The sequence below is a fragment of the Zootoca vivipara genome, chromosome 2, assembly GCF_963506605.1.
Source record: "Zootoca vivipara chromosome 2, rZooViv1.1, whole genome shotgun sequence".
Classification (NCBI taxonomy): domain Eukaryota; kingdom Metazoa; phylum Chordata; class Lepidosauria; order Squamata; family Lacertidae; genus Zootoca; species Zootoca vivipara.
This window is the reverse complement of record NC_083277.1, coordinates 103,230,190-103,302,278: the sequence shown is the minus strand read 5'-3', so window position 1 is coordinate 103,302,278 and position 72,089 is coordinate 103,230,190. Positions and strand designations below refer to the sequence as shown.

Sequence of the window (72,089 nt, the reverse complement as noted above, 5' to 3'; positions counted from 1 at the left end):
TTTTTTTTTTTTTTTTAAAAAAGCATTGGCTTACAAAGTAGCAGAGCTGTGGGAAAAGACAAATATTTTTGGAATGCAGCTTTCAGAATGAATTTTAAAGGCTTGGATGTGCTGTTTCTCTACAAGCACAGGTGGGGGTGCTATAAAACAAGCACAAGGAAAAGCTACTTCCAAGAGACCCATAGAAGAAATAGAAAAGGCATTGCAAATGGAAAAGAATGAAAAAAAAAATCTTCGAGAAAAGGATTGTGTCATTTAAGATAATTGCTTTCCCCCAGTGCCCTTCACAGATTGCTGCACAAGTTGCCTTTTACAGCCATTTCTGCCATCCACACAAATAAAAGGGGACTATAAGATGAGTGAAATTAGTGGAGCGTGGCTTTTGTGTGTGTTAAGAAAGCATCTCATCTATTTTTCCTTCCTCCAAGCTGCTAGTCCTGTGTCAGTAAGTGAGGAGTCAGAGGACTGCTGGGGGAAATGTTCCATTTAAAAACAGAAAAGAGTTGTGGGTGTTTGAGTTGACATTAGACCTTTTGTAAAAACACGGCCAGGCAATTTGGGAAATCTGGCTTCATGCAACCGAGGGCAAGGCATTGAAGGTTTTCAGAAGATGATACAGTGGACTCTAAATATGACAGTTCATTCATGATCAGACAACACTGTATGAAGCAGGGGCATTTATTAGTGGGTGGGCCAAGGTGTACGAGTCTTGGGTCTTGTTGGAAGTGTTGGGGTGCAACGTGGCTTGTATTGCTCTGAGAGGAAAGGAGAGTTAGAGAGGGGAACCTCCAAGCTTCCTAAACTGTTTCACTGTCCTTTGTCTGGGCTGATCTTCCTTCTGATGTTCGATTGAGACCTCTTAGGGTTGCTGACCTCATTTCCTGCTCCTCCCTTCCTGTTCATTCCACCTGTTCATTCCCTTCCTGTTCATTTCAGAAACAGACTGGAAAGAGAAGTTGCTGAATTGCAACTCATTACCAAGCTTAAAACCATGGAGAGACCTGGTCTGAATAAGGACACTGGATTCTTATCTCATTAAACATAACAAAGCTTTCTTTAGCACCTCAGCTCTTGCTTTTTCCTGCAAGACCAATTGCAGTCGTTAACAGTCGTTAACAGTCATCAACAAGTTTACCACTCCTATCAGCCAATCACCCATTCCCACCAGCCTTCTGAGTAATACCCCTCCCCACCCTCTGACTATACCTAAGGGTCTGGTGACTTCTATTTCAGTGTATCTGAAGAAGTGTGCATGCACACGAATGCTCATACCTATGACAAAATTAGTTGGTCTCTAAGGTGCTACTGGAAGGATTTTATTTTGTTTTGACTGTTCATTCCACCATGAGAGAAGAATCATCTGGCTTTTCTTTGCACCTCCACCTTTGTTAGATGCAGCTAGGAACTCTTTACTATCAAGCATGCATTTCCTATAATATACTTAGTTTTCATATTTTGAGACTGAAAGTCACAGTGTGGTTGCTTCCAAGGTACTTCAGTGCAAAAGTTCAGGCTTCTGCTGATGCATATGAATTCCATATGCTATCAGGTATTTTGCAGTGGTCCTCTCAGCTCATAACCCCCCCCTTTTAAAACTTTGCTTACAGTGTGGCAGGGAAGGCTGTAAAACCCAGTCCTGGTGAAAACCAGCCACCTACCCTATTCGTTTTGCTCAGAGGTCCAAATTTCCACATGCAAATTTGTGTGTGGGCTTATACCCTACTTACAAATTCCCAGCAATGAGTCTGGTATGAAGAAGGCCTGGTGATAGTACACACAACTATGGACAACCCCATTGTTTCCCAGGGACCATCACACACACACACACACACACACACACACACACACACACACCACCCAATTGGCATTGTTCCAAGTCATTGTAAATGGTCACTTAATTGGAGTGTCATTGTTGTCTACCATTGCTGCTGTCACCAGATGAGTCCACCAGGGAGGGCCACCATGGTAGGAGGGGGCCGATCAGTCAGCATCTTTTACCAAATACCTCCTCAAAACTGGAGTTAGCCCTAAGATGAGCCATGACTATTTCTCTCAGTGGGAGGAATCTGGTGAGGATCTCCCCACCACCACCAAAAAAATGTAGAAATCAGTGAAGGGCAACTCATGGTCTGTGGACCAGATCTTTCATATTGCCAATGAATTTGGGTTGAAAGGTATTTAAAATATTGTCTCGTAAGAAAACAGCAGAACCATGCTTTCAAGTTGGAATAAATAGTGGTGTTCTCTATTGGTCCTGACCCCAGAGTCCGTTAGCAATCAAGTCTGAGAGCCAGAGGCTGCAGAGTCTCTAAGAAGCCAGACCAGGTGCAGGGCTCCACGTCTGCTGCTGGACATTAGGAGATCATTGACACTGAGCCTGAGACAGACAGACAGGAGTCCCCAGAAGAACATCACATTGCCTGGGCAGAGACTTTAAGAAAGTTCGGTCTGTTCCCAACCATTGTTGGAGCAATTTGCTTAGAGCTGTCCATGGTCCTGAACCTTTTGACCTGCCTTGCCACTTGGGTTCTTTACATCAGGCCTGAACAGGATATTACACCCTGCTTTTGGATTATGCATGGAATGTGGCACAATCCCATTAAAGGTTTATTCATAAAGAAACTGGAGCAACACTGATTTGAGAAGGAGTTATGTCATGCATGTAGATTTAACCACACAATGAAGGAAGGAACAGAGGAAGATGCCTTCTAGTGAGTCAGATGATTGGTCCATTTAACTCAGTATTGGCTACACCAGGCATCCCCAAACTGCGGCCCTCCAGATGTTTTGGCCTACAACTCCCATGATCCCTACCTAAGAGGACCAGTGGTCAGGGATTATGGGAATTGTAGTCCAAAACATCTGGAGGGCCAAAGTTTGGGGATGCCTGGGCTACACTGACTGGCAGTCTTTACCAGCCCTACCTAGGGATGGCAAGGATTGAGAGCAGATGCTTACCACTGACCCTATGGACCTCTAGTAGATGCTCCCACACTCCTCAAAGTAGCATCACCAGTTCTAGAGAAAAGAGCCTTCCAGAGAAAGAGCAGGGCGTAAGTGCAAGCATATTCTGAAGGTCAAAAAGCCCTTGTTGCCATACCCTTCCTGTTGGAAAAGCACTAAGAGCTCAGTCTCTCCCCCTCTCTCCCTCTCCCTTTTAATGGTGTCAAATCATTTGGTTTTTAATTGCTTATCCCCATTTTCCTCCGAAGACTACTAAGGAACCCTTGGTTCATAAATGTCACCTCTTGGCAATATAGCAAAACAATCTTTTGAAGAATGGGTAGGAGTCGGGACTTTGCAATCTATTGAGATCATGAATATTTTATCTAAAACCTTTGCTGCAGACTGACAGCACAGCTGGAGCACAGGAAAGGCGAGTAATCTCCTTATTCAGAAGTCTGCCAAGGCTTCGGAATTTCCATTACGTCATAATTCTGAGAATCCCTAGAAAGTCCAGCTTGTTGGCAAGTCACAGTAGTAGCTCCAACTAAACATGGCTATGATACTGCAGATCAACTGGGGAGGTAGGAAATAGAGGCATGTGACTGTAGTGTGTGTAAGGAGTAATGGTGGGGCTGTCAAGTCCTATTTTCATTATAGCTAAATATTTTGAATAAATAAATTTAAGTGTGGTTCTAAATGTGCTTTATCTTGAACCTTGTATATATCCATATTTAAAACTGCCATTAATATTACCTTGACTTAGAAAAATTGGCAAGATCAAACGGTTTTGTAGTACGATGGAGAGTTCTGTCTATTTGCGACTGGGGAAAATGCAGAGGTCACAGTCCAAAATGAGTGACAGCTTTCCTTCTGAAAAAAAAATGTTGGCTAACATAAGTTGCAGAAAACAGCTTCTTCAAATGGACAAGCCCAGCATTTTAGATTACTCAGTCTGCCTTGACCTAGTTTCTCTGGCCTCGTTTTTCTCTCTTGATACAAACAAGATTCTGTTGCATTTTTAATTGCAATAAATGTGTTTACATGAAAAGAATACAGCTGTCAGGGGAGAAGGTGACCTACTTTCTTCTTGCAAAAAAAGTGTATATCTTATTTAAAAAATCATATTGTTGTGAGTTGGCAGTCTTGATCGTGGTGAATGGGTGGGTGTCTGATGTGTGCTAGGACTTTCAAACAGAAGAATCTAAATGTCCTCTTAGACTGGAGATGTTCTGTTCATGGACAGGAATCCAGCCTTCAGATGACAAGACCTCCCGGAGCTAAGAGAAGGGTTTGGCATCTGTACACTGCAACTGTGTTGGAGAAGCAGGAAGATTGCAATCTGAATTTGAGAAAGATAGTATGAGTTTTCACTCTGGAGGTTGCAGAAAGTGAGGTGTGGTGTACATTAGTCTCTGTAAACATAGGAGCCAACTCCTAGGGCCCGGGGTCTCTTCAAACCTCCCCAATAAAATATTTGAGGGCCCCTCCCAAAGTTCTGGGTGTTGCCATTCAAATGGTATGCGTGTACTGGATCTTGTGATGCAGGGCAAAGTGATGCAGGGCAAAGTTTCCCTGGCCCCTCCCCAATATTTTATTTGTGTTGGCACCTTTGTATGTAAATAAAGCAAATGCTACAAAGGAACCCTAAATCTCCAGTTTTCTATCATCCAAAAGAAAGCCAAGCTCTTTAGCATTGCCCTTGAATCTCAGAGAAATAGGGAGCACTTAATAATTATATTAATTTCCCTCACTTTCATTCCTCCAGTTGTCTAATTATACTGCATTGCTTTTTGTTCTTTGGAGTCATACAAGGAACGGTGATATATGTCACAATGACTCATATAGTGTGACCACACTTAATTCTACATTTTGCATTACCATGGCACCCTTAGAAGCTGAGGGTTTGACTTCCCAGTGCAGACAAGAAGCATGTTGGGTGGTATGTAATTTGCATAATTTCACAAGGGTTTCACCAAATTAGCTGTGCCCTACTTAAAAATGCCTCTTTCTATTTATCTAGATAATGAATAATAATATGGAATATGCTATTGTTCTGCATAAACATGGCTGATGTTTTGTGGAAACACACGCCAGCTAGCTCCTTTCAGTCTGTGTATTGATCACATTTGCAGTAAATCACACTGTTTTAAAGCCCTGACAAGTGCTTCTCATCATTCTTTCATAGGTCTCCTTAATGTAGACAAACAAATATTTAACTTGCGTTTACTTACATGTTATTGCCTAAATTGGAATCGTAAAAGCTAAATTGAAAGGAGTAAGGCACCCCTCTTTCTAACCATAAATATTAATCAAGGTATCATGGAAAAAGCAACCATATTTCTAGACTGTTTCTTGGGGACTTTGACAAGGCATGGATTAGTTTTTGAAACGATCACAGGAAATGTACCTCTGTGTAGAAATGTTATGCAGAGACTGTAAAATTCCCCCCGATGGATTAATGAACAGTGTGCTACTTGGGGTTTATTCATAGATTCATTCTAGAAAAGTGGATGATCAGCCTCACATGAAATTAAGCTCGTATAAATGATATGCCATGTTTTTATGATTATGGATGCTGTATTTAATTTGAGTTAACAAATACTTTTGTAGGGAGTGCTTTAGAAATATAGTTTGCATCTTTCAGTGCCCATGAGGATAATGTGAAACAAAATGTATTGGGCATGTTATATCTTTTAAAGATTCCAATATATGTTAGCACCATTCGGGGGCTTTTAAAAAAAAATTCTTCTTTTCTTGCCCTTATTCCAGGGTAAACACATAGGCTGTTGCAGCAAAAATGCACACGCACACATTTAGCAAAATGCTATGGAAGCAGAGCAGCAGTGTTGTCAAGATGTGTTAAAAGCACATTAACTTAGTGTTAGTGTGAGGGGATATCTGTTCCACTCGTGGAACACAGTGTTGGATATAACCCAACATGATTATTCACACATCACAGTTCACTCCCCTGGGATTATCTTCAGGAAAAGCAATTCCACTTTCAAGTGAATTCCCTAAAGTTTTAACAAACTAAGGCTGCGACCCTAACCCCAGTTACCTGGGGGTAATCCACACTCAATTCAATGGGGCTTACTTATGAATTGTTGTTTAGTCGTTTAGTCGTGTCCGACTCTTCGTGACCCCATGGACCATAGCACGCCAGGCACTCCTGTCTTGCACTGCCTCCCGCAGTTTGGTCAAACTCATGTTCGTAGCTTCGAGAACACTGTCCAACCATCTCGTCCTCTGTCGTCCCCTTCTCCTAGTGCCCTCAATCTTTCCCAACATCAGGGTCTTTTCCAAGGATTCTTCTCTTCTCATGAGGTGGCCAAAATATTGGAGCCTCAGCTTCATGATCTGTCCTTCCAGTGAGCACTCAGGGCTGATTTCCTTAAGAATGGATAGGTTTGATCTTCTTGCAGTCCATGGGACTCTCAAGAGTCTCCTCCAGCACCATACTTATGAATAGATATGGTTATGATCACCCTATAACTCTCGCAAATACTTAGGTTTGATATTTAGCCAAGATAGTGAGGTAGGATGTTTTTCTCATCAGTCTTCCTTGTTTTCTTGCCATTTTTATCCTAGCCTTTGCTTCAGCATTGATAAAATGCCCTCAAAATATATATACTGCTGTAACCATTTTGTACCACTGGTGAATTGGCACCCTGTTCCAATGCCTTTCCTGTAAATGACTGTGTACGGAGAAAGTTGCAGTGTAGGCTACATTTTCTCCTTTAAGACTGTGGCGTAGAACAAAATATATGGGAAATAGTATGGGAACAAGAAGTGTGTGCGTATTAAGGAACTATCATACGAAGAAAAATGAACTTACATTACAGGAAAGACCAGTTAGAAATGAGCTACCATAATGTGGTGGGGTAAAGGACAGGAGCATGAATCCTACAGGGAATTACTCATCATGTAGATTCTGAAGGTAAAATGGGATAAGCTCCCAACCCCTGTGAATACTGATTTTGGAGGAAGGATGGAATCATAGATCATAATTGGAAGGCTCATCTAGTCCAACCCTCTGCAATGCAGGAACATGCCACTGTTCCTTACGGGGATCGAACCTCCAACCTTGGTGCTGTGTCAGCACCACACTCTAACCAACTGAGCTATTTGAGTTATGAACTGGATTACATTATGAGAAATTCACTAAGTATCTATTTGCCTTTAAAAACACATTGTTTCCCCCTGCTTTAGGGACATAGCACAACTTTCTCCTCCATTAGAGAGGCATCAGTGGCACATCAGCATTCATTCTTCCAATACAAGTCCTTATCTAAGACTTGCTTGCATGTCTACAAGCAAGCAACACACACACACACACACACACACACACAGAGAGAGAGAGAGAGAGAGAGAGAGAGAGAGAGAGAGAGAGAGAGAGAGAGAGAGAGAGATGGAGGAATAAAGACTGCCATGCATAATAGGCCTGGAAACAAGAATGAGTGAGGGCAAAAACCATACTTAATGTCTAGAAACACAACAAACAGCAGGACCACATTGTCCAGTTTGGGGCAAACAAAATAAAATTTTGCTCCTCTTTATTGAAAGTTAGACCTCATTTCCATACACAGCTCCACCATTTCGGTGGACATTTCATTAGTATGAACCTGACTGCTATGGTCCATGGGGTCATGAAGAGTCGGACACGACTGCTATGGTCCATGGGGTCACGAAGAGTCGGACACGACTAAACGACTAAACAACAACAACAAGCAACACTTGTCCATTCTTAATAAGCTGCAGGTTATGGCAAAATCCTGAAATAACCTAAATAAAGCATTGTGGTCACAAGGGTATAGCTTGGCAGATTGCTCAGCTGAAAAATGAGTCAACAAACCAGATCTGAAAAAAGGTGAATTCATCGAAAGGACATGGGCAAAGATTATTACCAAGGTCTTTACTTGCCCCCGTTTCCACTGGGACCATCTCCGTGCACAGGGGTCCAAGAGAGCAGTGATGAGGAGAGGGTGCTTGTTTGGCTTGCATCTTCTTACAGACATCTGCCACTGCAGACATGCTGGTCCAAGATAAGCACAGACAACTGTATGAAGGAAATGTGGAATAGCTGATGGGATAGGTTGGTAATTCCTGAGAATTTTGGGTTTTTGAGGCCAAGCAGTTTCACATGGGAACATGGGATTTCAGTTGTTGTAATGTAGCAGAACATGCCTCACTGAAACCAAATGAGCAAGTTTGCTGTGACTTTAAGACCCATTGATTTCAATGGGAATGACAGAGCTGTCTTCATTTCAACAATTCGTTATGCTTTCCTGTTATTTCATGGGTTGTTCCCCCCCCCCAACCTAACTAACAAACTGAGCAATAGAACAATTGACCTTACTCCCTTGTTTCCACAACAAAAAGGATTTTATCTGGTACCTTTGCAATAATTTACTTTAGCCTGGGGTGGATGTTGCATGAGAAGGAAAAAAAATCCAAGTGTGTATCTCTGCCACTCCAGACACACTCGCCTTCTCTGTTAGAGCATTGAATGCTAGAAAAAAAATTGTTTTGAAAACTTTCAAAATAAGATTAGTATTTTTTTTAAAAAAAAATGACAGTGTGGAAAGCCATGGCACGTAGCATTAGCCTGAGAAGAGCATTCATCACAAAACTCCAATTCATCATGAGACTTCTCGGCTTCTTTTCAAACTGTGGGCTTATCTGTCTCCCCCACATGCTATTTCTTCACTCCTTCCTGATATTCTGAACAGCTTCATGGTGTCATGAACTCCATATGTCATCCAAATGGTTAGAATTCATTTTTGTCTCTGTGCATGTGTAAAAGAGAGAGAGAGAGAGAGAGAGAGAGAGAGAGAGAGAGAGAGAGAGAGAGAGAGAGATGTGTCAGTTGCAAGTGACTTTCAGCTTGATGCAATATTTAGTAGCTCCAAAGAACATAGAAAACCTTTACAGTGAAAATCCCAAGCCATTGTTTTCCTTGACCCAAGTAGCAAACCAAACTGCTGGGCACGTATATTTTTGAGAGGCATATTGCTAAGATATTAACATATTTATAGATTCAACAGAGTAGATTGAAACTCTGTTTCAATAATATTTTCTAACACGTGTCTTACATTTCAATAATAATAATAGTATTTGGGTATATTTAGCCACCATACTGGCTATTTTGAGCATAGAATCCAAAGGGATCTCTTGCAACATCTTGTTTTCATGTTTTTACTTCCAATGATGAATTTGGTGGTGTGTGTGTGTGTGGGGGGGGATTATGGTGTTTCAGAACACCCAGAGACCATCTTATTTGGCAGTTATCAGAAGTGAGAGTATTGATTGTACTGAAATTAGGTAGATCCATGTTCATTCATTCCCACTCATTCATGAAGTCCACTTGGTGACCTTGGGAAAGTCCTTTAACCCAGGCATGTCAAACCTGCGGCCCTCCAGATGTTTTGGACTACAATTCCCATCTTCCCCAACCACTGGTCCTGCTAGCTAGGGATCATGGGAGTTGTAGGCCAAAACATCTGGAGGGCCGCAGGTTTGACATGCCTGCAACCTATCTACAGAGGATAAAATAGGGTGGGGTAGAAGGGGAACCATTTTCACCACCCTGAGCTCCTTGGAGGAAAGGTGGAATATACATTTAACAAACAAAAAATATTGTGCACCCTACTAAGCCACAGTCGTCTTTTTTAGTATAATTTTATATATTGAAGAGCTGAACTCTGATGTATGGGACTAAATCATGGTGAACTGGATCAAATTAGGGTTGTTGTCTTTAAAATTGCTTCTATTAAAGATTTTCTTCGGTTACAAAAGGTACATACTCTTCGTTCAGTTTCAGTTTTAGAGTCCTTTCTACAGTTCAGTTATATTTGATGTGAGACACTAGAGCAGGGCTTTCTGAGGTGGGGAGAGAAGTGGGGTAGTAAACTTTCATTCTTTTACATTGTGTATGTGCAAGGCTTTTGTGTCAGTGTCACGTGGGTAAGTTCTATTTCTATTCATTTATTACCGGTAGGTGGTTTTTGTTGTTGTTGTTGTGAGAGAGATTTGGGGGCCCAGAGCCCAATTGGTTTCCTTCAGTTGACTGTAGTGTGTTTTGTTTGCGGGTTGCTAGGACAAGTTATGCTTTTGGTGGGTTCTTGTTGTTGTCTTGTGTATATAATAAAGGGAAGCCACACTGGGATGAAAGCATCCTCTTTCAATTGTCCCCATGCTAGTGGATCAAGCTAGGTTTGAATTAACTCTTAAACTCTTGAGTGGGGAACCTGTGGTCCTCCAGATGTTTCTCAACTCCAATACCGTCAGCTAACTTGCCAAATATAACAGAAGCTGGAATCCAACAACATCTGGAGGGCCACCCCTATCTTAAATGAAGGCTGGTAAATAAAAGTACTAGTACTGAGGTACAAGAACTTCCTGGTGCCTGATTAAAATGTTCCATCATAGGTATAAAATTTATTTAAGAGTTTTCTGCTTAATCCTTGAACATTCCTAAAAATACCCCAATACCCAATAAGCATGTGTTATCTGTGGAAGAAGTAGAATAGCTTCAAGGAGATAATGCCAAAAGCATTTACACACATTAGAAGGCCCAAAATCACACTCTGGATTTTAAAACAAAGCGAATTCCAAAATGATTTCCACCTGTATATCGATGGAGCCCTATATAGCTCCTGTTTCTTCAGTCTGGGCTGGAGTGACTTGACCTTTCAGTTTATATGCAAGCGCTTGACTTGAAATGAAGATAACAGCTAGAACTGGCATATTGCATTGCCATACCAGGAACTGCAAGTACATGCCTTTCCACATAATTAAGTTGCCAAATGAACACTGGTGGCCTTTTCTTAACATGAAGAGAGGGAGATATGTAGGGGGAGTATAGCTCCACATACCAGAGAGGAAGAAGTAGCATAAGTAAGTTACCTTCCTTCCTTCTCATGGCTTGAACCCCATTTTTTTTAATAAAAAAATTAAGTTAGAAGTGTGTTTTACACTAGGGTTCCAATCCGTCTAGGACAGGGGTCAGCAAGATCCACTGTCCCTCAGACCTTGTGGGGGGCTAGACTGTATTTTGAAAATAAAAATGAACGAATTCCTATGCCCCACAAATAACCCAGAGATGCATTTTAAATAAAAGCACACGTTCTACTCATGTAAAAACATGCTGATTCCCGGACCGTCCGCGGGCCGGATTTAGAAGGCGATTGGGCCAGATCCGGCCCCCGGGCCTTAGGTTGCCTCCCCATGGTCGAGGAGCACTGTGCATGCTCCTAGCAGGAAGCTTCTGCATTAAGAGCTGGGTGGGCAGACATGTATTGTGCACAGTGTTCCACTCACCAGTTCAGTAGCCAGGGATGTGTGCATAGAGCTCCTTTCTAAAAGGTAAAATCTGGCTTTTTGGAGGAATGGGGGCGGTGGCAATTTAGTCCCCCTGCTCACCCTTCCCCACCAAAAATCTGATCAGTGAGATTTTAGCTTTGGGGGAGGGGGGGCTCCATTTTGCGCATGGGTTTAGATATTGTAAGACAGAATAATTAATTTCTTATTTCAATTCCACAATCTGAGATGGGAAACTGGAATCCTGGAAGTAAAATTGGTGGGTATTTCATTATTACATACAGATACAAATTAACACCAGCAACTGACACATCTAGTGAGGAAGGAAATACAACATGTAAGATCAAAAAGTATACCAGCTCCAATATGTATATTTCATAGAATCATAGAGTTGGAAGAGACCACAAGGGCCATCCAGTCCAACCCCCTGCCAAGCAGGAAACACCATCAAAGCATTCTTGACATATGCCTGGCAAGTCTCTGCTTAAAGACCTCCAAAGAAGGAGACTCCACCACACTCCTTGGTAGCAAATTCCACTGTCAAACAGCTCTTACTGTCAGGAAGTTCTTCCTAATGTTTAGGTGGAATCTTCTTTCTTGTAGTTTGAATCCATTGCTCCGTGTCCGCTTCTCTGGAGCAGCAGAAAACAACCTTTCTCCCTCCTCTATATGACATCCTTTTATATATTTGAACATGGCTATCATATCACCCCTTAACCTTCTCTTCTCCAGGCTAAACATACCCAGCTCCCTAAGCCGTTCCTCATAAGGCATCGTTTCCAGGCCTTTGACCATTTTGGTTGCCCTCCTCTGAACACGTTCCAGCTTGTCAATATCCTCCTTGAACTGTGGTGCCCAGTCCGTGGGGGGCTCCATTTTGCGCATGAGTTTAGATATTGTAAGACCATGACCGTATTTGTTCACGGTCCTGTGTTATTCAATGAGAACAGTCATCCCAGCTGCAACGGCCTGAGTGTTTTCGGAATCTTTGTCATTGTTTTATTTTTTTACCATAATTAATTTTTACAAATATGTTGCAAACAGACTGAAAGTCTGGATTTTGTTTACTTCTTTTTGATTACAACTCAAGATAACTTCAGAGTGGAAACAAAAACTGGCATGTACATAGAATTTTGTACACTTACGTTTTTCAGAGCAGCCAATCAGCTTACTGTATTCTGTACATTTGATTGCAGTTCTCTGAACAATCTAGCCATAATATACACATGGTACAACATACAGATATGAACTTTTCTTTTCTGTATACTTTATTTACAGGGAAAGCTGAATGCCAACATGACCCAATCAATCCCCTGAGGTGCCAGTGATAATACAAGCACTTCCATTGCAATGGGTTTCCCAAAGAAAGGAAAATAGCAAAATAAACTAAAGCCGATTGATGGAATGAAGCCTTTGGGCTTGGTTTTTGCAGGGCATAAATTATCATATCCGCTATTCACTCAGTTCTAAGACCACGTATTATGAGCCAAATTATATTTGGATCCATTATTACTTCAGAGCCTATATTTTCAGTCTGATATCAGAAGAATAGATTGTGTTTACAGGTGCACACACCAGGCACCTTATTTCAATGTGTTGACCTGCAATGTCAGAGGGTTTGTCATGAAGTTATCAAATTGGATTGAGGACTAGCCTCACCAGAATGGAAAGGGATCACTGGTGAGGGCTAATTGTCTGGTTCCTAATGAAAACCCCCAACCTCATTTCATAATGAAATACTGCCAAGAGGAAGTACTTTTAGTTAATTCTAAAATTCTACCTTCCAGCTTGAAGACAATGGCACATTCTGCAGTTTTCTAACGATCATTCACTAGGAATGTACATTTACATCTTATTCTGGTAATGTTTTACAATGAACATATTCTAATCCGCAAACCTTTTGTTGCTTATCACAGGTTGCCTTTACGAAAACCCTACAAGTATCTTTCTGGTCTCAAGCTTCCGCTGGGTACAATCCTGTATCTTTTCCACACTCTCTCACGACTCCAAGAGATCTGGGCATATGGACCAGCTGCAGGATCAAAACCTCCACTGTAGTTTTCTGGATATGCATATGTGCATCGCTGTGGGAACCCGTTTTATCTCTAGGTAAGAATTGATATTATTCACTAATTGTATAAATAGAGAGGGATTGTCCTGTAAGAGTGGGCTTTTTATTATTATTTTTAAAAAAGTACATTTTGAGGACATAACAGCCTCCACCAGGTTTTCATTCCTAAAAGGCGAAGGAGTTACTTTCGATTCAACATGGAGAGGACGACATCTGGTCATAATCTGGACATTTCAGTAGAGCAGGGTAACTACTGTTCATCTGGAGAGATGCATCGCTGGAGATGTCGGAAGGGCTGCGTCCACGAACCCAGGCATCCGGGTGGAGGAACTGGCCAGAGTAGTCAGAGCAGTTGCTAAGCCGTGGGCGGTAGAAGCCGGGATGAGGCCTGTACATCTCCTCTGCGGTATATCTCTTCATGAACAGGTAGACAGACATGACACCTGCACTCTGGAAAGGAGAGCAAAAACAAAAGCATTTGTTCAAGTTGGAAGGACTGGGGTTGCCGTTCTAATGTTCTGATAGGATGTGACATGCTGATGAGCCAGGCAGGCAAACCAACCATGAAATATCCCCCCTCTGGACCTTGTGGGATGCTGATGCCACTGCCTTTGAGAGAGGTCTGTAGCTCCATGGTACAGAAACTGCTTTGCAGGTAGAAGGGTCTATATTCAATCTCTGGCTATTCCCGGTAAGGCTGGGAATGACCCCTGTTAGGAACCCTGGAGAGCATAGACAAGACTTGGCTAGATGGTCCAATAGTCTGACTCAATATTATTATTATTATTATTATTATTATTATTATTATTATTATTATTTATTATGATAGCTCAGTTGGTTAGAGTATGGTGCTGATAACACCAAGGTCGCAAGTTCATTCCCCATATGGGACACCTGCATATTCTTGCATTGCAGGGGGTTGGACTACGGTAGTCCAGGCATAGGCAAACTCGGCCCTCCAGATGTTTTGGGACTACAACTCTCATCATCCCTGACCACTGGTCCTAGGGATGAAGGGAGTTGTAGTCCCAAAACATCTGGAGGGCTGAGTTTGCCTATGCCTGGACTAGAATGATCCCAGCTCCACAAATCTATGGCTCCCCTCCTTTTTCCCTGATGGGACTCAAGGCACCAGTGATATAAGGTAGCTTCCTTATTATCATATGATGTGCCTCTGAGGGTAGGAGTGTGTTTTGGTTGTGAGGCTGCTGGGGGATTTGACATGCAGAATTTTTGCATGCATTAATACTTCAGAAATATCACTCTCAGCTGGAGTTGTTATAACTGAACATCTTGTCCCAACATATTATTTCAGTCTGTAGTGCAGGCGGATTTTCTTGGGCTGGTAAGTCAAATGGTCTTCATCTTCTATCTGGGAATGTGCAATCCTCCCCTTTGACTATATGTTGTGGCCAGTACACATTTGACAACAGTGAAAGGACATCACAGCATGCTCTGCGGGGAACATAGTCTGAAGTGGCTCTTTCCTCCACTCTGTCCCCCCACTACCAGAGCACTCAAGCCACTCTTATGAAGCAAAACTGCTTCAAAGAGGAGTTGGCAGAAACCACTGGGACAACAGTGCCAATGGAACCAAGAGTCTTGGAGTTGGTGAAAGGAAAGCACATGTTTTGCTTGCTGTTATCCTGATGTTACTTAAGCCATTGTGCAGAATTATATGCAACACAGGACTTCACAGGAACAGGATTTCTGCTGCTGTGTTCTTTGCATAATGCTAATGATTCTTAGCATAAATAAGGAGGCCTAGCTCACACGATTTCTCTGTGTTTCTGCTTGTGACTTGAAGGTGGTAAGCCTACAGCCCAGAAATGTGCTGGGAGACCACATCCTCCAGCTGTCATTTGCACCAGGCAGTAGAGGAATGTATGGAGTTTGGGCTAAAAGGGGAACAAAATGGGATGCTCTAAAGAGACATGGTTAATTGATTATGGGGATGCTGATGCCTGCCTGCATGAGCAAATGAACCCTTCTGTACATTGAATGTCCCTTCCCAGTGAAAGGGACAACCTATTCCAGCATTTTGCCACCAACTACTTTGTGATTTAAATGTAATTTAAAGAAGCAATGAATTTATAACTGGAAGAAAAGCAATCTATGAAAAACCAAGCCTGTTCGTATTGCAACCTGACAAACGCATTCTTTCATGTGTCCCCTAACAGATAGGTACTTCCGATTTCTAAATGCATGAAGGTACAGCAAGGTCAAAGGGATGCTTGCAGTTCCACAGCCCACTCAAGTTTACAGGTAAGGCATTCTTGGTTTTTTGGGGTGGGTTAGAATCCAAGCAAGTGACAGTGTAGGCACGAAGGGAAAATCACTTTTAAGCAGAGGGAACAACTGATCTGTTATTTCCTACATGTGCAAACACATGGGAGGCTGGTCCATTAGGGCACTACCCCATTGAGCTTGGCATTCCCTCACCTGTGAACTTCCTTACAACCGGTCTAGGAGGTGGCGCTGGCTGCCAGCTTCCTTCTCCGTGTTGCTTTTGTAAAACTCAACAGGGGGAGAGGATGGTAGGAAACCAGAATTTATTGGTTCTGTCAATGACTGGTGCTGGCTCCGTAAGAAAAGCCCATCTAATATAGCATTCTGTTCTCACAGAGGTCAACCAGATGTCTCTGGAAAACCCACAAGCAGGACATAAGTGCAGCGGCATGACCAGGCACCCCCACGACGGCTCCTTCACCACAGCCTGGTTCCGGCATGCAAAGGAGCTGCACCAGGTTTGACCCAGGAGTGGAGTGTGGGAGGTGAGTTGGTGGTAGCAGCTTCCTCACCCCTATCCATGCCCGGACTGTGGCATGCAGGGGGTTCCCTGTGTCCTATGTGCCCACCCCAGGCAGTGTGGGCAGCGCAAGGGGGCATCACCCTGGGCAGATTTTGAAAGGGCACAAGGTACCACCACAAGCTCCCTCACTTGCCAAGCCGCACTGAGCCTTCAGGGCTGGGGCTGCAGTGGTGCTTCCTTCTGTTCGAGGCTGGTGAAGGTACGCCCACCTCTGGGCCAGCTGAGAGGAAGGGTGGGGAGAGTGCTGCCACTGCCCACCAATGAGAGGCATGCCCCTCCTTTGGGAACAGGGCGCCTCAGGTCTCATCGCAGGTGGTTTGAGCCTCTTTCTCCCTCCCCTCGCCACCGGCTCAGACCACCATGGCTCAGCTGGCAGCCCCCCTCCACCCTCATGACTCCTTTGAGGTCCGCCTTCGCTGGCATGGAGGGGTGGGCGAGGTACCTCACTGCCCCCCCCACTCACCCCAGTGCAAAGATCCTGTTAGGCTCAATGCATTTGACTGCCTTCGCTTTTGGGGGCCTCTTTCCACCTGGGCGAAGTCCGCAAGGCGGAGCTGGGCCTGGCAGCATCAGAGAGCCACTGGTGCCTTGGCAGGGCAGGAGTCTAATGGAGCCCACACCCTGTCACCAGCAGGAGGTGGGGGCTCCTTTAAACTTCTCTCTCCCTTGAGGGGGTATGCAGCCACCTTCCCCCCCCCCCGGGAACAGTGTGACAAACCCGCACCTCCCCAGCTGAGCAGCTCGGGTGCAAGCAGGAGCCAGACTCTCTCAACTCGGTAGCACTTTCATGGAGCCCCTGACAGCTCCCTAAAACCTTTTGACTGAGGCACACTCCTCAGCCAAGCAGAGGGAGGAACTTGCTCTATTGTGCCCCAGGGCGCCGTGGCAACGCCCTCCTGCCGGCCCGGCACCCTGCGCCACTGAGACTACCCCTAGAGCCGGGCCTGATTGTGCCTCCCTGATGCAGCTTGCTTCTTCCTCTGCTGCTATGAGGGGCAGGCCGTGATGACGGTTTCTCTCAGCGGTATGTCGCTGATGAAACTGCCACTGCTCCCGAGTCCTCTGCCTCCAGTGCCCCGCTGCAGCTGGTTTGTCCCTCAGTGAGAGGCGGTTTCATCAGTGATATACCGCTGAGTGAAGCCATCATAGCAGTCGGCCCCTCATAATAGTCCTGGCTGATATATAGCCAAGGCCTACTGCACATGGATGTCTGGGGGGTAGAACCAGCAACATGGCCCCACTTCACCTTCGGAGGGGCTGTTGAATGAGGGTCATACATCATTTACTAAATTCTACTGCAAGTCAGATCAGCGGCGGAACCTGTCTCCATGCTGGAGTGACAGCAGTCCTGAGCAGTATGGCTCTTGCGCCTTCTTTACACAACCTTCCCTGGTTCCAAGCCATGCACCCCTTGATCCTAGCCTCACGTAAGGCTGGGATCCGGGGACGGCAGTACAAGAAGGATGCATGAACCGCCTGCTGCCTGGCCAGCTGACGTGGCACTTGGAGGTGCTCCTATGCCAGCACGGCTTGGCCCAGTGCTTCTCTCTCTGACAGCATTGGTTCCTCTGACACCAGGAGAGGAGCGCTGGTCCAGACCATGCTGGGGGTGCCTGCTTCTGACTACACCCCAAAACTGATGATGAGCATCAACTATTGACACATCAAGAAAAAATTCTGAGAATAATCTCTATCAAAATACACAGAGAATCTTTAGGAACACTTCAGCACAGGGCTTTCTAATGATCTCACAGCCAACCTTTTACCTCTGTCAGGAGAAAAGAGATGGCGGAAAAAGCAAACGACCATCCATATCTATACGTGAAGTAAGTCTCTGAGTCCTTGGTTCTGTTGAGCATCTCATCGTTGATGCTGGAAATGTACAGAACGAGCCCCACAACCAGAGATAAACCTGGGGTGGAGAAAAGTTTATGATTAGAAAAAAATATACACACGCACAGGATAAGACTCCAAAGCACCCATTCAGTTTCCTCAAGGATGGGGGTTGGGGAAGGCGACCATTGGCAATGTTGCCTAGGGGAGTCCAATAACAGTAGGAGGGCCACAACAATGCATGTTTGCTAGATAGGCACATGATTCCCACTGTGCCTGTTAGGGGGAGGCCGTAGCCATAGATATAATCTCACCTGGACAGGGCACTTCCTCTTTGCTCTCTCATCATCATTCCAGCAACGTGAGAACATATGCTAAGTCTGAGCCCAGGGCAGTCTCGAGCAGGTCTGCCGCCCTGGCAGAGATCGCTCCGGCGCCCCCGCCCTTGCAGGGGTCTACCTAGAGCCGGCCCTGTCTGAGCCATCCATTTTAAACTAGACTAAAGCATGTATTTGTAACCAGATCACCATTGTAAGCCTGCCTGAACAAAGCTGCTGTATCTGTTACTCTTCAACAAGTATTCTGAGTGAGTAAATGTTATTTTTACCTTTTACAAGATTGTCTGTGTGGTTATTGTTTTAAGGGTGAGATGCCAGGAGAATCCAGTATGTATGCCTTAAAGCACCCTGGATTACTTAAATTAAAAGGCTAAAACTAGCCTTTTTTAAGATGCAAAGGGATGCACTCTGCTGTACTCACAAAAGTGAGGAAGGAAGATTAATATCTAAGAAACATATCCCCTCTCAGCTTCCCTACACTCCATTCCTGGTCTAAGATGAAACGTGCAACCTGAGGTAACAATCTTGGCCATTACCCCTGAGGTTGCGTCCGCAGTCACTCACTGAGAAATGAGTGCCCTATGCTGAATTAAACAACATATTTCTGTTCTCAGACATGGTTCTTCTGAACTACAAGCTCTTGATACGAGAGAAAGCTTTTAAGATCTCCCTTCACAGCTGCTGGCTTAACACTCGCTTAATGCTATGAATAAACCATCAGCTTCTCCTCTCAAATGGAAACATAATGGCTGGTTATTTCTAAGTTCTAGTTCTCCCCTGATAACTCCAGCCACCATGAGATGAAAGAATTGTGCCAGATTTCAAAAAGACGTGTCTGGAGCTGCAGCAGAATGTTCAAACACCACAGAAGATTTTGCGTGTGTGTGTTTGTACATGCACACACCTCATTTTATCAGGTTCAGTTAGCAAACACTAGATTCCAACTGTCCTTTGAAATCTAAGCCTGAGCACTTTTCGGAAACATGGTAAAACCAGCCTGATTGAGCCGGGTTTGCAGGTTTGGGCTTAAGTTCGGAAAGGATGGTGAAATTACATTGATTCCCAGGGCACGTTTCTATATGTTTACTCTGAAGTAAGCCCCACTGTGTTCAATGCAGCCTTGATTGCCCATTTTGTCTTTATAAGCTGCCATGAACCTTCAAGGTGGAGGGGGCTCCAAACACAAGAAAGGAAGTAAATAAACAAAGGGGCCTATCAACAATGCTGGGAAATGGGGCTATGAGACAGAGTGTACTGCATCATCGCCTTTCAGAAGCATCTTCTGCAGTGTGTCCATTCCAGCAGTCGTGCTACTGTCTGGAATATCTGGCACGGCTGCCGCAGGGCCATGGGAGAAAGTGGATCTCCATGGAATGGCTGCAAACCTTTGGGAAAAGAGCTCACACAGAGGCACGCTTCAATAAAGAGCTTTTCCTCAGGGAGCGTCACAAGTTTAACGCTAATGCATTCACACCCACCCTTTTACATTTTTTGTGACAGTCATCTACTTAGCCAAAGTGCTGCATCTCATCAATTTTAGCCGATTTACTTAGTTGGGGTGAAGGGAGCTGATTTATTTACTGCGTTTTGTGTCCTCCCTTTCATCCAGGGAGCTCAAGGCAGCATCCATGGTTCTCCTCACTCTCATTTAATCCTTGTAACAACACTGTGAGACAGGTTTGGCTGAGAAATAGCGACTGACTCAACGCCACCCAGTAACCTCCTTGGTTGTGTGGGGATTTGAACCTGGATTTCCTCAGGCCTTGTCTGACACTCTAGCCTTGACATTGTCCTGTTTTTACTTTTATTATGCATTTTGTGCTTTTGTGTTGTAACCGCCCTGAGACCTGCAGATATAGGGTGGTATACAAATAATCATCTGTTTGATTGTTCGATACTTGGAATGAACCCTACTGAGGCAAATGCAGAACTCTGTGGCATGATATTATGCTGGGGCTGAGCAGGCTGACAGAATACAACATCAAAATCTGTCACACACTGACTTTCTTAATTGGTCCCCCCCCCCAATTCTATTGTCCTTCTTAGATGTGAACACAAAAGACTGGATTTCAGATGCAGACTAAGGAGCTGGCAAATGTGGATCAAGAATGTCAGATTCTTAAAACTCACCGGACAGAATGAAGAAGATCCCAGATACGAAGGCCAGGATGGTTCTGTGAGGTCGAATATGCCCTATGTTGCTGAGAATGAACCCGATAAACATGAAGAATAGGCTGACCAAGGGAAATGGGGTGGCAGAACGAATCATCTCTGTAAAATATAATGGGCAGAAATACCATGAGAAAGGTTGATATGGGCAATGCTTCCCTATAAAAATATTTTCTGCACTTGTGACTCATAATTTGCTTTTTTTTTGTTTTTATTCTAAATCTGCATGCTCCTCACATATGGATAGAAATAAGTGTCATGTCTGCAGCACCACATATTTAAAGCACTATTGTACCACTTTAACAGCCATGGCTCCCCCCCCAAGAATCCTGGGAATTGTAGTTTAAGGGTGCTGAGAGTTGTTACGAGACAACTATTCCCCCTCACAATGCTACAATTCCCAGAATCCCCTGGGAAGAAGGATTGACTTTTATACCACACAGTACTGAAACTCTGTGAGATATTGGCCCCACATACCTGTCAATGGGAAAAACCCTACTTTCTGTGGAGTTTACACCCTTTCTTTTCTTAGCTGTTGTTTGTCTGAAAGCATCTTATTGTTTGATATCCTAGTGTCCCACTGAATAACTAACAACACAATGCCAGGCGTGTCCCCTCAGAAGCAAGTCCCATCAAGTTCTATAGCCACTTACCTGGGAGAAAGCCACTTTGAATGTACTTCTGGGTAGACTTACATAGGATTGCACTGTTATACTGTATTTTTATGACATTGCAGGATGAATGTTCACTCACTTGTAGCAAAATACCACCCCCTGTGGCTATGCCTAATTGTCAAAAATAAATGAATGCATATTGACAGCAGTTGCAGTCTGGGGTGTAGTGGATGCTACTCAGAGTAGGCACACTAAAATTTAAAGACATGACTAACTTAGGACTATTCATTTCACTGGCTCTGCTTTGAGTAAAACTTAATTGGATACCACCCTTTGATTTTTACATCATCTCTCTACAAAGAGCTGTAAAATAGATGGTGGTAGAATGTAATATTAATTGCTGCAAATTATTTACTTGTCTCTTGTCACAAGTGAGCACAAAATACAAAACCATCTGTTCCAGAAATAGAGATATGGATTGCTATAGCAACAGAAGATGCTTAAAAGGAAGACGTAGGGTGGATGGCCTATGTCAATTCCTCCTACAAAAATAATTTCAAATATTTTGGCCAAAGCAAAGATCTCAGACGAAGCATTGAGGGGATGGCTGCTGTTGCTTGTTTACTTTGTGGAACAGAAAAAATCTAAGATCATTTTAAAATATCATTTCACATCTGTCAACACTGAAACATTTACAATGCTGATGTTATCCCCCCTGCCAGTAAACAAAATATCCTTTTTGATTTTGAGATTTGCGGTGCTCTATTCTTCCACCTCGTCCAACAAAGTCCCGGAGAACTTACAGTGCAGGATATTTTCTCCTCTTAGATCAGACATAGGCAAACTTGGCTCTCCAGATGTTTTGGAACTACAACTTCCATGATCCCTAACCACTGACCCTGTTAGCTAGGGATCATGGGAGTTGTAGTTCCAAAACATCTGGAGAGCCAAGGTTGCCTATGCCTATCTTAGCTAATAGGATTTCTTTTTTTGCAGGGGGTGGACTTGGATCATTACCATGGTATGGGAGCAAATGGTTTGACTCTTTGCTTCCAAATCACGCCCCCCATGGGATATTTCCAAACATGGAATGCCCATGTTACAAACAGTCTGACCTTAGAAACTTGTGTGGTATAGTGGATAAGGAGTCAGACGGGAGACTAAAGTTCAAATCCCCATTTGGCCATGAAGGGTGGCCTTGGGCCAGTCACTGCCTCTCAGCCTAACCTACCACAGAGAGTTGTTGTGAGGTCCAGCTCCCAGGATCTTCTGGCGGTCCCCTCATTGCAAGAAGTGAGGTCACAGGGAACCAGGCAGAGGGCCTTCTCAGTAGTGGTGCCTGCCCTGTGATACACCCTCCCATCAGATTTCAAAGAAATAAACAACTACCTGACTTTTAGAAAACATCTGAAGGCAGCCCTGTTTAGGGAAGTTTATGTTTGATGTTTTATTATGCTTTTAATATTCTGTTGGGAGCCGCCCAGAGTGGCTGGATCCTTTGGCTCACCAGACATTGGTGAACTACACCTCCCATCATCTCTGACCATTGGCCATGCTGGCCGGGGCTGATGGAAGTTGAGGCGCTGTCCAAGTGCTCTTATGACAATCTTGTGATACTAAAGGTAGTAGACTGGTGGGGTTTAAATTCAGCTGAAGCCAATAATTAAATGTCTTACACCAAATCTGTAACTCAGCAGAGGGGAGATTAGCTTCCAAGCACAATGAAGAGTTTGGAACACAGAAAAAAATTGCCTTAGGAATTTAAGACTGAACAGCTTCTGTGGATCCAAGGTGAGTGCCGCTACATACAGTCCTCAACTTTGCAAAATGTTTGCTTCCCTCCCAGTAACTCTAATCCAACTCTATTGTTTGCAGTGTCTGTGGGACCCTATGGGAGCATAATCCTACCCACCTCCTGTGTTAGCCTGCAGCGCTTCACATATTCCTGAGTTATGTACTACTTACTGAACCTTCTCCTGGGGTGCCTGCAAGTTCTCCATGCACAGAAATCTATTTCTGCCCTGTGCCAGTTCCGCATGTGTTTATTCATAAGCCCATCCCACCCATTCAGTCTCATTTTCACATAAATCTATGCTGTTTACTCGTGTTTAAAAGCCATATGAAAATTCCTATTTCAATATGTACTTAGACACATCTGTGATCCTAAAGTACAAAAATATTGTGCTTTATCTTAATGTGCAACACATTTCTATGTTTAAACACACATTTAAAGGATGAAATTTGGTATGTTTATGGAGGCAAATCTGTAGGCTAATTACATTCTGATCCATATCATAATTGGAAAGATGCAAAAAAAAATCCGTTTGCTTAAAAGTGATGTTCTCATCCATTCCTATCTCTATGGATAAAAGGTAAAAGGTAAAGGGACCCCTGACCATTAGGTCTAGTCGTGACCGACTCTGGGGTTGCGCGCTCATCTCACATTATTGGCCAAGGGAGCCGGCGTACAGCTTCCAGGTCATGTGGCCAGCATGACAAAGCCACTTCTGGCAAACCAGAGCAGCACATGGAAATGCCGTTTACCTTCCCGCTGTAGTGGTTCCTATTTATCTACTTGTATTTTGACGTGCTTTCGAACTGCTAGGTTGGCAAGAGCTGGGACCAAGCAACGGGAGCTCACCACGTCACAGGGATTCGAACCGCCGACCTTATTTCCAATTGAGTTTTGGAGTTAGCTGGATGTTGTGATAGAAAGGTCGGGCCTTCCTTCCATGGCAAAAGGGGGTTGTTCCATATTATCTCTGTGCTACAAGGGGATTCAAACACCTATCTGCAGGGAACAGTTATCAGTGTCCATTACCACTAGATTCCTTCTTGCTTTGCCATGGTGGCCTGCAGCGCAGAGATCACAGTTTACAGCACTTAACTTGTCTATTGTATGTTTGCTGACTACCGTAGGTTAGCATCATTCTGCCATTACCATGTGCTGATCGGTTCCTACCATGCATGGCTAATGTGGGGCATGTGATTGGTACAAAAAAGCCATGATTGGTGGGCAGTGGCAGCATTTCTGAAGAATGGGGGAGTGTGTCAGAATTGCTATTGCCCCCTCTAATTTAAAGGAGCACCATTCTGTTATCCTCTTTGCTGCTTGAAGTGCAAAGGATTGATTTGCAACTACATCACACTGTGATGCTGATGTAAACAGCTGCCTAGCCTAGCAGGACTATTGGAATGGCTTCGTGTCTCCCTTCCACATGTGCTCATGAACAAAGAAACCCAGGAAGCAACACAAACAACAACGGCTTCTCCCATACACAATGTTTTGATGCAGTCCTTTGCTGAAGATAAAACACATGACTTCTAGTCTCTGAAAAGCCGGTGTTAGAATGAACACACATAAACACTGCTCCCACAATAAAAAAAGATAACCACCTACTTAAAACACTGACTGTTGATTCAGATGTCAGCTGGACATTCATTGGCATGACGTATTCTATCGTGAAGCACCTCCCACGTTCTTCACCTGGAATGGGAAAAGCCCATTTTACACTTGCTTGGGGAGCAAAGGCATAAAGCCCCATACTTCCTACCAGGATCCCATGTGTTTGTTATTTGCTTCTTTTAAACCAGGGGTCCCCAAACTAAGGCCTGAGGGCCGGATGTAGCCCAATCGCCTTCTCAATCCAGCCTACGGACGGTCTGGGAATCAGCATGTTTTTACATGAGTAGAATGTGTCCTTTTATTTAAAATACATCTCTGGGTTATTTGTGGGGCCTGCCTGGTGTTTTTACATGAGTAGAATGTGTCCTTTTATTTAAAATGCCTATCTGGGTTATTTGTGGGGCATAGGAATTTGTTCATTCCCCCCCAAAAAATATAGTCCGCCCCCCCCCCAAGGTCTGAGGGACAGTTGACCGGCCCCCTGCTGAAAAAGTTTGCTGACCCCTGTTTTAAACCATTCATACAATTGCTAATTGTGCAGTTGGTTTATTGTTTAGTTTGGCTAAGGGCCCTTTAAAATATCAGAAGTAAAAGAACAAAAACCAAGGAGGCTGATTTTAAATATTGCTTAGAAATATGTAAACACCACTGAAATAGCAATAAAACAGGTTTCATCATCATGACAGAGTATAGTGAATGGATTGTGCTCAGAGGTCAATGTGTGCACCTCATTTCTCTTCCGAAGCCTGCCACAGTTTGATTGTTGGTGGCTTTACAGTGCAATCCTAATGAGATCTACTCAGAAGTAAATCCTATTGGATTCAATGGGGCTTACTCTCAGGCAAGTGTGGTTAGGATTGCAGCCTGAGGGTTGTCCTGTTTGCTAAAGGACTTTCATTTGCATCCCCTTCCCTGCACATCCTTGCCCCCAAACTGCTCCAGAGCATTAGGAGAACTCCAAAAACAGATATTGGGGCATACAGGCAGAGGAGAGGGAGGGAAAGTTTCACTACACAGACATATGTCCTTGCAGGAGAACTCCATTAGCCATTGACAGTGGATAATGTGGCCACTGGGATCACATAACACCGGTCCTGAGAGACCTGCATTGGCTCCCAGTACGTTTCCAAGCACAATTCAAAGTGTTGGTGCTTAACTTTAAAGCCCTAAACAGCCTCAGTCCAGTAGACCGGAAGGAGCGTCTCCACTCCCACCGTTCAGCCCAGACACTAAGGTCCACCTTCGAGGGCCTTCTTTCTGGCTGTTCCCTCACTCTGGGAAGTGAGGTTACAGGGAACCAGGCAGAGGGCCTTCTCAGTAGTGGTGCCTGCTCTGTGGAACGCCCTCCTATCAGATGTCAAGGAAATAAACAACTATCTTACTTTTAAAAGACATCTGAAGGCAGTCCTGTTAAGGGAAGTTTTTAATTTTCAATGCTGTATTGTCTTTTTAATATTCGGTTGGGAGCCGCCCAGAGTGGCTGGGGAAACCCAGCCAGATGGGCGCGGTATAAATAATAAATTTATTATTATTATTATTATTATTATTATTATTATTATTATTATTATTGAGTACGGACTGAGGTTGCATTAAGACATCCAGTACATATATATATATATGAGCCTACGCAAATCCACATAGTGAATTGCACTTGCGAACCAATCCAGTGACTCACTGGAATATTCCAACAACTTCAAAATGGGCCACCAGTCCATTCTCCCCACCCCACACCAAGGTGCACATATCCATGCAGGATATAACTGGAATATTTCACAGACCTTAATTATAAATTTTATCAAAATGCACAACTAACAGGACTCAGAAACATTAGTCGCTAGACATGACTAGTCAGAGGGACAGCGAGCAAAACCAGATTCATTTTTCAATAAAGCACAGTACCTGCCAAAAAGCAAACCCTCCAGAGGCCAGAGTGCAGAGACATCTTGATTTCCGCACTCTGGTTTTGGGGCAGGATAATCCCTTCCTCCAGATATAGCCAGTAGTCCGTGCTCACAGCAATCCCCAGGAGTCCCAATCCGCACACGGCAAACACGCTGCTAAGCAGAGTCAGGGCCTTTCTGCCACAGGTGCTCATTCCCAAAAGCATCAGGGTCCGACGGGACAAAAGAGAACTCCTGCATGGGCAGAGAAGAATAGAAGAACTGTTAGCAGTGAATTGGGGATGTTATCTGCACTGAACGAAACTGAAATCGCCCTCCTCCTTCTGTGCATGGTTTGATATCGGAGTTACTGGTGGGGAAACAGCCCAAAAGCCCCATATAAGTTGAAAATGAATGTGGCACACCACCGTCATATTCCTTCATGTCCAGGCATAGGCAAACTCGCCCCCCCAGATATTTGGGACTACAATTCCCATCATCCCTGACCACTGGTCCTGTTAGCTAGGCATGATGGGAGTTGTGGTCCCAAAACATCTGGAGGACAGAGTTTGCCTATGCCTGTTCATGTCCTTCAGACATGAAAGAGAGGAGGTGTCCTGAAATTATTATTCGGCAAGGCTTCTTTTTCAGCTGAAACTCAGTTCCGTCTCCTCTCAGGTGGGTACCATTGCAGTTATAAGAGAACAAGGAAGGCATTCATGGTGAGTTCCAGCCCCTCTTTTTCTAGGAAAACAGCACTGCTAATTCAGGGGTGCATTTTTATACTGCTTGCAGATGGTCGATTTTGACTCAGGTGTAAGGGCATCAGCATATTGAGAACAGCAGGTGCCTTTGTACCAGAAAGGGAAGCTTCAACAAAATGATTCACAGAAAGCACCACCACCCATCCTTTGTAGCAGTGAAGTGCTCTCAGGGGCTTGTGATATACCAAGTGGAGCACAACCAAAGCGGCTCTGCCTCATTTTACAGTCTTAGAACATCACTTCAGTTTCTCTGGATCAAATTTTTATCTGAGTGGCTGCAGCCAAGATGTAGATTCTCAGAGGAAGTTGCCTTTGCCCAGTGTTTGCTTTCCACTATTGTGGTTTCTTAGTCATTTGTTATCTGCCACTTGGATTACTGTGATGTGCTCTATGTGGGGCTACCTTTGAAGGTGACCCGGAAACTACAACTAACCCTGAATGCGGCAACGAGACTGGTGACTGGGAGTGGCTGCTGAGACCATATAACACCGGTCCTGAAAGACCTATATTGGATCCCGGTACGTTTCCGAGCACAATCCAAAGTGTTGGTGCTGACCTTTAAAGCCCTAAATGGCTTTGGCCCAGTATACCTGAAGGAGAGTCTCCACCCCCATCATTCATCCTGGACCCCTGGATCCATATAGAGTCATAGTATTACAATAGTATCCCAGGGGGTTAGTGTGGCATGGTGGAAAGAGGATCAGACTAGAGCTAACGCTCTAGCCCAGGCATCTCCAAACTGCGGCCCTCCAGATGTTTTGGCCTACAACTCCCATGATCCCTAGCTAACAGGACCGGTGGTCAGGGAACATGGGAATTGTAGTCCAAAACATCTGGAGGGCCGAAGTTTGGGGATGCCTGCTCTAGCCACTAAGCGACACTCTCAGCCCAGTCATCTCTCAGCCTATGTTTTCACCATTCATTCATTTGTTCAGCTTTTATTGGCATAATTTAGACAATAAAACCATAAAGGGGGGGAACCATCCATAAAAATAATGGTAATCCAGACATATTAAACACATAAAACGTACAAAAGACTCAATAGCCACCATTAAGTAAAATTAAGTGATTTTAAATTTGACTTTAAAAATCTTGGCTAAATATCCTGAGACAATCTCAGTAGTTTCAGGAATATCAACCCACAACAAATACTGGATTACAGAGTCTTTGCAATTTAATTTACAGGGCTGGGGTGAGGATTTTTTTAAAAAAGTGGGGGGGGGGACCTCATACACTGCCTTGAGCTCCCTAGAATAAAGGCAGGATATAAATATAAAGGGGGGGTTGGGACTTTACATCAGGAGGAATTTGACACAGTAATAAGCTGATTGCTCCATCAGCGTAAGTATGTCTGCTTGCCTGTTGGAACCATCCACCCACTCTTCCCCTTCTATTTTGTTGTGGAGTTTTTTCTCACACACTCCCCCCCCCCAGCCAATTTAGACAATGCACTCAGGGGGCAGAGAGAGGGAAGCCTCATGGTGTGAGCGGAAGTCCTTGTATGGGGCTTCCACGAGCGGAACTGAGAGGCTTGCCTAAGGCTGCAATTCTACAGGCACTTACTAGGGAGCATGGCAAGTGTGAGTTACTGCACAGAATTGTGCTGCTTGGGTGCCTAGTGAATTTGTGGCTTTGAGGTGAGACCGAAGACTTATCCATTACGAGAGAGAGAGAGAGAGAGAGAAGGAAGCAGTTTGCCAGGCCACACTGCAAGATGCTCAGAGTCCTTCTATCAGCACTGGACTGGTGACATGTGCACAGCAAGACAGCAACTCTCAATCCCGCTGCCTTCGACTCTGACAAATCTCTCCCTCAGCGGATTCTTGATGTGGATATTATGAAGATGTGGGGCTCAGCAATGCAGTGGTACAAACATGACAAATTATTGTGGTGGTGTTCCCCCCTTTTCTATATATATATATATATATATATATATATATATATATATATATATATATATTCCTAGCACTGCCATTTGGCTTCCCGTTAATTAGCCTTTCTTGGCACTGGTTCAGGGAAAAGCACACAAAGTCTTGATACTCCGGCATGTGTAACGTGCAGTTTGTGAGCTGCACCTCTGTCCTTTCTCTGCCGGAACAAACACATAACTCTCCTAAATAATAGGAAGCAGCCACCCACAAGCCCTTTAGAGGAGCAATCATCACGATGTCACATAAGTTATTTACGAAGCATGGTGCTGTACTTAAAACACACAAGGCGGCAGCCCCCACCCTGCAGGGTATACGGTCCAATGTAGACCCCAAGCTACCAGAAGCCTTCTCTGATCAGGAAGCTTTGAAAGTAATAAAATTGATGCTGATGTAATGGAGAGCTCACCTCATATCAGACATCACCTGCTTGAAATTCCTACAGAGGTCTCAAGGTTTCAACAGTCAGTACATTCATCGGGACTAAGTGTCTCTGACTACAAGGAGATGCAGAGGGCTTGTCTGCTAAAGAGCTGTGTGAAACAGCAAGGGGGCTCAGTAGGGGCACTTGCTATCAATATGAAAAACAGGGCACCTGTCTACAGCGCCCCCTATTCCGTTCAGCACTGGCTGATGCAAGATGTTCCTGGGCCAGATGTTGACAACCCACCTGCAAGTCAATTGCATGCAGCTGGCCTGATAGCAACCCAGCCACAATAGGGAACAAACAGGTGGCACTCTGAGGAAGGCATGGCCTTGCACATCCCCCTGTTGCACTCCCACATCGACAGCAACCTAGCTGAATGAGTCATGGTGAGGTCAAGTCATGGACACCTGAAAAGCACCTTCAGTTGGTGGCAATTCACCACTGTACCCCTTAGGAACTGTAGAATCCCTGGGAGCATATTGGGATGGAGGAGCTCAACTGAAAGATCAGTAATGGCAGAAATGTTTCTTTCCTAAAAGAAGAGCCAGTCCAGCACGACCGACTTTCCTCTGCAATATTCAGCCTCAGAAGAGGACCGGGCACCTTTTAGCCTGTTGGGTGCCCCCTGTAATGAGAATGCACCTTGTAATATGTTCCAGGCTACAAAGGTACAGTGAAGGCTTTTTAGCAGAGAAAAACAAAGAACTTTCCAAATGCCAGAAGCTCTTCTTCAGGTCAAAATTCAAGCAGTAAGTAGGTCAAGGCATGTCATTAACTCCTTTTTCACAACCTCAGTTATACGTAGCGCTGGAAGATAGGGAACAAGAGTGGTCTCAAATAGGGCTGTTACAAACGTAATATCTATCTATCATAATAGTCAGTCAACCCCAACATGGATCTACATGCTGTACTGTTGCAAGTTGCCGTGCTTCTTCAGTGAGCTTGATCCAAAAGCCACAACATTTGGTCTAATGGATCAGCCTTTCCCAAACTTTTGCCCCTCAGATATTTTGTACTACAACTTCCATCAAACCTGAGCCTTAGTCATGCTGGCTGGGCTGATAGGAGCTGTAGTCCAAACCATTGAGAGGGTACCATATTAGACTGTGGGTGAGACCATTACAAAACTGGGAAGATGACCATGATTCAGGAACAACTCTAGACATAACTTTTAGACACTTTCCCATCATCTAGGGCAGGCACCCCCAAACTGCGGCCCTACAACTCCCATAATCCCTAGCTAACAGGACCAGTGGTCAGGGATGATGGGAACTGTAGTCCACAACATCTGGAGGGCCGAAGTTTGGGGATGCCTGATCTAGGGCAAAGAAGATATTACTCTGGGATACCATTACATAAGACGTCATTGAATAACAGCTGAGCACAAAAACAAAACAGAAGAGGGACTGACAGCTGAAAAAACCTGGAGCTGGTTCCTAAAAAGAGGAGGGAAATGACTAATTTTGAAAGTACAGAGCATGAGGAGTCGGAACATATGCTGCCAAACACCTTGTTTATGAAATTCATCATTTATGGTGGTAATGAACAGTTCTAATCTCTCAAGGACTAGAGTTCAATCCCATACGCTGGTTGGTCACAATGAGAACAGGATGCAGGATTAGATGGACCATTGGCCTGATCCAATCAGCTCTTCTTATGATCTTATGTTCTTAGTTTCAATAGATCTCAGCAACCATTGAGCGACTCACACAAATCATGGCAGCGAGCATATTTTTCTATATTATTTCCCAATGTTTCAGCACTCAGTGGTAAGCTCTTTTGAAACTACGGTTCCTTTTACGACCCAACGCTTCTTTTTTCTCATTTCTAGCATTTTATTTACTTCAAGTATTTCTATGCTACTTTTCAGCAGAAAGACCTGTTCTTCAGTTCTGGCATGTGCAAGCTGGAATCAAGCCAAGAGGGAAGTTTCAAGTTCACAGTTGGCAAATCTGCTAATTGCGACAGTCAATGCACACTGGATGGCTTTTTTTTGAAATTAATCACTTGCAAATGTATGCTCATAATTGATAGTTTTGGAGCACCCCACCCCCAAAGCCCCATCTGTGTTCACTCAAAAATAAACCCAATGAAATTCTTAAGCACATTCCTTTCTCCCAAGAGGCAATTTCCATGGACACCAGTGAGACTTATTTCAAAAGAATTGTGTTGAATAGTGAGGTGCCAGTCCCTTCTGCTTAGCACAGCTGGCCCAATTCCAGGGATGTAATTTTCAAGCAAGAATGTTGGAGGGTGGCAAGGCCATTCAGCACACCCCCACATGTCAATCAATCAATGACTTTCAATTCAAAACAAATACGGCTGTTACCCCTTTGTGCAACCTCCATAGGTTCCTATAAGCCCTGAAGCATGGTAGAAGAACAACAGAATATAATTAACACATAGGACTTGCCCTTATGCTGGTTAAGTGCAAGAAAACTGGCTCAAGCACTTCATGGATTTCACTGTAAGTAACTTTCATTGCACAGTTTTTAGGCTAGACAGAGTTATGTCATGCAGAAAGATCCAAGAGCATGATAGACAGATATAGAACAATGAAGCCCAGATAAAAGATGGTTCAAGCTAAGCTCTTTAGAACAGGCATCGACAACGTTTTCCTGCCATGGGCCGGATGATTCCCACAGACAATTGTCCGTGGGCCTGACATGCACCGGACATGTGCAGAAGCGATTTCTGGCGCCGTGCTGCCCATATTTGGGGCTCTGGAAATCACTTCTGCACATGTCCGGAAGCAGAAAATCGCATCTGGGCATGTACAGAAGCGATTTCCGGCAGCACTCGGCAAGTCTCCGCGCCGTGCTGCGCTGGTTTAGCGCAGCGCATGGGGGACTTGCCGAGCGGGCGGCTCGGTGACCGGATAAACATCCTTTGTGGGCCGCATCCAGCCCATGGGCCGAACGTTGCCGACCTATGCTTTAGGAGGACCCACTCTGATTAAGACAAGTGCAAAAAATAGCTTCAATATGAGCCCCACTTAGATCAGTCGGGGAAGACACTAATTTTTAGACTTTGAGGGAGAGTGGAACCGGCTGCATGTGAAATGCTCCAACTTGGATTAAGGCAAGCCAACAATCATTCCACTACATAATCTGAAATCAAACAACAGAATAACCACTTATTTGTGCATAATTTGCAAAATGGCCTAAAATGCCATCAAAATAGTGGCTGGAGGATTCTATCCTTGGGGAGTTCCTTCAGCACATCCCAGTTGATTTGCACTGGCCTATCAATTTTTAAACTCTCCTAAGCAAAATATTTTGCCAAAAAAGTTATTTTCTTGGTAGTTTGCTCAAGCCTGGTACAGGCAAATCCAAACTGCCTGTGAGCTAGAGAGCACAACATGTACAGTATTAAAGTATACAAAAAGTACTGGTGTCATTGAAGTTTGCTATACCTAGTTCTGAATGTGTTTTTCCAGCACCATGCTGCTCATCATGAATCATGTGGCATCACCTCCCCCCCCAAAAAAAAATGTTTATGGCTCAGAATGTGAAATGAATTTCTGTGAGAATCTATGCATTGAGTGGTCAGTGATCAGAATGCCATGTGTTTAAAGCCATCTGCTTTGTAGGCCCACGTATTCAAGAATCTATAACCTTAAACCTCAATAGAAACACTCCCTGACTGCTGTGACGAATGCAACCAGACCTTGTCTAAGCAGTCTTTTATTTGATGTGCATGTCATCTATTTGAGTCAGTTCTCTCCATCGTCTCTTACAATGGTTGCTGTTCCCGACCCAGATCTAAAACCCTCTCTTGGGAGGAGGGGAAAGGGATAGTTGAATCTCCAGAATGGTTCTTAATAGAGGCCAGTTCTGGGAACCAGAAATCCCTGAGATCAATTTTTTTAAAAAGCCAAAGAAATTCCTGAGATCAGAGCAGAACCTCAGACTCTGACACAGAGGAGAATGCACCAGTGAGATAAGGAATGTCATTGACACAAACTACAGAGGTGCTAAACCCAGTCTCAGGCTCTGACACCAAGCCTAAGCCAGGACTTCTCAACAGGAACCCCTTGAGCTAGAGACCTCCAACCTGGAACCCTAAGATAGATTCAGCTAAATTCTCCTAAGAGATAATGCACTAAGGGGCATCAGTCTTCCCAGTGCCGGCTCACCAGCACAATCCAGGCATCAGGTAGGAGCTGAGTGAGAGATGACAGAGTGCTAGACTAGAGGACTTCTTCAGAAGGTGGACAGAATCTGGGAAGGGTAGTCTGGCACAAAAGGAATAAAAGGTCTCCCTTGAGCTTCAGACCCTCAACAGAGGAAACTGTCTAATTGGAACTATCCAGGGTCCTGAAAATGCAGCCTTTTAGGTGCCTGCAATGCTATGCCCCATAGGCTCCAGGTTATGGGAACAAGGGCAATACAATAAGGAACATGCACACGACAATAGGCAGGAGTAGATCATTTGAGGCTTTATAAGATCACATTGGTGTGATTAAGATTACAGGCTAAAAAGTGGAAGTGTGTGAAGAAGAAGAACACTTCCTTATTTTCTACAGTTTGTATTTTAAAATCTTAAATGACATAAAAGTTTGCTCTTCCAGTGGAATCATACCTACATGTTCTATTTCCCAATCCCCTTGCAACAACAAAAAAATGTTACTACTTGTGACAATTGCTTTTCTCTTTGTAGATTCCTTAAATGCTACACGCATCTGCAAGGCTGCACACATACAATTTTTATGTATTCTGCTTATCAGTTACTGATGATAAAATAATGCAGTAAAGGCAGAAAAAAGGGACAGCCATAACAGCACACAAAAGTGTCAGGAAAAAGGGTTTGCAAATCAGAAGGAATATTTAACAATTGCAGGAGTTGTCAACCTGGTCCCTACCAACCTGGGCATTTCAGGATTCTAGGTGGGCGGTAGGGGGTTCTGCGGCACAAGCTGAATCCTCCTTCCATCGAGCACTGGTGGGCGGTAAGGAAATTTTACCATCAAGAAAGATTCATTAGTGGGCAGTAGGTATAAAAAGGTTGACTACCCCTGAACTATTGCATGAAATATCTTTGTCAACAGATGCATTTGTGCATGCACTAGTAGTGGGCTTTTTGTGGTGTTGGGGGACATGTTACTCCACGCTCATATTTAACACCTTCCCATTAACCTGCCGTTGAGGCGCTCCTCACTTAGGAGAGAGTTAAGTTCTACCATACGTTGCCCCATGCAAATCGGCTCTAAATGTGAAGAAAATGTGGGTCCTAAGAGACAAATATCCTGTTAGCATGCCCAGTGCTCCAGTTACCAATTAGGGAACACATCCGCTGAACTTTCTACCCTACTGTCAGGATGGCATTTTCATTTACATTCTAAACGCTTACAGAGATCCAGCAATGCTACTTTGCCTTCAGTGTTTTGTGCTAACCGAAGCCTGGAAGTGCTAGTTTTAAGGAGAGGCTTTAAGAGAAGAAAGGAAAGAAAGCTGAAAGCCCTAAACTAGGATGGAAAAACAACAACAACCAAGAGTCAAATGGGAGAGAGATGGGGAGCAGACTGGCTGACAGCTAATCATCTGAAAGCAGTCTTCATCCCAAGATCAAAAAGTTGGAGGGTGAAAGAATTACCATCTGCACTGGCCCAAATACTTTCCAATAATGTTTCTGCAGTGTTGTTGCTTTTTTGTCCTCGCTAAATGATACATCATTTCACTCCCACATTCCAGGATCAACGTTTGCTCGTGCTCCCGGCGTCTGAACTGCCTCCCCTAATTTATTCCATTTATTTCCACAGCTCAGTCTGCTTCTAAAGACTCTATTAGCCATCAAGACCATCACATTTTATTTACTTAGATTCATTGTCCTTTCTTATCCTAAAAAAATGAGGCTCTTTCAGAAAATACCAGTTAATTTATTTCTTTCAAATTGCGTTTATATTCTATTTAGAGATGTAAATAAAGAACTAACATTGTTATTAGATGCTATCTTTTATGAAGTCATGTTTTCCTACGTTTCTGGTTGTGTCATCAGAGGTCATGCCACAGTCTTATTCCTTTGTATTTTGTCTTCAAGAACAAAAAAAGTATATTTCTTTAAAGTATAGTATTAGATAAAAATATAGCTATAAAAATGGCTCTGAAACAGTCCCAAGTGATTGGTAGTTGGAGCACTGAAGATACAAACTTTTATTTTTCTCCCAGGGTCTCTGTCTCTCCTGCACAGGATAGCTCAGTTGGTTAGAGCATGGTGCTTATAATGCCAAGGTGGCAGGTTCGATTCCCATATGGGGCAACTGCATATTCCTGCATTGCAGGGGATTGGACAAGATGATCCTCAGGGTCCCTTTCCAACTCTCCAAGTCTATGATTCTAATAAATTAGTATCTAGAACGTGGAGCTTGTATCTCTCTATGAAGTGGTGAGTACCTCACCTATAGATTTTTGTTTAAAACAAATGAAATAAAATAAAATAGAGCCAGTCACTCCATCATAAAGATAATGATTTGTTCTGGGTGCTAGACACACAAGGTGCTAGAAACCAGTCAACTATGATGAGGCACAGAGTGGGACGCAGCAGAGTCATTCAAAAGTCCAATGATCCTGGAATTGAAATTCTAATACAGTATCCTCTCGTGCTCCTTAGTAGCTGCCTGATACAAAATTGTGCAGCCGTTCTGTGACAACAGAAGATAGATGCACGCCAATGGAAGCCAGAATATTCTTGCTTAAGACTACCCAACGAATACAGGTAGGACTGAAAAAGGAATCTGGTTTTGAAAGCATTCCCATGTGAACATCCAAATGCTATGTGCAATTCACTGGGCAACCCCTGGGTGTTTACTCACACATGTTTACAAATTGCAACATGAAAGTGTCTTATCTAATTTTGAATTTCATAATAAGCAAAGGCCCAAGTAAGCTTCTAGGGAGTGCAAATTACATCTGTTACCTTGTTGGGTTCCCCCCCCTCCCCGAAACTTTAATTTTTCAAAGGTAAAAAGGGAAAGGGAAAGGCTGCTTTTTTCATGTTCTTCAAGTTAATCAGCAGAATGCAATATGGCAGATCAAAACCCTCTGGACATAATTTCTGCTCTTAGGCTCATAATATATTTAACAAGTTATAGAAATGAACAACTCCTGGCTTCCATTAAGCCAACTCCACCTCAAATGAGCCTTGACTTAAATTATTCTCTGTGTATACCACCTTATCTAGGTCAAAGAGCTAGGAAGCAAAGAGTAAAGCTAACTCAGTACAACAGATCTAGTTACAGGTAGGTAGCCGTGTTGGTCTGAGTCGAAGCAAAATAAAAAAAAAATCCTTCAGTAGCACCTTAAAGACCAACTCAGTACAACAGACTTATTTGTTACTATTATTATAAGACTTGGTAGAAGGAATGCAACACGTAATGTGAGGCACCCCCCAATGTGGGGGGGGGCAAGTTAGCGCCCCTGAGCATAAGTAACTTTGGCTTAGCTATATCTCTGTCCAGGAGGACACACAACTATTACACTAATATAATCTGATGAAAGGTAGGGTGGATCACTGGATCTACAAACATTTTCAGGGTCACACTGTCTTCCAAGGTGAGCAGTCCCTCATTTGGAGGGTTTCTGATAACACAGAGAATGAGTATGGTATAGTGAATAGCAGGGTGGACTTAAATACGGAAAACCAGACTCAACCAACCTATGCACTAAAGAATAACATTTACTAGGTGGTCTTGGGCAATATGGCCAGCTGGCCTACTTTTATCCGATGGGTCTGTTTTACAGACAATCAAGGTCATATCAGGGTAAGCCCTGACTGGAAAGCACTTTGTGCATTGACAAGTGCCATAGAAATTAGCAAGGACTTGGGGGAGGGGAGAGCCCCCACTTTAATATTTATATAAAAGGTTACACATTGACAAAGAACCAATGCTCTGAGAATACGGGGGACGACGACCCTGAGCTGAGTGTAAATGGTCTGAAAAGAAGAGGCACGGCAGTCTTACAGTTTGTTACACTTCCAAGTATACTTTGGATCTGGCTTTGCAAATCTCATCTACAACATCTGCCATCCTTGTGAGCAAGAGCCTTTGGCACCAGCTGGGAAGCAGACATTTGGCAAGCTTGATCTTCCTTGCTGCTTTTCTTGACAAGAAGAATGGTCGGATTGCTTTGCAGGCAAAAATATTGCTTGGGTTCATGGTGTGCTGGTTGCCTCTGTGGTGGCAAGACTCGGCTAAGAAGGAACAGAGATATTAATTTCTCCCATAGATTTCCTTCTTTTTTGTTTCTTTACTGAGTGCTGAGTAGCGACATTTGCACATTACACCCATGATCCTCATGGTCAGCAAACAATGTTAGATCCACTGTAGTCTAGTGGTTAGAGTGTTGGACCAGGACCTGGGAGACCAGGGTTTCCCCACTCTGCCAAAAAGCTCACTGGGTGACTTTGGGCCAGTCACCATGTAGGCCACTTTGAGCTCTTTGGAGGAAAGGTAGGATATAAATTTAACAATAATTTTACTGATTGTTACTGACAAATGTTCTCCACTGCACCTGAAGACAGAGGAGAAGCCACAGGAAAAACATAATGCCCTTCCTACTGCTGCTGCTCCTTGCATTGACTGCCTGACTCTACCATATGATGGGGACAGTCCTGTCTAAGAATTCTTTGATATTATTGAGAACAGATAGAAGAGATTCTGCACCAGGTCAAAGTTCCACCCTCTGTAATCTGGGCACTCCTCGGAAAAAGTGGTCGTACCTTGGTTTTCGAGCAGCTTAGTTCTCGAACATTTTGTCTCCCGAACGCCACAAACCTGGGAGTGAGTGTCCAATTTGCCAATTATTTTTGGAATCCGAACGTCAATCAGAAGCTGCGCTTTGGTTTTCTAATATTTTTGAAGTCGAACGGATTTCCATAACGGATTATATTTGACTTCCAAGGTACGACTGTATTGTGGAACTTGATAGGGCCCACAAAAGGGGCAGCATAAAGAGCCTTTTCCTTTCTCAACAGATCTGAAATTTGCTCCTCTGCGGACAGGGGTTTCTCCATGCTGGGTATAGAGAGATCCACTGAATGGGGAAATGACTAAATCAGTTGTGCTTCGATGGATACCATCTGCTACACAAAGTTCAGCTTTGACATCAGCGGTACATTTTTGTAACCACAAGTTTACGAGCCTATAACCATAAGCAAGAGCCATGCTGATCCACAAATGCAGATTCCACAAATGCAAACTTGAGTAATATTTGCCAACCATGGAGGGGGGGGGGGAGAGAGACCTGCTAAGCTTCTTCTGAAAATAGTACAGAAGCTAGTGAGCTGTGTGAAATTTAACACAGAGAGATCTCCTTCCACATCATTCCTGCAACATCAACTTTATACTGACTCTTGTGTTCTGGCATCTCAGGAGCCTTTGGTCCATCATATGTTATTGGACTACAACTCCCATCATCTCTCGCCATTCGCCGTGTTGTCTGGGGCTGCTGGGAGTTGGAATATCTGGAGGGTCACAGGTTCCCCATCCCTGGTCTGCCTCTTTTGTTGTCGATCTTTTACTTCTTTTTAAAAAGATACTGCATTGCAAGCTATCCCCAGCCTTTTGCCAAAATTAGCATGTCGATCGATTAAATTCCTTTTTGTGCCAAAAGCAAAGCTGGAGTTGCTACTTTTTGCAGCAAGGACATTGTGCCAGATGGAGATTAGTTCAGCTCAGTGAATATATCAAACGGCTACATGGGAGCTTGCAAGGAACTGGGACAGAGCAGAAATAGCCCTGATGCTGGCCTTCACATTTAACAGAGGTGCTTCCAAGAGCTGGCAGATGGAGAAAGCCTTTGCAAGAAATGTCTGTACTTATACCGAAATGGCTTATTTAAAGGCCAAGACTTACAATTAATCTCACTGAAGCCAACTAGGCATGTGGAAAAGGAGGGCAGAATTTAACCCAGAAACAACAGCATTTCACTGCAGCAGTTCTGCATGCTTGCAGAGGGAATTCCTAATGGCAGGGAGCCAAGAAAGGGGTCTGTGTGTAAGGAACTTGTTCCTTTTTAAAAAACAAAACAGCAGCAATCCAAAGAGGTGTTTTCCTGGGAATTTTGGCTTTGTCCAGAAGCCACCTCTCTTGTGACACTGACGAGTGACCTACTGGTAACCCTGGCAAGATCGACCTGGAAAAGTAGGCATTTGTCACAAGTGCCCTGAGCCAAGCAAACATCTGCTTTCTATCCTCACTGTGTCCTGCCTCAGTAGCTGGAACATTTGCCACATGTGTCCTCCTAGCACACTGTTAGAAAGTCATTGCCCCATGCCATGCCTGCCTCATTCCCCCTGCTGATAGCTCAAGAGGAGGTGCCCACAGGGAGGGAATATAGCTTTGATCAGTGGCTGTGCTATGGAAGAAGGGTGTGTTCGTTAGAAAGCAATATGTGTTATTCATGACTTGGACCTATAATAATTACACCATGTTCTCCCTCTAAAGCTATTACTATGTCACACAACAGCAAATTCAGATTTCCCATTCAGTGGTGAACTCTACAACCCTCAAGATACCTAACCTAAGAGTCTTGCCATTACATACCAGCCATTGCAGCTTCAATTGCAGCATCTACTCCTTCTCCTTATCTGACAAGCATCAAGATGTCTGGGTGCTGGTGGGGTCCAAGAGGAGCAGAAGGGGGTTGTGCTGGAGAGATGAAGCACAACTTCTTGCACTCCTTTTGGCCCCCTCCTTCAAAAACTCCCAATTGCCAAGCAGGCACCCCTCTATCTGAGGGATAGGATACCGTCACGTATCTCAGCGGGAGTTGTCATCTTTTCGTAGGGCCTGCAAGACAGAGCTGTTCCACTTGGCCTTTGGACTGACTCAGTCTGACCCCGGTGTTACCTTCCCCTAAGGTTTTATCCTACAGATATTTAAATAAGGTTCCACTTGTAGATTCCTAATTTTAAAATTGAATTTTAACATTGTATTTAATCTGTATTTTAATTGAATTGTTTCTTTTATGCTTGTTTTGATATTTTTGTTGTTTGCCACCCTGAGCCTGGTCTTGACTGGGAAGGGTGGGGTATAAATAAAATTATTAATTATTATTATTATTATTATTTTCAGTTGGTTGGTGGTGGGCAATGGGCAACTCTTGACAAGCACCCACCTACATTGACTGTCAAGGTCAGCCACGGAACTGCAGCCAATTCCCGCTCCTGGACAAGTGTACCTATAAAGCCCACATGTATTCTTGCTGATGGGTGAAGAGGTCCTTGCAGCAGCTGAAATGGGTCTGCCAAAAGGCCTCTCATCAAGGCATGGATGTGCTTAGCTTGTACAATGAAACTGCAGCATGTGACTTCAACATTCTCTGGGCAAGTGGAAGCCCATATATTTTGAGAACTGTAACTCTACGGCAGGGGATAATTGCTCATAAGAGATGCTTGTGAAGAAGTTACATTGACTGAGCTGTCTCAGGATACAGTTTGCCTTTCAGGAGGAGTGGTTATATTCAAGTATGCTGGGTACACACACACTTCTTTCTGTGAAGAACGCTTTCTGGCCTAGATTGTAGGTTGCTTCTACTTGCTTCCAATTTTTGAGGATGCTTTCCTTCTTTGTAAAGATTCTATTTTGAAGAAACAAACAAACAAAGGAAGGAAGAACAATCCCTACACTACTCTGGGCTTCAAGAGTCTCTTTGCACAAATGCCACACCTTGCTTGAGCGATACATTATTCCCTCACTCTCCTAACCTAGTCTTGTAGGCAGCAACTCTCTGTTAAGTCTTGTGCCTTAATTTAAACCTTGTTGCAACAGTGCAAAGCATTCCCACCTACAAAAGAGTCACATTTGCCACTAAAATTAGCCGGAACATGTGTCATTTTGCGAATTCAAAAGGAAAAGAAAACACGGAAACAAAAGAGGCTTTGGCAGAACAAGCAACCTTGTGTGTTAATGTCCCTGCAGCAGGATGAAATTATTACCTCCACTTTATTGTTACCTTTACAATGTCTAAAGTGCTGCCTTTTCAAAAGGCGCCTGCCAAGAGGGCCTCTCCTTCCTCTCTGTCAATGCAGTTCCTCACTGGGCCCTGCAATCACCACAAACTCTACTAAAAGGAAGCAATTTCCAGGAAGGACTTGGTTCTGGGGGTTGTCCAAACAGCTAGGGAAGGGACAAGCTTTGTCAAGCTGACAAGAGCTTTCTCCAAGGCAAGCCAGCTTCCACCTGCTCGCTGAAGAATGGCTTGGATGTGATGATAAGGAGAGGCAAGGGAGAGCAGAAGAGGAGGAGGAGGAAGAAGAAGAAAGTAGCAGCAGAGGGGTGAGCAGATGTCAGGCCTGAAGGATTTATTTCTTTACTAGGACCTTGAGATCCACCAATCGGAGCCAGATGCAAAATGATGTCACAGGCTTCCGTATGCTTCAAACAAAAGAGCAAGGTGCCTCTGTGTGAGTACGTGGTCAGCCCAGCAACCTGTTTTCAGGACCAGAATGGATTATTTTACAGTCATTTCACACACAAATCCACTCCTGGTTTCCCTCAGAACTTTCAACTAGCTAATTTGCCAAGGGCAAAAGGGGGGAGGGTTTTTCTTGTTGCTATTGTAATACCATTGGGAGTCAAAAACTCTTGCTGATCTACTACAAATCAGGCAATGCAGGGCAACTAGAATGAGCTTCTCTACCTGTATGCTTCCTTCTCTCCCGCATCCTCCCTAATAGACCCTCCAAGTGTCCCTCTTTTCCAGTGACTTCCCTGATTTAGAGAAGCCATCCCGGTTTATGATTTGATCCTGGAATATCCCGCTTTTCCTTAGGATGTCCCTATTTTCATTAGAGATGTTGGTTTTGCTGTGTTTTTATATATGTTGGAAGTTGCCCAGAGAGGCTGGGGCAACCCAGTAAGATGGGGGGGAGGTTATAAATAATAAAAAATTTCATTATGGAATGGGACGTCTCTATTTTCATCAGAGAAATGTTGGAGGGTTGAATTCTTCATAGTTCTCCCTCCCTCTATTTTGTACTCTGTAGCCACTATGCCTTTTCTTCTGTGCTTACTGCGGAAAACTAACATATTATGGACCACAAAACAGAACATCAGTTTGAGGATGCCATTTTTGGGGTGCCTTGTTAACAGCACTGTGGGGCACCTCTAAGGCTAAGCACTTCAGGTTGCAACCTATGCATGACCAGAAAGCAATCTCTGGGGAATTCAGTGGGGCTTGTGTTATGAGTGTGGGATGTAATCCACTGAGAGCAGTCAAGTACAACATTCCTTGTTTTCCTAGAGTGGACATGCAAGGGGATGTTTGGTCTAGCCAGTAAAAACTTCCTGTTTCTCCTGGGCTGGAGCATCCTTCCTTGCATGTGACTAGTGGGTGGGCGTGACCTTTCCAGACCTGGTAAAAGGCCAAGGCATGCTGCCTCTCTCTCTCTTTTCCATCTTCCTTTCGTCCCGTGAACTGCTGGAGGTAAGGTTAGGTTAGGTAAGGAAAGGGGAGTACTTTTCTCCAATCAGAGAAGCAATTGCGGCAGCCGGAACCCTCTCTTCAGTGTTTAGTTGGATGCTAGGTATATTATACAACTGCAATGCTTACATATCCACAGTATCTTCACAAGGGAAGAGGATGGAGAGAAAACCAGAACAATTCCCCACAGCCACACACCCTTGACTTCCTAGCAGCCCTGCCAGTTCTGGTGGGCACCAAACTCTAAGCCATTTTTATCCTTCATCAAAAATCAACATTTGCAACGCTCCTTGCTCCAGTTTGCTGATTCCAGCCTAAAAACACATGGCCAGACATTATTTTACTTATACTTCATTTAACATCCAGGCCACACATTTGTTGGTAAGGCTGACTGAACGGAATGCCCCTTGTTTATTTTATTTTGTTTATCTAGAAATACTTGTCCCAGCCCTTCTAATGTCAATGTGCTACTCGGGGCTCTTTAGCAACATTTTAAAACCACAGTGCACTAAATATATATATCAGAGATGGAAAGAATCCAACAGGAAACACACATCAAGCATCCATTTTAAAGCTGCAAATGAGCAAGATCGCAAGACCTTAGCAGGCAAACGCCTGCCAGAATGCCAATTTAAAGGCTAGCCTATAGATTTCTCATCCCCACCCACTTTATTTTCCTCTATTTGTGGTTTAAAATGTGGGCAGGGAGTAGGGTGACTAGTTACACGTTGTGCATGCTAATTCATATGGCTATACACCAATGTAGAAATAATCGCTGTGATCTAAACAGAAGCATAATAAATCTTACCAAGAATGGGGAAGATGACTGTGACCTGGAACTCAACTACACAGCTGCAAATTAAACGATTTAAATGTGTTGTGAAGTGTAATATACACATGTGGCAACAGATGGCAACAATGAGCTATGCAAAATTCAATGTACCTTTCAAAATGATTTTTTTAAAAAAGCATTTTCACAGCATTTTTAAAATATGTGTGTAGATTCCAGGTTACCCATGTGTCAGCCTGCTCAATCTGCCCATCCTTGCACCCCCTGTGTCCACTTCAAGGCTTTCCTTGCGCTCCCTTCCGTGGTTCTTTATCTTTAATAGATGCTTCAACTGGACACTCCTTCAAATAATAATAATAATAATAATAATAATAATAATAATAATAATAATAATTTATTATTTATACTCCGCCCATCTTGCTGGGTTTCCCCAGCCACTCTGGGCGGCTTCCAACCGAATATTAAAAACAGTATAGCATCAAACATTAAAAACTTCCCTCTCAAAGAGAGGCCAGTACTCTTTGAAGAAGGGCAAATGTTTCCCTAGCTCAGGATGGTGGTGGTTGAAACAATCTGACACAGTAAAAAGCAGAAATAGGAGTATAGCATCTAGATCTAGGGAAGTAATAGTACCACTGTATTCCGCTCTGGTCAGACCTCACCTGGAATACTGTGTCCAGTTCTGGGCACCATAGTTCAAGAAGGATACTGACAAGCTGGAACGTGTCCAGAAGAGGGCAACCAAAATGGTAAAAGGCCTGGAAACGATGCCTTATGAGGAACGGCTTAGGGAGCTGGGTATGTTTAGCCTGGAGAAGAGAAGGTTAAGGGGTGATATGATAGCCATGTTCAAATATATGAAAGGATGTCATATGGAGGAGGGAGAAAGATTGTTTTCTGCTGCTCCAGAGAAGCGGACACGGAGCAATGGATTCAAACTTCAAGAAAGAAGATTCCACCTAAACATTAGGAAGAACTTCCTGACAGTAAGAGCTGTTCGGCAGTGGAATTTGCTACCAGAGAGTGTGGTGGAGTCTCCTTCTTTGTTGGTCTTTAAGCAGAGGCTTGACAGCCATATGTCAAGTGTAACAAAAAGGTCCTCCCTCTCTATTACTAAAAATGTGACACAGGAATCCAGGGGTGAAACCACCCCCCCACTTCTCCTGCCGCCTTAAAATAAACCCCTGTTACTTGGGTTCCTTAGTAAAGAGAGTCTTCCAGCTTACGTGGCCTGGTATCTTGATAAACTCTAGGCTGTTTGACGGACTAACCTCTTGCCTACAGTAAAGGGTCTCAGTCAGATTGATTACCCACTGCAAAAGTTTGCCCTTTCCACTCTGGCAACTTTGTAGCACCCCAGGTTATCCTCCTAAGCCTCCTCCGTGTAACTCTAAGACACAAACCGTTGCCTCTATTCCCGAGGTAAGTTTTGTCCTCTATTGAGCCACCACTTCTGTGAGTTTAGATACCCAGCTGGAATAACTAAGCACATCCACTAACATTTAAGAAAGCTTTATTTAGACTAGATGACTTTTAAATGCGTAATGGTTTCATGTGTACAGGCTCTTAGATCATATTCTTAGTTTCAATTAACAATGGCTAGGTAATATAATTCAATTAAACTCCTCAGAACACTTTAAGATCTCCTACGCCTACCCACACTCTCCCTCGCTCCCACAACCCTCTCCCCCGAATTAACTGCCTCCCATTCCTTTTAAACTCCTGGCAGTCCCGCCCCTCAGGAATGGAATGCGTCATTTATCCAGGAGGTTGGGGTTTAACTCTCTGCACCCTGGAGTTCTTTTGCCCACCAGGCCAATCCGTCACATCAAGAATGCTTTGATGGTGTTTCCTGCTTGGCAGGGGGTTGGACTGGATGGCCCTTGTGGTCTCTTCCAACTCTATGATTCTATGATTCTATGAGATATCACCTTGCCGAAAAGGTCCATATAGTTAAAGCTATGGTTTTCCCAGTTGTAATGCATGGAAGTGAGAGCTGGACCATAAAGAAGGCTGATCGCCGAAGAATTGATGCTTTTGAATTATGGTGCTGGAGGAGACTCTTGAGAGTCCCATGGAATGCAAGAAGATCAAACCTATCCATTCTTAAGGACATCAGCCCTGAGTGCTCACTGGAAGGACAGATCCTGAAGCTGAGGCTCCAATACTTTGGCCACCTCATGAGAAAAGAAGACTCCCTGGAAAAGACCCTGATGTTGGGAAAGATGGAGGGCACAAGGAGAAGGGGACGACAGAGGATGAGATGGTTGGACAGTGTTCTCGAAGCTACGAACATGAGTCTGACCAAACTGCGGGAGGCAGTGGAAGACAGGAGTGCCTGGCGTCCTCTGGTCCATGGGGTCACGAAGAGTCGGACACGACTAAATGACTAAACAACAACAACAATCGTGTTAGAGAGACTGCACACCTGTGTACATGTGTGTTGACATAGAATGTACACTTTGCCTCCAACATTTCTCCAATGAAAATAGGGACATCCTAGTCCATAATGATAATTATAATCATAATTTATTTATACCCCCTCCATGTGACTGGGTTGTCCCAGCCACTCTGGATGGCTTCCAACATATATAGAACATTTAATATTAAAAAAAGACATTTCCCTATACAGGGCTGCCTTTATATGTCTTCTAAAGGTTGTATAGTTTATCTCCTTGACTTGGGGTTCACATGACTCCATTTCTCCAATGAAAATGGGGAAATCCTAAGGAAAAGTGGGATATTCTGGAATCAAATCAAACTGGGACGGCTTTTGTAAAACCGGGACTGTCCCTGGAAAATAGGGGCACTTGGAGGGTCTCTGCACATAGACATGCAATTATATATTGTGGGAGGCAGACAGAGGTTAAAACCACTGCACTCCAAATGAGCACCTGTTCTGTACAAGATTTATCATTTTATTGTTATTTATTACATTTCTCTAGGACTCTTCCCTCCCAAAGGAGCCCAGGGCACTTAACAGAATGAACAGAAATAAAATAAAAGCAATTCCAACCTGTACCGCAAGGAATCTCATTTAACACATTTTTTTTAGATACCGTTCGTTAGAAGCAGTGGAACTGCTTGCAAAGCCTGTGATTAGGACTAAGGCACAGCTAAATAGAACCATTTCATGGAGGCGAGAGCTACAAAAGGCTGCTCACCAACAATGGCTATACTCTACTTCAGGCATCCCCAAACTGCGGCCCTCCAGATGTTTTGGCTCACAACTCCCATGATCCCTAGCTAACAGGACCAGTGGTCAGGGATGATGGGAATTGTAGTCCAAAACATCTGGAGGGCCGGAATCTGGGGATGCCTGCTCTACTTCCGCAGTTGGAGGCAGTAATGCTTCTGCAGACCAGCTGGCAGAAACCACAGGAGGGGAGAATACTCTGGTACTTGGGTCCTGTTTGCAAGTTTCCCCATAGGCATCTGGCTGGCCACTGTGAAACCAAGAAGCTGGACTACATGGTCCAGTGGCCTGATCCAGCAGGGATCCAGTCTTCTAATGTTCTTATATCGCCTGGCTGTGAGTCGTAAAGGCTGCCCCCTGCAAGCCCCTCTCCACCTGGCATAGGTCTGCAATGGACTAAACCTCCAACAACCTGCACATCTAACATATTTGAAATAATGCATGTGCTAGGTTTTGCTTTATGAATGCTGATATTATAAAATCAGTAACAATAACAAAATTTTACAAAAAGCAGTGGAACCGATGTGCGAGAAGTCTGCCTGCTAACCTTGCCAATGCAGCTGAAAATGCTTTTCTCTCTGGGAGGGGTGGAGAATGGCAAACACATAAGCAGGCATCTTGCGCCTTGCAACACCAGCACGTTCAAACCGGCATTGCGATAGAGTGCCGAGGAGTGCCAAGTATGATGAATGGGGTTTTGTTTTGTTTTTCTGGGAAAGAAAGCAAACTCATCCATTCTGCAGGCTGATATCATCGGAGAAGTTGCCCAGGCAGTTTGAAGAGCCTTATCCAGAAGGAACATTCCATAGAGGTTCTTAATCTGAAGCAACGGTGGGCCGGGAAGGCTGGGATACTAATTCTAAGCATGCAGGGAAAGCAATGGACAAGAGGCCCTTGGAGTGCTGCCTAGTGCCTAAGCTTCTCTTCCCAGGCAGCTGGACCAAGTGTCCCCACACCTATGGCTCACCAAGTAGTTCCTGCAACCCACAGGCCCAGCTGCTCGTGCCTCAGTGCGGCTTCTATTATTCTGTATAGCGATGAGCAGATATTTACAACTGCATGTGTACACACACACCTGTGTAAGCAAGGAATGTAGAAGCAATCACAGCAAACCTGGCCAGTGGCAGCAACAGTGCTAAGCGACTATTGGCAGCAATGACTAGCGACCAACCCTTTGACTATCTTTACTGTAGTAAGGTAGCGTGCCTGGCATGTGCCCAGGTGTGGGGCTGCGCTGTGCCCCTGCCTTCCTGCGACCCTTGGCGGGCACAAACAGGCATGCACACCTGAAGGGCGCAGTAACACAGCCCTGCCAGCCCCACACTGCTTTGTGATGCTGTAGGGCTGTGTGAAGACTATGTAACAGGCATGTGCCAAGCAGGGCCGGCTCTAAGGCAAGGCTGGGGGGCGCAATGCACCAGGGGGGCGCCGCGCTGCTGTGCCCGTGGCAGCCGCACTGTGCGCTGCGCCCGCCAGACAGCCGCGCCGGGAAATGGGGCGGGGGGCGCCCGGCGCCGGAGGGATCTTCGCACCATGGCGCCAGATACACTTAAGACGGCCCTGGTGCCAAGAACAGGAAGCATGCGTGCCTGTTGCAGCCTCACAAGTGTGTTGCACCCGCCAAGGGCTGTGGGCAGGTGGGGCACCACGGCATGGGGCTGGCAGGGTGGAGAGGAGCAAAATGCGCCCCCAATGCATCTGGGGGGCACCACCCCTCTGGCCCTCCCCACACAAGGCCACTGCTTACTGGTTAGTATTCGTCTACACCTGTCTAAGGCTAAGGCCACTCTCATAGCATACATTAAAGCCAGGCATGGCCAAACTTGGACCTCCAGCTGTTTTGGGACTACAATGCCCCTCATCCCTGACCACTGGTCCTGTTAGCTAGGGATGATGGGAGTTGTAGTCCCAAAACAGCTGGAGGGCCAAGTTTGGCCACCACTGCATTAAAGGACTATGGTACACTTTTGACGTCCATGGCTTCCCCCAAAGAATTCTGGGAGCTGGAGCTTGTTAATGGTGCTGAGAGCTGTTATTCCCAATACAGGTTGGGTCCCACAAAGGAAGAGAGGTGAGATGTGAAGGTACAGAAATATTTTAAATTTCCTCATCCAAAAACAGCATAATCGTATGTACGTTCACATGGAAGTAAGTAATTCAATAGTTAACGGGGATTATGCCGAGAAAAGTGAGCCTACTCAGATGTAAGGTCTATTGAGTTCAATGAGAGTTCCTTCCAGGTAAGTGTGTAGAGAGCTGCGGTCTTAATGAACCTCAAATGCAGGTCATAAGTAGGAGTAATTTAAGCTCAATTTTCCCATCGAACTCAATGGTAGTTTAAAGCTGAAATCCTATGCAGGCTTACCAAGGAGTAAACCCCATTGAGCACACCTTCCACTGTGAAGTACTTAACTGGATGGATCGTGCCTCTGTTTTGGTCAGAATATTAGGTCACAAAACTTTGCATTCCAACATTACATTGATTTCAGGACCATTATTCAAAAAACAATCAGCTAATTGCCAATGTTCCTAAACTTGTACTATGCTAATTTTGTCCTTTCTGCTTCATTCCTCTAGTCATGTACCAGGGGTAGTTATTTTTATGGCTCTTAGCAGTTTTATAGTCCAAAATATCATTCTCCTACATGTGAGAGTACATTTTCTCATGTTTGGTGTAACAAAAATGTGTCAGGAGTAGTTCACTCCCACCCACCCCAACAACCCATATGTTAATACTTAAAGCAAAATGTAAGGTAACCTCTGATATTCAGGGAATAATTTTTTGGTACTGTATATGAATGAGCAAAGGGACCCAGGTGGCGCTGTGGGTTAAACCACTGAGCCTAGGGCTTGCTGATCAGAAGGTCGGCGGTTTGAATCCCTGTGACGGGGTGAGCTCCCGTTGCTTGGTCCCAGCTCCTGCCAACCTAGCAGTTCGAAAGCATGTCAAAATGCAAGCAGATAAATAGGAACTGCTACAGCGGGAAGGTAAACGGCGTTTCCATGTGCTGCTCTGGTTTGCCAGAAGCGGCTTTGTCATGCTGGCCACATGACTTGGAAGCTATACGCCGGCTCCCTCGGCCAATAATGCGAGATAAGCGCGCAACCCCAGAGTCGGTCACGACTGGACCTATTGGTCAGGGATCCCTTTACCTTTATGAATGAGCAAACAATGTGGAAACTAGAGAACGGCAGTTCCCAATTTACGTGGGGGTTACGAAGTGTTTAAGTGAAATCAAATATATCTGAAACACCATCAGAAAAGCCTGCAAACACCCTCTAAACCTCTGGAAAGCCTTGGGGAAACCCTTCAAGAAAGCAGCAGCAATTATGAAATGCCAAACTCCACCACAATCGCTACCCTCCAAACGTCCATGCTCAAAATTCCACAGGCTTCAATGGTCAGTGCAAGGGCTTCTGGGAGCTCTTGCAAAGGCTTGTGGGATTGCTAGGCACTGTTTCCATGCATTATTATTTTTTTGTACCCTTTCTGGACTCTTTTAGGGCTGATTTGCCATTTTTTTCAAGTCACGTCTAGTTTGGGCACAATGCACGTGTGGCGAGTCATGCATCCATTGAACCTGTGTAAATGGGGATTTGCCCGTTTTCATATAAACATAAGAAGTTTGAAGCAGCCCTCATAAGCAAAACTCCTAATAATGGGGAGCAGGAATGCTATTTGAGGCAAGGAGAAGAGTCCCGTTGAACTCAGGACTGTTCTACTCTACCAGTTGGCCCCATACAAGGCACAGTCTGGGCCGGTGGAGATCCTATCTGCTTTCCTTTTGAAGCACCTTCACAACAACGGTGCAAAATATGGCAGTTAGCACACTTTTAGGAAACAGGTGTTTGGATCACATGCTATTATACACCAGTTAGATCAGCTGCCTGTTTATTTCTGGGCCCGGCACAAGGTGCTGATTTAAAGCCTAGCTTGGCTTGGGACTAGGCTATCTGAGGGGGCTATCTGAAGAAGAAGAAGAAGAAGAAGAAGAAGAAGAAGAAGAAGAAGAAGAAGAAGAAGAAGAGTAGTTTGGATTTGATATCCCGCTTTATCACTACCCTAAGGAGTCTAAAAGTGGCTAACATTCTCCTTTCCCTTCCTCGCCCCACAACAAACACTCTGTGATGTGAGTGAGGCTGAGAGACTTCAGAGAAGTATGACTAGCCCAAGGTCACCCAGCAGCTGCATGTAGAGGAGCAGAGATGCGAACCCAGTTCCCCAGGTTACGAGTCTAACACTCTTAACCACTACGCCACACTGGCTTTCTGCACCTTGCCCTACTTGTAAGATTGGCGCCTGAGGTTCCTGCTTTGTGTTCCGCTGGTGAGAGTTGTTAAACTGGTGCGCACCAGGGACAGAGTCTTTCTTGTGGTGGCCCTGCATTTCTTGAACAAGGGAGATGCACAGGAAGCTGTGTTACATTGGTGCATCTTGTTTCAGTATTGTCTACACCAGGGTTTCCCAAACATGAGTCTCCAGCTGTTTTCAGACTACAGTTCCCATCATCCCTGACCACTGGTCCTGCTAGCTAGGGATGATACGAGTTGTAGTCCAAAAACAGCAGGAGACCCAAGTTTGGGAAACCCTGGTCTACACTGAATAGCAACAGCTCTCCAGACTCTTAAGCAAGCGTCTCTCTCAGTCCTACCCAGGAGATGTTCTGCACGACAGTTTGGAAAACCATAAAGACTTTTTCTTCTGGTGGTCTGCATTCAGGTGGTATTATGGTGCTGCGCTGTTGTAGACGCTTATCAGCCGCTGCTACACTTAATGCAATATTTTGATGTTCTGTTATTATTTCAATAACTGGAATCTTAGTATATGGCTTAGGTAGTAAGCTGCCTAAAAGGCGGAACATAAATCTAGTAACCTATCAAACAAGCAAACAAAACCACTCTTGGAAAGCCTCTCTCAGGCGTGGCTCCTGTCAGAATGGAATAACTCTCACAATTCATTTCCAGGACAGCTGGTGCTAAATGCAAGTGCTGCTTTTTCCTTCTCACCCGAAACAAACTTATGTATAGAAGCTTCTCTTGTTGTCGATTATTGCACTAGGCTTGAGTAGTCCATCTCCCCTGCCACGTGGGGAGAGCTTTCCAAGGGACCATGGGCATAGCCAGGATTTTTTTGGGGGGGGGGTCAGGACTTTTGTCGGGGGAGGGGGTGCAGAATCGACCTGATTAGTCAGTTAGTTAAGTATTTATATTACTTGATTCAGGGGGCGGGGCAGCTGCTCCTCCTTGCCCCCCCCCGCTACGCCCATGCAAGGGACCCAGCTGAGGTTCAAACGCCACCACTCAAGGGCGTACCCACCACGGGGCAAGTTAGGGCAGCTGCCCTACTCTAGAAGCAGGGCTGGTGGGCAGAGGCGGAGCACAGCCCAGCGGAGCGCGAGTTCGCCATTCCCGCCGCGCCGCACCCTCCCTCCAGCTCCCCGCGCGGCGGGGAACCAGAGAGCGCGGTGCGGCGGGCGGGAACGCTGAACTCGCGCTCCGCTGGGCTGGGCTCCGCCTCCGCCCACCAGCCCTGCTTCTAGGGAGGGGCACAGCCCGGCGGAGCGCGAGTTCGCCGTTCCCGCCCACTTTGTGGCCCCTCCCCTTCCGTGCCTTGGCCCCTCCCCTTGCCCCCCCTAGTTTTGATCCTGGGTACGCCCATGCCACCACTTGTGAAAAGCTGCAGAGATTCCAGACTCCATCCCGATTCAGAGACCGATAGTGTCCTGCTGGTGAGTGGAGGGCAGCTTTTCTTATTGGGGTGCCACAGATGGAGCGGGAGAAGAAACAGCTTTGCCTCTGCCTTCCGGGGTCCACCAGTCCATTCCACAGCGCCTAACACTACCACAAGCTAAGTCGCAGTCACCCAAGAACTGCAACATCAGGCGGTGGCTTGCACACCTGAACCAGCCTCCCAGGTTCGCAACCGCAGGCAGAACTTTCGCATCGCTTCAAGTGCAGGTCTGTGGAGACCGCTCACACGTTCAGTTAAACCCAAGAGTCGCCAAGCATTACAGGATGAGCTGCGTGTGTGGACCAGGGAGGAGAGGGGGAGGTTCTCGGCTACCCAGGCACGCCACCCACCCGCCTGCCTGCCTGCAGATGCTCCAATAAAAGCGACAACCGCCTGCATCGAGTCGTCAGGGTCTCCCCATGACACGCCGCGCCGCTCCACTCTCGCTAGGTCTCACGCCAGGACCGCCTGCAGCCTCCAAGGGGAAAGGTGGTTGTCTCGAATATACCCACAATCCAAAGGAACATCGAGGGCACCCAAAGCGCGGCTCTGGGAGTCAAAGTTGCGCCTGAGCCCAGGAGTCCAGAATCGGTCTCTTTCTCACACACAAAACACAGAGTCCTCTTTGCTGATCAGCACATGGTCAAGGCGCAATGAACACCTCCCCGCAAACGTCTTACGACCCCCTGAGATTTCTTCGCCCTGCCCCTGCACCCCGCGCTCTCCCTCGGACGCCCCCGGCTGCCACCCTCCCTTCCTCGCCAATTCAAAGTGGGAGTAGCTCTTACCTTTGGGCGCCGGGTGACTCCGGGGCTCCCCTTTGCAAAGGACCCGAGCTCCCCACTGTTTAGACGCTCCCTTTCCCCCTAGGTTGCGGCGTGGCGACGCTCCGATCTGAGGCAGTGGAACTGGGACGGGCAGGTGCGAGGAGCTCTAACTGGAGCGCTGGAAGGGCGCGCAGAGTTCCGTGCTGCTCCAGAGCCGCGCTTTTTATCCCTCGCTCGCCCGCCTTCCCTCGGGGCGTTGCTTCGAGGGGCGGCCAGCGTGGGAGGGAGGGGGCCCCCTAGAGGCGGAGAGGCGGCACGCCGGCAGGAGGAGCTGGTGGCAGCGGGGAGTGTTGCTGCAGAGACCCCCCCCCCACCAGGCTTCCCTCGGCTGGGCAGTCTCTTTGGCAGCTTCACCCAGGACGCGGAGGGGAGGGGATCGCTGCTGAATTACAGCAGCCAGCAAGCTCGAGGGCTCGCTTCCCCGCAGAGACACGGAGGGGAGAAGAAGACGCAGGCTGGAGGCTGGAACAGGCTCAAGGATGCCGGACGGGGCGGGGAGACCCCCCTGGTCTCCTCCTCCTGTCACCCCCTGGAATAACCGGCAGGCTGATGGAGAATGCCCTGCAACATCTAAAAGACACCTGCCGCCCGCCCCATCAGATCCAGGAAGTGCCTCACTGAAGGTTGACAAGGTCGGAACCAGCAGGGTCCTTAATGGAAGACCCTAACTTAACCCGCCACCGCTGGAGCTCTCTCTTTGTTGTTAAGAAATGAGTACATTTCCATTTTAACCCCCCCCCCAAAAAAAAACCATCTGTGAAAGCTCTTTCAGAAAAAACGACAGGGAACCACTCTGAGATCTAGCAAGTGGGGCAGTATACCAAACAAATAAAATTTAAACTGTAGACATATTTTAAAAATAACAGAATTGAAGGTATGATTCATGCCAGAGCTAAACAGTTAGAAATCCCTTTTATTTCAATGGGATACTCAAAGCACATGCTTAACTCTCTTATAGAAGTTAAGGGAATGAGGAAACATGCAGTGTGTGTGTGTGTGTGGTTATGATAAATCAAAAATATTGCTAAAATTGTGGTCATGCTCCGCAGTTGAAGGCTTGCACAAATAGCTGAAAATTCGTTACAAGCCGTAGTCGGCTTCCAAAATCTATCCAGGTCCTTTGCAACTTTGGGACATTACTAAAGCTTGAGATGGTAGTAATTAAGCAGGGATTACTACCTTTCTGCTTGCATGTCCATCATTTGAGACAGCGTTGCCAAGTGATAACTTGCACATGTGAGTGAACAGAGACAAAACACTGCGTGCCACACCTCATACACAACACTTTCCAATGGCAGCAATTGACACATTGATTGCACTGGCTGTCAATTAACTGCCAGGGTAGCTTAAAGGTTTTGGTATAGCTTGGGACTTGGGTGGCCTCAGCCCTTACATAGCCAACCAGTCCCTGCATTCTGCAGGAGTGAGCATGCTGCAGGTACCATCCTGTGAATACTAGGTCAATTCTTCATGCTGCTAGAATCAGGCCTTTAGTGTGGTGACACCTGCTCATTGGAACCCCCTATATATCGGGCAGGCAAGCATTTTTGTTTGATTTTTGGTGCCTGCTAAGGACGTTCCTCTTTCAACAAGTCTTCTAAATGGAAATCTTTATCTTAATTGGTATCCGTATTGATTTTCTGTGTGTGCGCTATTGTTGTTTTCATGGCTTTTAAAAAGAAAGTTTTTATAGATGCAAGTGCTTTAATTTCCCCAACCTAATTTTAATATTTTTTTAATTGATTTTTGTTAAGAGGTACAAACTTGGCAAAAAGAAAGGTAGGAAAAAAGAATCTAAAGTGTAAAACGTAAAATATCACAGCCTGGAAGGACAAAAATACAGCACGGCTCTAAAAGAACTACAAAGTACTGACTCAATGTTTTAATTGATTTTATATATGCAACTATTCTATATATGCTTTATGACTTTGTATATTTGCTCCAGGATGCCTCATGGGAGGTGATGCATCAATGAAACAAACAAACAAACATGCAAACAATAGTGAATCATGCAGTGTTGAGTAATGCAGTGATGAAGAGAAACAAATGGCATTCAACCCTACATCAATCAGTCCAGGGAACTTCACTATTAGCCTACAATATTAGCTACATCCAAGATCAGGAGTTGTGTCCAGGGAGAGCTCTAGATCTTTTAGCTCTCTATCTGGGACAAGAGTCCTCCAGTGAGTTTGAGGCTTCACCCCAAAGAAATGTTGCAGCAGCACACTCTTTCACACCATTGAGTTTTGTGTCCAGGTGGACACTTACTTAACTCCTGTGGTCCTTATTTACCTCCTCCTGACCTCCCTTTAGTGCTATTTTTCTAGAAAAAGAGGTTTCGGGACTCATCATGAACTTGTTCTCTTACCATGAGAATGGCACCGACCTGAGAGGTGATGGAACTGAGTTCCGGACGACTTCCAGCTGGAAAAAAAAGCCCTGCCTCCCAGGCATCAAGGAAGCTCAGAGTGGATGGTCCTGGAAGCAAAATTTAGGTTGCCAGGTAGGGTGCTAAAAGCTAGGGCCTACAAGGTAGCTTCCTCTGAAAGAAAGGCAGCTAGGGACAGCTGGACAGGTGCCATTACGTAGTCTCAATGCTTGATTGAGCCAATAATGTTGGGAGGTGGAGTTAGGATCAGATAGGCACTGGGGAGCAAGGATCAGATAGGCAATGGGGAGCAATTTAGGCCAGGCTGGGTCTGTATAAAAGGGATGGGCTCTGCTTGAACTGGGATGGAACCAGATTGCTGGCACTTAAAATTAAAACTTAAGATGATGGTGGGTGGGGGGAGCCAACAGGAGCTGAAGCAAAGAAGCAAGCTGTTCAGCTTGAATACAACCCGATAATAAGTGAATATTTAAGTTTTGATAATAAATTTGAAGCATCCTGTACACCCAGAAGAATTACTGCACATGAAAGGCACAAATTCTTCAATAGAACGCCAAGTGAAGGAGAAAGCACACTAACCCATCTGTGACCAATTTAGTTTCAAGTTCCCACAAACTTCTGAAATAGAGGAGCTTTTGCAACATGAAGCCAGGCAGACTGAGATCCAGATCACTGTGACTGATTTAACCCTCGGGTGGGAAGCAGATTTGTAAGAATAAGTTGCTACAAGTAATGGAAAGGATGAAGGCAGAGAAAAGCAAAATGGCGGCCTACATTGCAAAAATGCACTTGGTTGGCAAAACACTTGGTTTCTTCTTTGCTCTGACATATTAGGAATGTCAAAGCAGTTATGAAAAAAGGGATTACAATTTTTTTGGTGTGTGTGTGTGTTAATTGTTTAACCATTTCAATTAAACCATTAATTCCAGAATCTAAAATTCCCTAGTGGCACCACTGAATGGAGATTTCCACTCTTTAATCTACCATTTTTGAAATATACGCCTAAGGAGCAATCCTATGATTCCTGGGAGGGCATGCTTCCTGAGTTATAAAAGTAACCATATTGTCCTCTCCTTCATAGATCTTTGGGGCTATGACTCCATATCTGTTAACTGTTCTCTGATCCAAGTTGGCTTACATTTATTTTGTCATAAGGACGTAGGAAAGCCCTTCTGGATCAGGCCATAGGCCCACCTGATACAGCATTCATGACTAGCCTTATCCTCCATGAATTTGTCTAATCCTGTTAAAGCTGTTCAAGTTGGAGGACATTGCAGTATTTCATGGCAACCTTTGTCACAGTTTACTTATTCATTTTATTGAATTTATATACCACCCTATACCCGGAGGTCTCAGGGTATTTCACAGAATAAAATCACAATATAAAACCACAAAATACGCAATCAAAACAGCAGCAGCAGCAGCAGCAGCAACAACAACAACAACACAATAATCCCCCCCCAAAGAAATCACCCACATTTTAAAAGGGCAGTTTGTGTGCTGAAGTAGATATATTTGCAGTTCAGTATTGTGGTGGTGGTTAAAAAAAGATTCCTTGTTCTCTCACTTTAGCTTACAGGCATAGTAGCCCTGCCATCTGGACTGGCATGTTTTGGAGCTCGCAATTTTTCAGAACAATTCAGGTTTCCAATTATCTGAATGCAGAACCGAGAGGTAAAATATGAGAGCTTCTGTAAAAAGGAATTATCCCAGGATGAATACATTGGATATAAAACTTGCATATCGATGAATTTTTTCCCCACCCATTTTTTCATTTCAAAACAAATTTAACCACGAGTTTCAACTCCCCCTTCTCCCTTTGCTTCTTCCCTCCAACACTGCCTCCCTTTTCTCCTTCAGGAGTGGATTTTGTGGCAAGGGTACACTTGCCCCTCTTCCTGGAGTCAAACTGGCATGCGGGATGTTATTTGAGTCACGTGGTAGGATGGCTGAGTGTGCAGTTGGATTAAAAAATATATGCAGCTGGGGGGAAATTGTGCAGTTGGAAAGCAGAGAATGTGCAGTGGGAAAAAATGAGGGAAACTTGTCCCGTTTATGTGCTTATTGAGCACTTAAATGGCAGGCAGCGCTTTTTTTCTTGCTGGAACCTGCCAGAACTCAGTTCCAGAACTTCTTAGAATTTTCCCTTCTAAGAGAACGAGAGAGGAGTTCATGGTGAGTTCCGGAACCTCTTTTTCTAGAAAAATAGCACTGATGACCGGAAACGTCAGGGATAACATATACACAAATTATATCAGGGTTGGATGTGCTTAGCTTCCATACCTAAAACAAACTGCCCAAACCATATTAAAACACCACTTTCTTTTTGACTGAAAGCTCCTGAGAGTTAATTGGGTCCTGCTCTTACTTTTCAGCACAACAGTTGCACTTGCAAGCATATCGACATCAGCACTGGGGGGTCTGGCTTGAGCATGGCGCAATCGAAATACTTCCGGCCCGCCCACCGGAAGTGGTGCGTAGGTCAATCCAGGTGGGGGTCCCTAAGATTTACATCAAATAGGGTGACCCCTGTGGGGACCACCGTCTGGGAGAGTGCCTTCGGCCCTGGCCCCACCTGGGCATGCAGACATGGCCACTCCCCCGGGATACCCCAGCGTTTGGAGGGGCAGGTGGAGACTACAACCTCCCCTCCTTCCAAGACAAAGGATTGCCCCAATGCCCAACCCAGTTGTGACGATTAATAATAATAATAATAATAATTTATTATTTATACCCCGCCCATCTGGCCGGGTTCCCCCAGCCACTCTGGGCGGCTTCCAAAAAAAAACAGAAATTCTAAAATACAGAAATCCATCAAACATTAAAAGCTTCCCTAAACAGGGCTGCCTTGAGATGCCTTCTAAAGGTCTGGTAATTGTTCTCTTTGACCTCTAGTGGGAGGGCATTCCACAGGGTGGGTGCCACTACCGAGAAGGCCCTCTGCCTGGTTCCCTGTAACTTGGCTTCTCGTAATGAGGGAACCGCCAGAAGGCCCTCGGAGCTGGACCTCAGTGTCCGGGCAGAACGATGGGGGTGGAGACGCTCCTTCAGGTATACCGGACCGAGGCCGTTTAGGGCTTTAAAGGTCAACACCAACACTTTGAATTGTGCTCGGAAACGTACTGGGAGCCAATGTAGGTCTTTTAGGACCGGTGTTATGTGATCTCGGCGGCCACTCCCAGTCACCAGTCTAGCTGCCGCATTCTGGATTAGTTGTAGTTTCCGGGTCACCTTCAAAGGTAGCCCCACGTAGAGCGCATTGCAGTAGTCCAAGCGAGAGATAACTAGAGCATGCACCACTCTGGAGAGACAGTCAGTGGGCAGGTAGGGACTCAGCCTGCGTACCAGATGGAGCTGATAAACAGCTGCCCTGGACACGGAGTTGACCTGTGCCTCCATGGACAGCTGTGAGTCTAAAATGACTCCCAGGCTGCGCACCTGGTCTTTCAGGGGCACAGTTACCCCATTCAGGACCAGGGAGTCCTCCACACCCGCCCGCCTCCTGTCCCCCACAAACAGTACTTCTGTCTTGTCAGGATTCAATCTCAATCTGTTAGCCGCCATCCATCCTCCAACCGCCTCCAGACATTCACACAGGACCTTCACCGCCTTCACTGGTTCTGATTTGAAAGAGAGGTAGAGCTGGGTATCATCAGCATACTGATGGACACCCAGCCCAAACCCCCTGATGATCTCTCCCAGTGGCTGCATATAGATGTTAAAAAGCATGGGGGAGAGGACAGAACCCTGAGGCACCCCACAAGTGAGCGCCCAGGGGTCTGAACACTCATCCCCCACCACCACTTTCTGAACACGGCCCAGGAGGAAGGAGCGGAACCACTGCATGACAGTGCCCCCAGCTCCCAAGCCCTCTAGACGGTCCAGAAGGATGTTATGGTCGATGGTGTCAAAAGCCGCTGAGAGATCCAGCAGAACAAGGAAACAGCTCTTACCTTTGTCCCTAGCCCGCCGGAGATCATCGACCAGTGCGACCAAGGCAGTTTCAGTCCCATGATGAGGCCTGAATCCTGACTGGAAGGGATCCAAATGGTCCGCTTCTTCCAGGCGTGCCTGGAGTTGTTCCGCAACCACTCGCTCAATCACCTTGCCCAAGAATGGAAGATTTGAGACTGGGCGATAGTTGGCCGTATTGGCCGGATCTAAAGATGGTTTTTTAAGAAGCGGTTTAATAACCGCCTCTTTCAGCGGGTCTGGGAAGGCTCCCTCATGGAGAGAAGCATTTACCAACCCGCGAAGCCCATCGCCCAGCCCTTCCTGGCTAGCTTTTATAAGCCAGGATGGGCAAGGATCAAGGAGACAGGTGGTTGGTTTCATTCGTCTAAGCAGCCTATGAGGTAGGCAAAAAACCACCGGGTCAAAGCCAATTTGCCCGGTGGACAAATTCCTACCTGGCCCCATAATAATGGTGACCAATCTAGCCACAACAAGGTCCTTGACTATCAGCTTAAACAGAGGGTGAGTGGGCGGGGAAATCCGAGGAAGGAACAAACAAACACATAGTGCCCCAGGTGTAGGCTGCTTAAATGGCCAGGGGGTGGACCCAATGGGAGCCTCCCTGCTTCATTAGCTCCGCCCCCTGGCACAGCCCAAGTCCCAGCCTGTATGCCCATTTTCCAAAGCAGGATGCAGGCCAGGATCCAGCTTATGATAGGCTGCGGGGGCTTATGTATTTAGTTTTGAGTGACTGTGTCGCTGGTTATTCTGGAATTAAGAGTCTTGTTCATTTGAAAGCGCTCCCATTTCCAGAGTCTAAATAGCTGAGGCTACAGAGGTGGATAGTTCAGCAGCCTTGGCAACTCCATGAGGGGCGTAGGCAAGAGCCTTTTTTTTATTAAGCAGCAATGGAGAGGCTGCGCAGAAGATATATATATATATATATATATATATATATATATATATATATATATATATATATATATATATCTAGCTTTGTAGCTTTCAATACCAGTCAGCAGAGCAGAGATTTCCCAGGACAAAAATAAAAAAGGGGAAACTCATCCAAAGATGTGCGGTAATGAGCAGTTTCCTCGGATCTGACAAATTAGTCGCTCCGAGTCTTTTTAATAAAACAATGGCTCAAGCTGCATTGGCTTCATTATTCACGATCTGCCCTTGCCGTGGCTGACAAGCTACCCAGCGACTTGCCTAGAGAAGCGAAATGCTTCACCGCTGCCCGGAGAAGCAAAATGCTGCGTCTTAAAGTCACCGCTGCAATTTGACACGATGGTTTTGAACCCTTTAGGTAACAAAGCCTCCGCTGGCGTGTGTACACACACAGTTTTGGAACTACAGCAAGGGTGTACCCACCATGCGGCAAGTTAGGGCAGCTGCCCTACTCTAGAAGCAGGGCTGGTGGGCAGAGGCGGAGCACAGCCCGGCGGAGCGCGAGTTCGCCATTCCCGCCGCACCGCGCCGCACCCTCCCTCCAGCTCCCCGGCGTGCCCTCAGGCAAGGCCAAGCGCGGCGGGGAACCAGGGAGCGCGGCGCGGTGGGCGGGAACGCCGAACTCGCGCTCCGCTGGGCTGGGCTCCGCCTCCGCCCACCAGCCCTGCTGCTAGGGAGGGGCACAGCCCGGCGGAGCGCGAGTTCGCCGTTCCCGCCCGCCGCGCTGCGCCCTCCCTCCAGCTCCCCGTCGCGCCCTCTGGCAAGGCCAAGCGCGGCGGGGAACCAGAGAGCGCGGCGCGGCGGGAACGCTGAACTCGTGCTCCGCTGGGCTGGGCTCCGCCTCCGCCCACCAGCCCTGCTTCTAGGGAGGGGCACAGCCCGGCGGAGCGCGAGTTCGCTGTTCCCGCCCACTTTGTGGCCCCTCCCCTTCCGTGCCTTGGCCCCTCCCCTTGCCCCCCCTAGTTTTGATCCTGGGTACGCCCATGAACTACAGGCTGCAGGTTCCCCACCAATGAGGAGCTGGCCTGCGTGAGTTTTAATTTGCAAGCACTCTCAACCTTATTCCAGAAGAGGTAGTAAAATTATATATTTAAAAGCCTTACCAACGACAATGCAATTACAACCCTTCATTGTTACCTCTGTGTTACTGGAGTGGAAATGCGAGCTGTTGTCGAAAGACTGCGGCTTACAACAGCTCTGTAAAGTAGCCCACTGTTAATAGTGAAGAGCCGGCGCTTGAGCAGAGAGGGTGTTTTTCAACCACCCTGCAATGCAGCCCTGTTTAGTTAAATCCACCAAAGGCTGGTGAGGAGATGAAGTTCACGATGCAAGACACAACAGGGCATGCCACACGGAAGACAGGTTTTATAGGTAATTTGCTGTGTGCCTGTGCTTGTAGGGGCTGCTGTATTTTTTGTGAGCAGGTTTTGCCCTCAACACAACTGCGTTCCTAAGGGCAGTACTCAGGGGTGGCCCATCCCATTTCACCGCCTGAGGCAAAATGGAAAACCTGAGCGCGCGCGCGCGCGCGCACACACACACACACACACACACACACACACACACACACTGAAGCCTTGCTTACTGAGGTCACGCTGAGGTGTAGCTTCCATGTTCTGTCAAGATCTCGTGAGAGTTTTTACAGGGCTCTCGCTAGTTCTCATCAAAACCCCAAAGCTGCAACCACTTCTTCGGCAGGTGGGCGGGACATCCACAGCAGCACCGGAGAAGCAAGAAGCAGCTGTTCCTTCTGGTAAGTTCTTAATGGAACCCACAACTGCCGCTTCTCTTTACTTATCCAGCTATGGTGAGACAGCAGGCAGGGTGCCCTTGGGTTCTACCACCTGAGGTAGCTGTCTCAGTGTGCCTCATGGGCTGGCCGGCCCTGGCAGTGCTTTATATGGGGGAAGGTAAGGGATACACCTGCAGGTACCACAGGATGGGGCTAAACCTGCTCTCCTGCTACTAAGCAGCAAGCCCCATTCTGGATTTTGAGTCTTCGTCACGATAGCTTGACTGGCGTTGAGAGCTGTAGAGAACACTGGGAACTGGGCTGGCTTACAGAAATATTCCATTTCCCCCTGCCCTTAGGAGCTAGATGGGCAAAAAACATACTGAGCTCACTAGTACACTATTACATTGCAGTTGCTCTGCCGGGCGCCTTCATTATACACCTTTAGGCGCCAGGCAAAAACGTTCATTTTTAACCAGGCTTTGGTGGCGCTGTAGGTTAAACCACTGAGCCTAGGGCTTGCTGATCAGAAAGTCGGCGGTTCGAATCCCTGCAACGGGGTGAGCTCCTGTTGCTCGGTCCCAGCTCCTGCCCACCTAGCAGTTCGAATGCACATCAAAGTGCAAGTAGATAAATAGGGACTGCCCCGGCAGGAAGGTAAACGTGCGCTGCTCTGGTTCGCCAGAAGCAGCTGTGTCATGCTGGCCACATGACCCGGAAGCTGTCTGCAGACAAATGCCGGCTCCCTCGGCCTATAGAGCGAGATGAGCGCCGCAACCCCAGAGTCGGACACGACTGGACCTGATGGTCAGGGGCCCCTTTACCTTACCTTTTGGTTGATCTTAATTGACATCCAACCCCCTTTTGGAATGTGACTTTTTGGGGTTACTGCTTTTGGTTTGATTTTATATGTTGTGGTCTCGTTGTGAACTGCCCTGAGACCTCCGGGTATAGGGCAGTGTATAAGTTGAATTTATTATTATTATTATTATTATTATTATTATTATTATTATTATGTGCTCTATAAAAGGCAAGAGGACAGCTACCATGGGTGAGCACCGACCACACGATTCAGCACAGACTGCAATTCAGTGCTTCGGAAAACAGTCTAATTCAACTCAGACTGTTGCAGAGATTTGGCCTGGGTCTGAATCAGAATCTCAAATCTGGAGCAGCAAAGTTTCTCTCCCTCCCCCCAACTGATTATAATGGGGAAATCAACAAATGGCGACATCTGTTTTGTTTTTTGACAGAAGCGGACTCCATTTGCAGGCGTACCAAAACCAGTCTGAGTTGCAGAAAGTAACAACTGCGAGGCTGATTTGACAGGAGTGGTTGTGTCGGAATTAGCAAGGAGCACAGAGCACACAAGAACAAGGTGACAACATCACTTTAACATCCTTCCACATCAGCAGTGTGATTAGAGAGCCCTCAGATAATATTTTCCTGTGATTGAAAGCTCGGCTCAAAACTACAGACTCTTCTTTTCAAGCCTGGGGAAAGAGACACGTTTTAAGTTTTGCAGATACAGTGCCTGCAGGTTTTTGTTTTGATCTCCAAATCTCTCCCAGGACTTTGAGAGGCCCCTGATTTTGATCAGCTACAGGATTACAGAGGGAGCACAGTTTGACCCCAACAAGTTGGGAATACCTCCAAAACTGGCCAGAAACCACTTAAGGATTTGCGTTTCCTCCAAATCTGATGCACGCTCCTGACAGCAAGGCATTCCGCTGTGGATATCGTAGAGCACTTACCTTGTGGACATGTGTCTACCTCAAATGAATGGTTCTTTGTGTGTATGGTGGGTGAGGAATCCAATAGAAGCAGGCCTTTTCATTGTCTAAGAACTGGGTTCGTTCTGAAAAGAGAAAGGGCATTTGCTGGAATCAGCTCTCTGCAATGAATCATGGCGTAAAGCACGTCAAGTGGAAGAGGAGGCTTCAAAGCACAGGAGACATGGCTAAACAAAGCATCAAAAAAGGGGGAAATGCTGCAGTCACTGCTTTGGGCCGAGTTGAAATCCAAACACGCAAGAGTACCTAGGGAGCTGGGCTGGGAAGGGGCCCTTTGAACACCTTGGAGACAAGATGAACTGTCTCACTTTCCCAGTGTATTGAGCTTTGATGCAATGACATTTTCTTTCCCCCTTGCATTGCAAAAAGCTTTAATGCTAATTCATCTTTTCCAGGGGGACTCTTGCAGGCCAACATAAATATTGATGTATGGTATTTAGCAACACTAACTAATAAAGATCTCATCTGACTTCAGTGGGAGGTGGGAGGGCTGGGCTTTGTCACTCTCAAAGCACGCTGGCACATTTCTGCTTGCGCACCCACAGTGAGTTGTGTTACGCAACTCTGAAGCTGCGACTTAAATCAGAAGAAATGGTTTTCTGATTCACCGTGGAGCAGGACCCAAACTGGAGTTTCTCCCCCACCCAACCCACCCACGCACAAAAAAAGGACAATGAATAATTAACTTTTTTTAAAAAAAGCAATACAAAAACCAACCTCTCAGCAGCCTGCATGGTGTATGGGGGTGGGGGGTGGGGTTATTTAAGAGAATCAGAAGTTAGGAAAATAATAACCTATAAAGCAGCTTCAATATTAGCAGTTTGTGACCCGCTGGCATGTCAAATCCGCAGCAAGTCAGTGGTCTGCCTGCCTGCTGAACCAGAAAACTACAGAAGGTAGCAGCAGCAGAAATCCTATGCAGAGTTCCTATTGCGCAGTCAGTACATAAGCTGTTATGTGGTGATCCCAGGGTATTGTACAGGCATGGTGTGTGTGTGCCACTGTGTTCAAAGCGGTTCAAGTTCCTCTGTGCATCAGGGCTTTCGGGCATCCACTGGTTGAGAACCCCTGCTGTCCTTGCCCTCTCTGAAGACATTCCCTGGGAACTTTCCCTCTCCTCCCAATAACTGCCTGGAAGTGGCTCTCCCTCTCTTCGCAATCCCTGCCAATACATATTCAACTCTCTGCCCCCCCCCCATTTGACTGAGGTCGCTTATGTTAAAGCGGTGCTCAGTTCCAAGGTGTGTGCATGTGTGCGGTTTTTTGAAGTCAGTGTGCCACGAGGCACACGTCTGGGAATGTACCCATCCAAGCTAAGCTGGAGGTTCTCCACGCAGCTCAGGTCAGATAGGTTTGCAGTATAAGCATTTAAGAGCAGCTGTCAGCAGATGCCAGCTTTCCTAAGGGATGCTGCATTATTGCCAGCAAAAAGAACATTGCCATCCGACATCTTTCAGTTCTGTCCCTTGCTGCATTGCGTTCAGAAAAAGAGGCGAGCGGAAAGCCAGGGAGGACATCAGTGGCATTGTGTCTTTGCACATTTGGGCAGTAATAGCTCCACTTCAGACTTTTCTCCTGGGGAGGCTGGTGGGGGGGGGGAGGGTACCACTTGCACGCAAAAAATAAATTACATTAATCTCACCCGACTGCATATAAAGAAAGGGCACTTAAACAGTCTCAGAATCATTAATTGCAGAGATTTCTGCAGGCCCTATGGTGGAAAACAGCTGGATTTTCCTCTGTTGAGAGCCATTTAGCAGAGGATGTTTAGGAAAAGGAGGATCTGCATTGGCTATATTCTTCTCCTTCCCATAGATAAAATCTGCCCGGCAGACAAAATTCAATAACCCACAAAGAGCCTGTTAACTTGGAGTGCGTGTGGAGAGGGGAGTCAGAACACGAGTGCAAATTGGAAACTGAATTCAGGTCACTCAGAGCCTCTTCACATAGTGTTTTAGAGTGTACATCTAGAAATGTTCTGAAGTGCGAATGTAATGAAGACAAATGTGCAAACCCTTGTATATCATGCCAGGTACACTTCTCAGGGAGCCAGGATTGGTGCCAAACCTAGCTTTGCCCTGTAGAAGGTGTTAAATGGATCTAAGATATATGCAGTGTATATACCCCGTTTCCCTTATTTTAAGACGTAGTCATAAAATAAGCCATAGCAGGATTTTTAAGCATTCAAGGAATATAAGCCATAGTGCCTACCCCGAAAATAAGACATAGTGATAGGCTCAGCAGCAATGCTGGCCGCAGGAGGAGGAGGAGAAAAAAACTAAGACATCCCCTGAATATAAGCCATAGTGTTTGTTTGTTTGTTTGTTTGAGGAAAAATAAATAAATATAAGACGGTGTCTTATTTTTGGAGAAAATGGTATATATACTTGAGAGTAGGAAAGGCCAACAGTGACTGAGATCTGCTCTGTGTATTTTATACCCAAATAATCGAACTGGGGGGAAAAATGGTTGGAAAAAAGCGTAAGAAATGCTTTCATTTGAGTTGAAGAATCTGATCTTGTACTTCCCTGAGACCATGGCAACAATGCATTGTGTAGGGAAGAGGGAGAAATTTGGTTTGGTTTTTAATGTAAACCTACCCAATTCACACTTTCTGAAACAACCCGAGAACCAACTTGCAGCTATCCTTGGAAATTCACACTTCTTTAAATTTTGTGACACAGCTGTCTTTCCAGATAACACACACACACACTCACTCACTCACTCACTCACTCACTCAAAGGGTGCATAAAAATCCAAATATTAGAAAAATCAACACATTTTATGTACCATCGTATTGCATATGAACATGTGTGCAATAGGGGGGGGGGAATGCCTTAAAATAATAATGAATTTTCATGAGGACAATATATATTGGAAACTGGTATACAAAAATGTGGGAAACTGAACTTTTGGAAAAATGAGAGATTTGTCCAAAACTGATTGATTTGTCCATCACTGTCTGCATAGAAACAAGTTTGTTTAAAACAGGAAAGGTCTATAAACATGAATCTCAGCCTCAAGCAGCTCACAGCGGATGTGGTTTTTCGTCATGGTAGCCTTAAAACACACCTAGGATGGTGCCAGCCACCACATTCTGACCTGAAGGTTCTTTAGATTCTGGCCCTAAACTGCAACAGCAGCTCTTCAAATGGTTGCAGCTGAGTGCCATTTGTATGACTGGATAACAGCTTCAGTGGGGAGAAAAATCATAATGGCTAGTAAGAGGTGCAGAAAAAAGATGGCTAAACTGCATGGGGCTAAACTGCATGTTCGAAGGAGTCCCAAGTCAACTATATGTTTCTGACTGGAATTAATGAGAGCCAATAACTGGCTGGGACTTCTGCCAGTTACCAAAAATACCAAGAGCACAGGGAAGCAGGCGGCAGCAGACATAGCAATGTCTAAGCAAAGTTGCCTGGACCAGCTGAGAAACACAAAAACTACACGGGACTCTGGGGAAAGGGATGTGAGAAGGCAACAGAGTGAGACTGAGGAGCAGGCAGGGAAAGCCAAAGAGGGAAGCCAACAGGAGAGAAAATTACCTGTTGATGAAGAGATCTCTTTCTAGGGTGACATATCAACAACATGGAGTGAATCTGCCTTGAGTCGAAAGCAGCACCGTTTACATTTAGCACCAAATTCGAACAAGGCCCGATCCCGATGCAAGCTGCACTTCCGAAGCAATGGTCAGGAATGCAGTTGTTTCTCCACATCAGGTGTGGGGAATCGCTGGCTCTCCAGGTGTTGTTGATTTCCCATCATCCCTGGCCAATGGCCATGATTGCCAGGGCTGATGGGAGTTGTAGTTCAGCCACATCTAGAGGGCCAAAGCCACTCTACAGTCATGGCTTTACCAGTCTTACAGCTGAGCATAGGACAGCAGGTGAGTGGGAGGTAGGTGTGGCTGGGGAAATTGCTTCACAGGGCAAATTGGGGGATCTGGTGGGCCTAATTTCATTCACAGGCTGCAGTTACCTCACCCATTCTTATTTGGGGGGAATGTTTAATCAGTAGCTCAAGGATTTCCAATTGTGCAATGGAACGTCCTCTGGCGAGTTCTGTTGTGCAGACAGCAGTCCTTGTGCTAATGGATTTTTTTGTATTTTTGGGGGTGCCACCCATTGTTGTTACTCAGATGCAAATTTAATGGGCAGGTTAATGGGCTAACCAACCAGTACTTATATAGTTAATAAATGAGCATTTATTTAATTGGCCAAGGAAAAAGCAAGGCTCATTCACATCGGATGAAAAGGTGGAAGGTCCCGTTTCAAGGACAAAAGGTACTTGGGCCTCAGAGGTTCTGAACCTTCTCTTTGCCCACACGGTACCTTCTCACAAAGATGTCCTGGTTGTGAGGGAAGTGCTTGGATGGAGAGACTACAGGGAGGTGAAGTGTGAGGTGGCGCTTCATAACTATGCACAGCCTTTTACACATATAAATTGAGCTCATGCCCTTTGCTTTATACGCAATGGGGACATTTACAGAGATGGGCCTGCAGCCATCACATTTGGTTTGGGCCTGAGTCACAAGGATAACAAAGGCCAATGTGCGACAGGAAGTCATACTATGCCCTGTTAAAATAGAACACTTTTCACTCTCCTGTGCTTCACTCTCACAACAAAGGCACCAGAATGCTAAATTAAGGGTTGGTGCCTCAGCATTTCCGGAAATTGCCTAATTTTAGACAGCTGTGTGAGGAGGTGGCATCTACAAGTACCTGGCAGCTAGCATCTATTTGGAACCAAGCTGCAATTTTGCTTTGATTGAGGTGAAATACTGGAACTTACCAAGCCACTCAAGAGTTTGCTAGCACTACATATGTATCCTGTGCTGGTACAAATCTGAAGCATCCATAATGCCTTGACCCTCATCGTCTTGAGGGGTCCTTTCCATAATACCTCAAGCTTTATCTTTTATTGTGCAGGAAGCTACAAGATAGGGAGGGGGAAAGCTTTTCCTTCTTCTAGGATTGTGTGGTGAAGCTTGCTGGCAGCCCAGGGACATTGCTAGACTCTTAAAACACTCAGGGCACAGGACTATGACATAAATGTGCATATGCTAATATATGGGCGTAGATGCAAATTTAGGCCAACTTTTAAAGGGAAAGCTGCCCTGTAAGCAAAGGAAAAAAAGTTGTTCAAAAAAAAAAGAGGTCCAGGAAGTTTTTTTTAGGTGGGGCTCAGGGCCCCTTGGGCTACCCTCTCAGAATTCCCTTCTACAGGTTGAGAAATATCCTGCCCGCCATATCTGCTAATGACATCCCTATAGAATTGGCACTTCCTTACTGGTCTTCTTTCTGTGACTGTGACAGAAGCTTGCTTGACTCATAGACATGCTGATAACAGGAGCCCCTAGCTAGACATGGTTAGCCTAACTTTTGTCACCCATGCTTTGATAACCTCTAGTTTAGATTACTGCAATGCGTTATATGTGGGGCTGCCTCTGATGGTTTAGAGACTTCATCTGGTGGAGAATTCAGGTTGCTTACCAGGATAAGATGGTTTGAACATATTGCACTGATCCTGACCCAGCTGGCTGCTAATTAGTTTCCAGGCCAAGTTCAAAGTGCTGGTTTGACCTATAAAGCCTGAAACAGCTCAGGATCGCAACACCTCAAGGTCCGCCTCTCCCCATATAAACTGAGCCAGCCCCTGCCATCATCACCTGAGGCCCTTCCTCGTGTGCAGCCTCTGCAAGAGGTCTGGCGAGCGGCAACATGAGAACAGGCCTTTTCTATGGTGGCTTCCCACTTATGGAATGCTCTCCCCAGGAAAGCTTGCCTGGCACCTTCGTTACATATCTTTAAGCCCAAGACAAAAATATTCCTCTTCTTCTCCCAGGCCTTTGGCTAATTAAACATTCAATAGCCTTTTAAACTGGGGTAATTGGGGTTCTTTTTGTTTCTATGGTATGTATTCTTGCGTTTTTTATATTCTAAACAGCCCTGCGATCCTCGGATGAAGGCTGGTATAGAAATTAAACAAGGCCACTTCTGCCTGTCAAAAAGTGCGTGTGCATGTGCCATTTCTCCATTCCAAATCTTCCAGCTGCAATTCCCCACAGCACGTGCTTATTTGAAATCCCAAGGGGTGTGGGCAAAAGAGTACATTGTGGAGCAGCTAAGTTCTGAGTGTTCTCTGCTTCCGACTGCCCCCAACAGAGGTGACTTCCCCTGCTCTGCGAGGAAACTATCACCCATGGTTGCATGCCACGTTTCATTTGAGCTTCAGGCTGATGTTTAAAGTGTAAGAAGCAGGGACAAGAAGAAAGCACGCGCACACACAAAACCACAGATCCGTAGATATTTACAGTATTATTCCCACAGCAGTTAAGGTGGCACTGTTCAGTTGATGAACCACTATGGAGCTCATCGTCCTTTGAACATGGGCAGCGAGACAGCCTTCCTGAGATGCAGGCTGTTCCCAATTTAGACCCGAGCTACATCCCACGGTAAACGGAGAATTCAATACACTTCATGCCTCTTTTTTCTTTAGGGGGAGATAAATAGCTGTGCTCCTGGCAAAGGCAATAGCTGAGACGAAGGGTTGCCATAGCAATCGGTGGCTGGAAAGCTCTCCGGGCTGGTGGCACCTGCACCAATTTAGTTAGGCAAACAAGGTGGGGTTTTGAAGTACTGTACTTTGCAGCCAATTATGGCAAGAAACTGGAGGACCATTTTTTTTATAAAAAAAATAGTAATAATAATAATTCACCCCCTCCCTCACAAGGAAAAAGTAGGGCTGCTACATCAGTGATTAGAGGAAGAATGCTTCCAGACCTGGCTCTATCAAAAAGGGAGAGAGAGGGAAAGAGGGAGATCTTGGACATGGCCCTTGTAGGACTAGGACACACACACACACACACACACACACACACACACACACACACACACACACACACACCAATTACTGACTGAAATTATTCCAATATCAAGATCCAAAACATAAATGGAACATTATTCATAGATCGTGTCCTCCCTCAAAGAGGGCACGTGTTGCAGTGAGACCTGGCAACTAAAACCTTGTGTTGTGGGTGGGTACGATTGGATAGCCACAACACCTGATTGGTAGGTCCCTTAATGCTGGGTTTAATCTGACCAATAGGACACTAGCCAAATGGATCAAGGGACCTATATATGCCAATGCACGTGACCCTGAGCTTTCTCTCTTGGTCAGCGCATCGGAACATCCACCCACCTCTCCCTATATTTAGGGCTTGCACGCTTGACCTTGCTATGCCGTCGTGGGACAGGGACAGGGGCTCGGCAGGAATTTTCCCCATTTGGCTGATTGGCTTGTGCCATTTGGGTTTCACCGTAGCAAATTGTCACAACTTGTAAGGTTGTGGATAGGCTCTGGTTCAGGTGATCGGGATGGGGATGGGGGAACGCTCTTGCCACCCCTATGTGAAGGGGTATTCCGTTAAAGGAATCCAGGGACTCAATGGTTTGGTCAACCCTGCGAGGGGTTGTGCCCGTGCCTGAGTCCAGGGGGACATCTGGGTGGTGGACATAGCATGTCCCCAGTTTTCCGCCAATCCAGGTGTTCACCCTAGGCTGACCTATGGTAGAGCCCTAGGTCAGCACTACCTGCAACGGTGCAGGGAGCTAGTCGAACCAGAGCCTATGTGACCACTCACTTGCTGTAATCAATAAAGTTGTGGCCTAAATTCTGCCAAAAACCAAACCAAAAATTTGAGTCTTGTGTGAATTCATTTAAGGGGAGGTTTAAAGGTCTAAACACACAACTGCTGGCAGAAACAGGAAAGGCATAGATGCATAGCTGCCAAGTT

The 72,089-nt window shown here is 45.5% G+C and overlaps 1 protein-coding gene across 2 annotated transcripts; it reads right to left on the bottom strand.

Annotated features, from left to right (window-relative positions):
* Nucleotides 1-12,251: 12,251 nt before the first annotated feature.
* CACNG5 (calcium voltage-gated channel auxiliary subunit gamma 5) lies at nt 12,252-64,916 on the bottom strand. Of its 2 annotated transcripts, none has more exons than XM_035104016.2 (6): nt 64,256-64,916; nt 26,408-26,643; nt 24,503-24,589; nt 20,450-20,590; nt 17,915-18,060; nt 12,252-13,786 (listed from the first exon to the last, which is right to left on the bottom strand). In XM_035104016.2, exons 1-6 carry the CDS (start codon nt 64,264-64,266, stop codon nt 13,529-13,531), a joined length of 879 nt encoding a protein of 292 aa, XP_034959907.1. In that variant the 5' UTR covers nt 64,267-64,916; the 3' UTR covers nt 12,252-13,528. The 2 variants fall into 2 exon arrangements, with proteins under 2 accessions (XP_034959907.1, XP_034959908.1); XM_035104017.2 differs by lacking the exon at nt 64,256-64,916 and adding an exon at nt 53,437-53,589.
* Between the last annotated feature and the right edge of the window lie 7,173 nt (nt 64,917-72,089).

Coding starts and splice junctions, on each gene's coding strand:
- CACNG5 (XM_035104016.2), bottom strand. Junction 18,061..20,449: donor GATCTTCTTCATTCTGTCCG/GTGAGTTTTAAG, acceptor TCTCCACCCCAG/GTTTATCTCTGGTTGTGGGG. Junction 13,787..17,914: donor TCTCTTTTCTCCTGACAGAG/GTAAAAGGTTGG, acceptor TCTCCTTTCCAG/AGTGCAGGTGTCATGTCTGT.